Source organism: Pristiophorus japonicus, chromosome 10, assembly GCF_044704955.1.
Source record: "Pristiophorus japonicus isolate sPriJap1 chromosome 10, sPriJap1.hap1, whole genome shotgun sequence".
NCBI lineage: Eukaryota > Metazoa > Chordata > Chondrichthyes > Pristiophoridae > Pristiophorus > Pristiophorus japonicus.
Window position 1 is genome coordinate 220,559,209 of NC_091986.1, and position 57,390 is coordinate 220,616,598.

At 48.7% G+C, this 57,390-nt stretch overlaps 1 protein-coding gene across 1 annotated transcript; it reads right to left on the reverse strand.

Annotated features, from left to right (window-relative positions):
* Positions 1 to 9,789: 9,789 nt before the first annotated feature.
* On the reverse strand, positions 9,790 to 48,978 carry LOC139275312 (E3 ubiquitin ligase Rnf121). The gene is made up of 7 exons (XM_070892600.1): positions 48,841 to 48,978; positions 45,850 to 46,004; positions 41,577 to 41,684; positions 35,324 to 35,444; positions 26,889 to 27,022; positions 23,562 to 23,663; positions 9,790 to 12,102 (listed from the first exon to the last, which is right to left on the reverse strand). Exons 1-7 carry the CDS (start codon positions 48,964 to 48,966, stop codon positions 11,982 to 11,984), a joined length of 867 nt encoding a protein of 288 aa, XP_070748701.1. The 5' UTR covers positions 48,967 to 48,978; the 3' UTR covers positions 9,790 to 11,981.
* Between the last annotated feature and the right edge of the window lie 8,412 nt (positions 48,979 to 57,390).

Below are 57,390 nucleotides of genomic sequence, written 5' to 3' on the forward strand. Positions count from 1 at the left end.
CACAGATCCCTGAAGGTAGCAGGCCAGGTGGATAAGGTGGTTAAGAAGGCATACGGAATACTTGCCTTTATTCGTAGAGGAATAGAATACAAGAGCAGGGGGGTTATGCTTGAACTGTACAAAACACTGGTTAGGCCACAGCTGGAGTACTGCGTGCAGTTCTGGTCACCGCATTACAGGAAGGATGTGATTGCACCAGAGCGGGTACAGAGGAGATTTACGAGGATGTTGCCTGGACTGGAGAATTTTTGCTATGAGGAAAGATTGGATAAGCCGGGTTTGTTTTCTTTGGAACAGAGGAGGCTGAGGGGAGACCTGTTTGAGAGGTATAAAATTATGAGGGGCCCAGATAGAGTGGATAGGAAGGAACTGTTTCCTTTAGCAGAGGGTCAACAACCAGGGGGTGTAGATTTAATGTAATTGGTGGAAAGTTTAGAGGGGATTTGAGGGGAAATGTTTTCACCCAGAGGGTGGTGGGGGTCTGGAACTCACTGCCTGAAAGGGTGGTAGAGGCAGAAACCCTCACCACATTTAAAAAGTACTTGGATGTGCACCTGAAGTGCTGTAACCTACAGGGCTACGGACCGAGAGCTGGAAAATGGGATTTGGCTGGGTAGCTCTTTGTCGGCCGGCGCGGACACGATGGGCCGAATGGCCTCCTTCCGTGCTGTAAATATCTGTGATTCTATGAACCAAGTATAAATTGGGAAAACCAAAGTGGCTCAGGGTCAGTGTTGGGAAATATAAATCAGGACTGCTTCAGTGTGCCAAGCAAATCACCCAAAAGTTTCTATAGGTATGTAAAGAGAAAAAGGTTGGTGAAGACAAACGTAGGTCCCCTGCAGTCAGAATCAGGGGAAGTCATAACGGGGAGCAAAGAAATGGCGGATCAATTGAACAAGTACTTTGGTTCGGTATTCACTAAGGAGGATACAAACAACCTTCCGGATATAAAAGGGGTCAGAGGGTCTAGTAAGGAAGAGGAACTGAGGGAAATCTTTATTAGTCGGGAAATTGTGTTGGGGAAATTGATGGGATTGAAGGCCGATAAATCCCCAGGGCCTGATGGACTGCATCCTAGAGTACTTAAGGAGGTGGCCTTGGAAATAGCGGATGCATTGACAGTCATTTTCCAACATTCCATTGACTCTGGATCAGTTCCTATGGAGTGGAGGGTAGCCAATGTAACCCCACTTTTTAAAAAAGGAGGGAGAGAGAAAACAGGGAATTATAGACCGGTCAGCCTGACCTCAGTAGTGGGTAAAGTGATGGAATCAATTATTAAGGATGTCATAGCAGTGCATCTGGAAAATGGTGACATGATAGGTCCAAGTCAGCATGGATTTGTGAAAGGGAAATCATGCTTGACAAATCTTCTGGAATTTTTTGAGGATGTTTCCAGTAAAGTGGACAAGGGAGAACCAGTTGATGTGGTATATTTGGACTTTCAGAAGGCTTTCGACAAGGTCCCACACAAGAGATTAATGTGCAAAGTTAAAGCACATGGGATTGGGGGTAGTGTGCTGACGTGGATTGAGAACTGGTTGTCAGACAGGAAGCAAAGAGTAGGAGTAAACGGGTACTTTTCAGAATGGCAGGCAGTGACTAGTGGAGTGCCGCAAGGTTCTGTGCTGGGGCCCCAGCTGTTTACATTGTACATTAATGATTTAGACGAGGGGATTAAATGCAGTATCTCCAAATTTGCGGATGATACTAAGTTGGGTGGCAGTGTGAGCTGCGAGGAGGATGCTATTAGGCTGCAGAGTGACTTGGATAGGTTAGGTGAGTGGGCAAATGCATGGCATGTGGATAAATGTGAGGTTATCCACTTTGGTGGTAAAAACAGAGAGACAGACTATTATCTGAATGGTGACAGATTAGGAAAAGGGAAGGTGCAACGAGACCTGGGTGTCATGGTACATCAGTCATTGAAGGTTGGCATGCAGGTACAGCAGGCGGTTAAGAAAGCAAATGGCATGTTGGCCTTCATAGCGAGGGGATTTGAATACAGGGGCAGGGAGGTGTTGCTACAGTTGTACAGGGCCTTGGTGAGGCCACACCTGGAGTATTGTGTACAGTTTTGGTCTCCTAACTTGAGGAAGGACATTCTTGCTATTGAGGGAGTGCAGCGAAGGTTCACCAGACTGATTCCCGGGATGGCGGGACTGACCTATCAAGAAAGATTGGATCAATTGGGATTGTATTCACTGGAGTTCAGAAGAATGAGAGGGGACCTCATAGAAACGTTTAAAATTCTGACGGGTTTAGACAGGTTAGATGCAGAAAGAATGTTCCCAATGTTGGGGAAGTCCAGAACCAGGGGTCACAGTCTGAGGATAAGGGGTAAGCCATTTAGGACCGAGATGAGGAGAAACTTCTTCACCCAGAGAGTGGTGAACCTGTGGAATTCTCTACCACAGAAAGTAGTTGAGGCCAATTCACTAAATATATTCAAAAGGGAGTTAGATGAAGTCCTTACTACTCGGGGGATCAAGGGTTATGGCGAGAAAGCAGGAAGGGGGTACTGAAGTTTCATGTTCAGCCATGAACTCATTGAATGGCGGTGCAGGCTAGAAGGGCTGAATGGCCTGCTCCTGCACCTATTTTCTATGTTTCTATGTTTCTATGTTTCTATGTTTCTAAAAGAATGCAGATCTCGATCACAGATGGCCCAGAAACTGTACAGAAAATGGAAGTCACAGTATCCATGTGGAGCAAAGATCACAAAATAATAACGTTCAAAAATGATCGGAGGTTGGGAAATACCAAAGGGCACATAACTTTAAAAGGAATAATTTCACAAAGTGAGAGAACAATGGAAGCAAATTAATTGGGAGAGGTTGTTCAACAGCACATCCGCAGAGGATAAGTGGAAAACCTTTAAAGGTGTAATGCTGAGCATGCAAGGGTCACAGACCTGAAACGTTAACTCTGTTTCTCTCCACAGACGCTGCTTGATGCGCTGAGATTTCCAGCATTTTCTGTTTTTATTTCAGATTCCAGTATCCATCCGCAGTATTTTGCTTTTGTATTCATGAAATTTGAATCGTTGGATTGCTCCTTCAAAGAGGGGAACTTGGAGATAATTCCCACAGGCCTGTGGATGCTGAATCCTTGAGTATATTCAAGACTCAGATCGATAGATTTTTGAACAGTAAGGGAATCAAGGGATCGGGCGGGAAAGTGGAGTTGAGGTAGAAGATCAGCCATTATCTTATTGAATGGCGGAGCAGGCTCGAGGGGCCGAATGGCCTACTCCTGCTCCTGTTTTTTATGTTCTTATGTGATAGTGCTCGCAAAACAGTGCTGCTCTTGTCCTTCTCGGTTGCAGGAGCAGGAGGTGCTGTTGAAGTACTTCAATTGGAGGCAGTTCAGAGAAGGTTTACTCGGTTGATTCCAGAGATGAGGGAGTTACCATGAAGATAGGTTGAGTAGGTTGGGCCTATACTCACTGGAGTTCAGAACAATGAGAGGTGATCTTATTGAAACTTATAAGATTATGAGGGGGCTCAACAAGGTGGATGCAGAGAGGATGTTTCCACTCATAGGGGAATCTGAAACTAGGGGACATAGTCTTAGCATAAGGGGCCGCCCATTTAAAACAGAGATGAGGAGGAATTTCTTCTCTGAGGGTTGTAAATCTGTGGAATTCTCTGCGCCAGAAAGCTGTGGAGGCTGGGTTAATGAATATATTTAAAGCGGAGATAGATTTTTGAGCGATTAGGGAGTAAAGGGTTATGGGGAGCGGGCGGGGAAGTGGAGCTGAGTCCATGATCAGATCAGTCATGATCGTTTTAAATGTCGGAGCAGGCTCGAGGGGCCGTATGGCCTGCTCCTGCTCCTATTTCTTATGTTCTTATGAAGTATTCTTGGTGAATTGTAGGAGTGCCTCTGGTAGATAGTATGTGTAGCAGCCACAGTGATGAAGCGGATGGCTGTTGAATCTACTATCGGGGCAATCCAGGCCACTGGCAAGTTTCATCAAACATCTGACTGTAGATGGTTGTAGAATGACTTAGAGTCTTGGGTCTTAAGTCAGTAGGTTTTAAGTCTCTTTGGTGGAAGAGGCAGGTTTTAAAGAAGCATCTTAAAGGATGAGAGGTAGAGGTGCGGAGAGGTTTAGGGAGGGAATGCCAGAGCTTGGGGCCCAGGCAGCTGAAGGCATGGCCGCCAATTGCGGGGTGAAGGAAATCAGGGATGCTCAAGAGGCCAGAATTGGAGGAGCGCAGAGATCTGGGATGGTTGTAAGGTTGAAGGAGGTAACAGAGACAGGAAGGGGCGAGGGTGTAGAGGGAATTAACTTGCAGGCAGCCCTGTGCAGTAGCGTCACTAAGTTTGTATCTCATTCTAAGTTACATCTGGTGCTGCTCTCCGAGTCAGGGGTGGTCTCCTGGTTTCATGGTGTTTAAGCAGTGTAACGGTGCAACGAAGGTTCACTTTATTGATTCCTGGGATGAGAGGGCTGTCTTATGATGAGAGATTGAGTACAATGACCCTTTTCTCTCTGGCGTTTAGAAGACTGAGAGGTGATCTAATTGAAACATGAAAGATTCTGAGGGGAATTGACCGGGTAGATGCTGAGAGGATGTTTCCCCCTGGCTGAAGAGTCTAGAACTAGAGGGTATAGTCTCAGGATAAGGGGTCGGCCATTTAAACATAAGAAATAGGAGCAGGAGTAGGTCATGTGACCCCTCGAGCCTACTCCGCCATTCAATAAGATCATGGCTGAGGAGAAATTTCTTCACTCAGAGGGAGGTGAATCTTTGGAATTCTCTGCCGCAGAGGGCTGTGGAGGCTCAGTCGTTGAGTATATTGAGGGCTGAGAGCGATAGATTTTTGGACTCGAGGGGAATCGAGGGATATGGGGATCGGGGGAAAGTGGAGTTGAGGTCGAAGATCAGCCGACCATGATCTCATTGAATGTCGGAGCAGGCTCGAGGGCCTGAATGGCCGACTCTTGCTCCTAATTCTTATGTTCTTATGATGCTCTGGGCTATGAGGTTACAGATTATGTCGGAACACAATTCTGCTCAGTTTTGACATTGAATAGTATTATAAATTTTGCACTTTCATTTTTTTTCGCGTTTGCCATCTGTTTTTCCACTTTCTCCTTGTGGGGTCAAGCTTTCTCCATTAGGTCAAGCTCCTCGAATTGATCAGGATGGTGGGAATCCGCTCTGCAGAGTCTCTGTGAGAGCAGCCGACACCATCGACACTCCAATACCTCACGCAACTGACCCAATACTCCCAGTGTCAACCTGGCAGCCAATTTCGGCAGGCTATGGTACCATGGGAGGCATCGCAACTCTGTCGTCGCCCCCATGTTAATGACAGGAGTTGATAACCCTGGCACATTTCCTCCCTTCAGAATGTTAGCCCATCAGATTCCGACGGGAACTCCAGCATAATCCCACCTCCTGTCATTTCACAATTTCGAAACATTTTTACGCAGCAAGTTTTTGTGATCTGGGACGCGCTGCTTGAAAGGGCGGTGGAAACAGATTTAATAGTAACTCTCAAAAGGGAATTGGTTAACTACTTGAAAAGAAAAAAATTGCAGGGCAACGGGGAAAGAGGAGGGGAGTGGGACTGATTGGATAGGTCTTTCAAAGAGCGGCACAGGCTCGATGGGCTGAATGACCTCCTTCTGTGCTGTAAGATTCTATGATTTTGTGGCGTTCCTTTTCATCTTGATCCCGAAAGTATGTCAAGTTTTGCTTTCATTTATAAAATGGTGTTTAAAACCAGTTCTCCTAAAGGCCAGAAATCAAAACTGGAACCTTGATACAGTCACAGTAGTGCGACTGTTACCGGTCCTGGACTCTATCCAGAAGTTCACCAATGTCCGTGAGGGAAGAGAAACTGCCTCCTTTACCTGGATAGGCCTGTCTCACACTGATGTGGTTCACTCTCAGTTCCCTGTGGTGTCCTCACAAGCCACAAGCCACAGGGATGGACAATTAGCGGTTCATTTTCCAGCATCTCTCACGTCCTGCCCCCCTCCGCCAATGTTAAATGTTGTGACAGACTGGCTTTTTCAGTGCTGCCTTTAAATAGAGGACTCGGGGTGGGAGGCAAGTGTCTGTCTCACTGGGGAAACATTAGGAACAGGAGGAGGCCATTCAGTCCTTCAATTCTGTCCCGCCATTCAATTATATCACGGCTGACCTGCACCTCAACTGCATCTATCTGCCTTGGCTCCATGTCGCTCGATACCCCTTACCCAACAAAAATCGACTGATCTCAGTCTTGGAAATTTTAATTGACCCCCAGCATCCACAGCTTTTTTTGGGGTGGGGGGGTGGGGAGGGAAACATAAGAACATAAGAAATGGGAACAGGAGTAGGTCATACGGCCCCTCCAGCCTGCTCCGCCATTTAATAACATCATGGCTTATCTGATCATGGACTCAGCTCCACTTCCCTGCCCGCTCCCCATAACCCCTTATTCCCTTATCGGTTAAGAAACTGTCTATTTCTGTCTTAAATTTATTCAATGTCCCAACTTCCACAGCTCTCTGAGGCAGCAAATTCCACAGATTTACAACCATCTGAGAGAAGAAATTCCTCCTCATCTCAGTTTTAAATGGGCAGCCCCTTATTCTAGTTCTAGTCTCCCCCATCAGTGGAAACATCCTCTCTACATCCACCTTGTTAAGCCCCCTCATAACGTTTCGATAAGGTCACCTCTCATTCTTCTGAATTCCAATGAGTAGAGGCCCAACCTCCTCAACCTTTCCTCATAAGTCAACCCCCTCATCCCCGGAATCAACCGAGTGAACCTTCTCTGAACTGCCTTCAAAGCAAGTATCTCCTTTCGTAAATATGGAAATCAAAACTGCACGCAGTATTCCAGGTGTGGCCTCACCAATACCCTGTATAACTGTAGCAAGACTTCCCTACTTTTATACTCCATCTCCTTTGCAATAAAGGCCAAGATACCATTGGGCTTCCTGATCACTTGCTGTACCTGCATACTATCCTTTTGTGTTTCATGCACAAGTACCCCCAGGTCCCTCTGTACTGCAGCACTTTGCAATCTTTCTCCATTTAAATAATAACTTGCTCTTTGATTTTTTTTTCTGCCGAAGTGCATGACCTCATACTTTCCAACATTATACTTCATCTGCCAAATTTTTGCCCACTCACTTTGCCTGTCTATGTCCTTGTGCAGATTTTTTGTGTCCTCACACATTGCTTTTCCTCCTCACACATTGCTTTTCCTCCAATCTTTGTATCATCAGCAAACTTGGCTATGTTACACTCAGACCCTTCTTCCAAGTTGTTAATATAGATTGTAAATAGTTGGGGTCCCAGCACTGATCCCTGCGGCACCCCACTAGTTACTGGTTTCCAACCAGAGAATGAACCAGTTATCCCGACTCTGTTAGTTAGCCAATCCTCTATCCTTGCTAATATATTACCCCCAACCCCGTGAACTTTTATCTTGTGCGGTAACCTTTTATGTGGCACCTTGCCTTCTGGAAGTCCTAATACACCACATCCACTGGTTCCCCTTTATCCACTCTGTTCATAACATCCTCAAAGAAGTCCAGCAAATTTGTCAAATATGACTTCCCCTTCATAAATCCATGCTGACTCTGCCTGACCAAATTTTGTTTTTCCAAATGTCCTGCTACTGCTTCTTTAATAATGGACTCCAGCATTTTCCCAACCACAGATGTTAGGCTAACTGGTCTATAGTTTCCTGCTTTTTGTCTGCCTCCTTTTTTAAATAGGTGCGTTACATTTGCAGTTTTCTAATCCGCTGGGACCTCCCCAGAATCCAGGGAATTTTGGTAAATTACAACCAATGCATCCACTATCCCTGCTGCTACTTCTCTTAAGACCCTAGGATGCAAGCCATCAGGTCCAGGGGATTTATCTGCCTTTAGTCCCATTATCTTACTGAGTACCACCTCCTTAGTGATTGTGAGTTCCAGCCACGTGTTTAAAAAAAACGTTTCCTGACATCACCCCTGAATGGTCGGGCTCTAATTTTAAGTTCCTGCCCCTTGTTCTGGACTCCCCCCACCAGGGGGAACAGTTTCTCTCGATCCACCCGATCGAATCCTGTAATCATCATAAACCCCTTGATTAGATCGCCCCTCAATCTTCTACACTCGAGGGAACACAGGCCCAGTCTGTGCAGCCTGCCCTCTGGATTTAACCCTTTCAGTCCCGGTATCATTCTGGTGAACCTGCAATATATCCTCCCCAAGGGGCGGGGCCCGGGACTGGACCCAGTTACTGCAGACTGGGTCTGACCCGAGCTCTGTACAGCTGGAACATCACTTCCCCCCTGTTATATTTCAGCTCCCTGAGATAAAGGACAACGTCCCATTAGCCTATTTGATTATTTTTGTGCCTGTCCGCTAGCGTTTAGTGATTTGAGCACATAGACCCCATAATCTTCCTCCTCCTCCACAGCTCCTCGTCTCTCACCATGAAGGAAATACTCTGTGATCGATCTTTCTCGGATCCAAAGTAGATGACCTCCCTAATTCCCCACACTGAGCTCCATCGCTCACAGTTTGGCCCTCTCTCACGTAGCCTGTCGCTGTCCCTTTGTAACTTCCTGCTCCCTTTACCACTCACTGTGCCTAACTTTGTGCTATCTGCAAATTTGGATACCCAGCTCTCTGTTCCTTCATCCAAGTCATTGATAAATAGGGTGAAAGGCTGTGGCCCAAGAACAGATCCCTGAGGAACACCACTTGTCACAGCTCACCAATCGGAAAAGGAATCCTTTACTCTCAGACTCCTACCTCCCAACCAAGTGCCAACCCAGAGGGAGGGGATGATTGACTCTCAGTAACACATTGTCTGCCATGCCCTGAATATTAGATCGCCATTAACTTCCCACCTTATTTCACTCCCACTACCTTGTTGCTTCTTCCCACTTCCTCAAAAGCTTGACATTTCAGCAGTTACCGAAGGAAGGAAGTACTTGCCATAGAGGAAGTGCAACAAATGTTCACCAGACTGATTCCTGGGATGGGGAGAGTGTCCTATGAGGAGAGATTGAGTAGAGTAGCCCCTATATTCCCTAGGCTTTAGAAGAATGAGAGGGGATCTCATTGAAACGTGTAAAATTCTTACAGGGCTTGACAGGATGCTGGGGAGTGGGATTTTGTTTCCCCCGGGCTGGAGAGTCTAGAACCAGGGGTCACAGTCTCAGAATAAGGGGTCAGCCATTTGGGACTGAGATGAGGAGGAATTTCTTCACTCAGAGGGTGGTGAATCTTTGGAATTCTCTGCCCCAGAGGGCTGTGGAGGCTGAATCTTTGAGTATATTGACAACTCAGATCGATAGATTCCTGGATATTAAGGGAATCAAAGGGATTATGGGGAATTGGACGGGAAGGTGGAGTTGAGGTAGATCAGCCATGATCTTATTGAATGGCGGAGCAGGCTCGAGGGGCCGAATGGCCTACTCCTGCTCCCAATTCTTACATTCTTGTGTTCTCCCCATTTCTCCTGCTCAGTGTCCATTTCTCCTCCGGGTGAATCCCCTCGGAACATTTAATGCATTAACGGTGCGATTCAAGTGGAACTCCTCAGCACCACTGTCCGGTTGCCCCTGGTTGTTGCCTGCTGGGCTCGCCCTCTTCAGTTCCGGAAGGGGAGGGCTACGTGTCTGCCTGTTCTGACAAAGGGTGCCCACCTCAAACTCGTCTTCTCTCTTTTAAATGTTGATGTGCCCACTGTGCATTTCCCAACCGTTCTGCTTTCATTTCATGAGATTTTAGTGCCCCTTTATCTGGACACATCGACAAGACACCTCGGACACAATGCAACGTGGTCGCTGTTTATTGATATGAATCGCACCAGTTTCTTTTACAGGTCCAGAACACCAAAGAAATGGCATTTTTCAGCAGTGACAATACTGACCAAATCGTCTGTTGTATGGGGGAGGGGGAGGAAACGTTGCAGTCTATGTTGACTGAAATCTTGTTTTCTTTCCTCTCCAATCAATCCTTGTTGGGGTTGCCAATTGAAACACTGGCCAATAAACGAGGGGATCAAATACTAGACATAGTTTTAATCACCAAATGGACACGGTCCGACGGTGAGCTCAGTACCACAGCTGGCCTGTGGGTCAAGGCAAGAATTGGAGAACTGTTCACTAGCTATGACTTTTCTGTCTCTTTTCCTGCTGCAGTTGCTCCTGTCATGCCCCCCTCTCTGCCAGCTGTGTATTGTTCCTCATGTGACTGAGATCCAGCACACACTGCAGCCGAGGGAGGGTCACTGGACAGTGATCGGGAGCTGGCACCGTGCCTTATTTCTGCCCGAGAGCCTCGGGGACACAGAAACCAGTTGTGGCACCCCAATCTGCATTCCGGCCGAGCTCGCTTAGCTCACGGGAGACCTGCCCCTTCCTTTACCTGTGCAGACTGCAGTCCATCGAGAAATCCGCCTCGATTCCTCGCAAGGAGGCACAGACTGTATCATTTGCACGTCCGCAAAAACCTCGGGGGTGGTCACTCAACGACTTGGGAAAGGGTGGGAGGGCTGACATAAACTCATCTCCAATTTCACAGTCTTCACCCACCGGAAGACAAGATGTGCTCGAATACATTCACCGGCCATTCCCACCTTGATGCGCTGAGCCTGGGGGGGAGAGGAGGGGGTGAGCTTGCAATAATCCTGCTGCATCGCTGCTCAACCCCCATACAATCCAATATAAAAGATCAGAGTGTGTAAAAATAGGGCTTTTTTTTTTATACAGATATATATATAATATAAAAAGGATGGATTTCAACCTTTTTCATCCTCTTGGAATCTTTGACCCTGCTGATCCGCTCCACCCCCTTCAGTTTCTAGTTCCCGTTAAAGGATTCTCGCTCCCTCTCCATTTAAGGCAACATTTGAGCCCAACATAGACATCGCAACAACTCCATTGATGCTGCGCGCTCACTGGTGCATTTCCCAGCTCCAGGACTGATTCCATTTCTGTCCCCAGTGGATCTCGTCAGGGAAACTGGGAATTTTGTTCATCTGACTCCAGTGCAAACCTGAACCATATTACAGCCCCATTTCCTGTAATGGCTGCCCCGCCCATATTACAGCCCCAGTTCCTGTAATAGCTGCCCCTCCCCTATTACAGCCCCAGTTCCTGTAATGGCTGTCCCTCCCCTATTACAGCCCCAGTTCCTGTAATGGCTGCCCCTCCCATATTACAGCCCCAGTTCCTGTACTGGCTGACCCTCCCATATTACAGCCCTAGTTCCTGTACTGGCTGCCCCTCCCGTAATACAGCCCACGTAGCTGTAATGTTACACACTACCCTTCCCCTGGGGAAAATTTGACTATTTATTGTTCATTTTACCAATGTTAAGTTGCACACCAGGGGGAGGTGTCTCTAATCCACCCGTTCATAACCCTGGCCCTACACAGCGCGCAGCCGTGCCAAGCGACTGCAACCCATTCATATCCGAGGAATGCACAATTTCAGGAGCATAGCGAGGTTGGCTCTTCAGAAGGCAAGAAACAAAACACCTTTGTGGACTTGTGATTCAAGACTTTGAGTCAACTGCATGCATTGGAAAGGAGGCCATTTGACCCCTCGCGCCTGTTACATAGGAACAGGAGGAGGTCATTCAGCTCCTAGAGCCTGTTCTTTCAGAATAGGAGGCCATTCAGCTCCTCGAGCCCGTTCTTTCGGAATAGGAGGCCATTCAGCTCCTCGAGCCCGTTCTTTCGGAATAGGAGGAGGCTATTCAGCCCCTCGAGCCTATTCAGCTCAACAATGGGGAACAGCAAAGACAACTGGGCTAAATGGAACCTTCAGTCCCATTTGGAGGGAGATGGGGAAAATACACTCAGGAAACCTGCTAGTCCATTCAATGTCCAACTCTCCTCCTTCTTCGTTGTTAGGTCCGGCCATCCAACTGAGTTTTAACGACACGTCCTGATTGGTGCATTCCACGGAATGGGAGTTTGGGGCAGGGGAGGGGGGCAGGAAAAAGGGCGAGGTTATTCCAGTCCCAGACTGTAGTTGATGCCTTGAACCAGTCCGATGATCACAGGTTGCCAAGCAACTAAGTAACGCAGCCAGTCCAGGAGCTGGCCGTACATGACGTGAGGTCTCTCCCAGCTTGGAAAGGAACATGTTAAAGAAAGTGCGCACTTAAAACAGGCCAACCGAGAGAAAGGGGAACACACACATCACCAACTTCCTGAATCTGCAAAGGACACACGGTGACCTAGTTGCGGCACTGTGATCAGTGGGCCATGTAAGTCAATGCCTTGTGACATCAAGCCTTCTTGACATGTTCTGTATTTAGACATAGAAGCACACTCTCGTCATACGGGCCTGCTGAAGTAACACGCACGTGCTCACACTAAAGAAAGAATGTTAGAATTACTGAGTCACACAGGCCCCGAGCAGCTTTGGTGGTTATAATTGGAAATAAACACCGATGTCCCAGTCCCCCCACCCAAACAATTCCGCTCTCTGTTTGCCTGTGATAATAGCTTGGGCAGAACGGAGGGCCGCAGCAGAGTGGCACCTCGCATCTGCTCTGTGCTTTGCACAGAGTGTCTATTGACAGCACTGTGTCAGCCAATGAGTGAGGTCGAGGTAGGCCAGCCATAAAAACAAAGTTTGTTGACTCAGCAAACAGAGTCAATTTAAACAGTGTACTACAGCGGTCCGCAGAGTCTACTTAAAGAGTCTCGACGAGCTGCAGCAAACAGAACTCCTGACCGAAACTGCAGCAAAGTCTGCTGATAAAAGCAGGGTCATTTCTCCAGCACACCACAGCGAGTGGCAGATAGTTACAGAATGCAAACTCTGTGCGTAAAAACAACCGCAGTCACCGACAGCAGTGCTGTCTCCGGGCGTGACTGACAGGGGAATTATCCAATCATTTCCATTCTGCCCGGGAATAGTGCTGTCGATCGCTGCAGCTGCATTTGTCAAGTTCACGAGGGAGACAGACACCGAGCGGCCCCTGGTGGCACGACCCTGGGGCCTAACCATGTCTTATACACTATCCTTTCGGTCGATACATTTCCTATATGCACATATCTCCGATCCCATCGCCTCTCGTCACTTTTATGTCAACATTTAACATGGTGCAAACATTTCTGTAACCTGTATGTACAGACCCTGGGTTTTACTGATAGAAGACTCAGGCCAACATCCCCAGCATTGAAGCACTGACCACTTGATCAGCTCCGCTGGGCGGGCCGCATGCCAGACACGAGACTCCCAAAGCAAGCGCTCTACTCGGAACTCCTTCACGGCAAACAAGCCAAAGGTGGGCAGAGGAAACGTTACAGGGACACCCTCAAAGCCTCCCTGATAAAGTGCAACATCCCCACCGACACCTGGGAGTCCCTGGCCAAAGACCGCCCTAAGAGGAGGAAGTGCATCCGGGAGGGCGCTGAGCACCTCGAGTCTCATATCAGAGCATGCAGAAAGCAAGCGCAGGCAGCGGAAGGAGCGTGCGGCAAACCTGTCCCACCCACCCCTTCCCTCAACCACCGTCTGTCCCTCCTGTGACAGACTGTAATTCCTGTATTAGACTATTCAGCCACCCAAGGACTCATTTTAAGAGTGGAAGCAAGTCTTCCTCGATTTTGAGGGACTGCCGCTGATGATGAAGTATAAAAGCAAGTATAAGTCATGCTAAACCTTTTTAAAACACTGGTTAGGCCTCAAGCTGGAGTACTGTGTCCAATTCTGGGCACCACACTTTAGGAAGGATGTGAAGGCCTTGGCGGAGGGGACTGACCAGAACGGTTCCAAGGAGGAGGGACTTCAGTGATGTGGAGAGACTGGAGAAGCTGGGGTTGTTCTCCTTAGAGCAGAGAAGCTTAAGGGGAGATTCAATAGAGGTTGTTAAATTCTATGGGTTTTTGATAGAGTAAATAAGGAGAAATGTTTTCCATCAAAAGGAGGATCGGCAACCAGAGTTCACAGATTTAAAATAATTGGCAAAAGAAGATATTTACGCAGCGAGTTGTGATTGGGAACGCGCTGCCTGAAAGGGCGGTGGGAGCAGATTCAATAGAGAATTGGGTAAATACTTGTAAAGGAAAAAACTGCAGGGCTGTGGGGAAAGAGCGGGGGGAGTGGGACTGATTGGATCGCTCTCTGAGTCGGCACAGGCATGATGGGCCCAATGGTGTTCTGTACTGTACATAGAAACATAGAAAATAGGTGCAGGAGTAGGCCATTTGGCCCTTCGAGCCTGCACCACCATTCAACAAGATCATGGCTGATCACCCTCCCCAGACCCCCCCCAGCCGCAAGGACCACATCCAACTCCCTCCCGAACACATCCAATGAACTGGCATCAACAACTCTCCGCGGCAGGGAACCCCACAGGCCAACAACTCCCCGAGTGAAGTAGTCTCTCCCAATCCCAGCCCCAAACAGCCCACCCCCCATCCCAAGACCGTTCTCCCCCGCTCCGGACCCACCCAACACCGGGAACACTCCCCCGCACCCAACCAGTCCCGTCAGAATCCTTCCCAAATGCCGAACGCCCCCGGATGTCGAGCCCCCAGCCCCGGCCACCCCGGAGCCACGCCCCCGCGACGCCAACCACACCACATCCCGATTCTATGTAAACAGTGGCCCGTGACCATGAAGTTTGCAGGCTCTGGCTCTGGAACGTTTCTCTTCCAACACTGCTGCCATTTTACTTAAAAAATTCAAAACAACTTCCTGCACCGACTTTGCACAATTTACTCGTTAAAATAAACAATTTCAGCTTTCCTCGACATGAAACACCACCGCTCCGGCCAAAAATAGACAACGCCTTTGCTCAGGCCTTCTCCAATCGGGCTGCTGCAAGTGAGCGATTCGCTTCCTCCCCCAGGAAGCCCCGTTCCTCTGACTGAGGCTTTCACAATTAATCAGGAACCCTCCAGGAGCACACGTGTGGGCAATGGCCCCCTCTGAGCCCACATCCTAGCTTACCCAGGCCATGCTCGAACCCCAAAGGCCACACACACACACACAGGACTTTCAGGAACAGGACAGCGAAGGGGAATTTTCCAACTTAATATCTTGAGTGAAACTGCTTCGTGAAAATGATTCTCGAAGCTAATGTCTGAGGATTCTCGGTGTGACTGAATGGGGCCGAAATGGAATGGTTTACAAGAAGAGCTTTGCAGTAATCATATTCTGCCTGCTTCACAGCATCATCGATGGGGGGAATTTCAGTCTCCATTCCAGTACGCCACTCAGGACATCAGGACTATTCCATTTGGCCTCCAACAATCCCTGTAAAGGACAGGACTGGGGACTCCCTAACCTGTGAAATCCTGGTTTCTGGACCCATGTAGAACCTTGTCTGGCCAGCGAGGTGGCCTAGCCCGCCCCTCCCCCATTTGGGCCCAGTGCGGAAGCTCCCCGGGCAACAGCAAACGTCAATCGTTATATCTGTAACACAGGACACCTCAAGTCACTGGAGAAATATCACCAACGATGACTCCGCAATATCCTACAAATCCCCTGGGAGGACAGACGCACCATCATCAGCGTCCTCATTCAGGCCAACATCCCCAGCATCGAAGCACTGACCACACTCGATCAGCTCCGCTGGGCAGGCCACATTGTCCGCATGCCAGACACGAGACTCCCAAAGCAAGTGCTCGACTTGGAACTCCTTCACGGCAAACGAGCCAAAGGTGGGCAGAGGAAACGTTACAGGGACACCCTCAAAGCCTCCCTGATAAAGTGCGACATCCCTACCGACACCTGGGAGTCCCTGGCCAAAGATTACCCCAAGTGGAGGAAGTGCATCTGAGAGGGCGCTGAGCACCGAGCGCAGACAGCGGAAGGAGCGTGCGGCAAACCAGTCCCACCCACCCCTTCCCTCAACGACTATCTGTCCCACCTGTGACAGAGTCTGTGGCTCTCGTATTGTACTGTTCAGCCACTAAAGAACTCACTTCAGGAGTGGAAGCAAGTCCTATGATAATGAACACAGGAGGGAAGGGTCTATCCCCAACACAGAGGGCAGAGGAAGGGTCCATTCCCAACACAAGGGGGGGGCAGAGGAAGAGTCCATTCCCAACACGGGGTGGGGGAGGGCAGAGGAAGAGTCCAACCCCAACACGAGGGGGGGGTGGGGGGGGAAGAGGAAGAGTCCATCCCCAACACAGGGGGGGGCAGAGGAAGGATCCATATCCAACACAGAGGGCTAAGGTTTGGAATGCACTGCCCGATAGGGTGGTGAAAGCAGATTCCATAGCAGCTTCCAAAAGGGAATGGAATAACTATTTGAAGGAGAAAAAAATTGCCGGGATATGGGGAAAGAGCGGGGGAAGTAGGACTGACTGGATTGCTCTGCGAAAGAGCCAGTGCAACTCGATGGGCTGAATGGCTTCCTTCTGTGATTCTATGAACACAGGAAGAGTCCCATCTTCCAACACGGGAGAGGAAAAGTCAATTCTCATCTCTTCCAGCCTCCGCTGTATCCTGCAACAGGAGAGTCACCAGATGGCAAAGTACCTGCAGATAATCATTGCCTCGGGCTCTAACCCTCCTGGGGCTCTTCAAATTCACTGCGGGTGGGTGGGCAGAGAGAGGCCACCTTCCACACAAAGGGAGCAGGGGTAAACAAGCTACTGCAGAGAAGTGATGGTCAGCTGTGTTTTATACGATGGGTTTTGGACGCAGTGAATTTGAAGAGCCCCAGGAGGGTTAGAGCCCGAGGCAATGATTATCTGAGGGACTTTGCCATCCGGTGACTCTCCTGTTGCAGGATACAGTGGAGGCTGGAAGAGATGTGCCAGGAGAATGTGGTCAAGTATTTCTGATCAGTTGCTGTAAAACCTGAGCCGATCAGAAGCGACGAGTATTTTTGTGCTGGGCTGCACGATATGCATCTGATATTTAATACATTATGTTAGCTGATGCCTTAGTGGCATCGCTCACCGATAGTGGCCTGGAGCGCGGTGATGTTTAGCATGCAAAACTGGAGTTCGGTTTGGCCTGGGCTTGTCTCTTTAAGGCTACTGCTCCAGTACTGCCTGTGGGGCAACGCTCTCAATAAGCATTTCCTGACAGCAATTACTCAGGAGCCTTTCTGCAGACTGCTCCTGGTGGAGAACAGAAGTAGCAATTGCAGGAGTTGGCCATTCGGCCCCTCGAGCCGGCTCCGCCATTCAATAAGATCTTCGACCTAGATTCCAGCACATGAAGGTCAGAAAAATGAGCTGTCTATGCTTGGGAGACATTGAAAGGCCGATGGATCTGTGGGAACCAAACCTAGCTATATGCGAGCAGTCTCTGAGCAACATGTTCACGCAGTTGTTGTACGAAGAGTGATAGTTTCCTCACCAGCTCTAGGATAGATCCCTCCTCGCGTACCCCTCTCTCCTCCCCCCCCCCACCCCCCTTCTCCCCCCGTATTGATCAGGGAGGAAGGACATCCACAAGGCATTGTGCTGGCCAGTTTCGATATTCTAGCAAGCCAAGGTCAATGTGCTTCACATCGGGCCGACTGACTGCCAAATGCTTTGGTAGTGGCTCTGGCAAGCGAGTCCCAGGTGGGCAGAGGAAATGTTTCAAGGAACAGCCTCCCTGATAAAATGTAACATCCCCACCGACACCTGGGAGTCCCTGGCCAAAGACCAGTCCACCCTAAATGGAGGAAGTGCATCCGGGAGGGGGCTGAGCACCTCGAGTCTCATCGCCGAGAGCATGCAGAAAACAAGTGCAGGCAGCAGAAGGAGCGAGCGGCAAACCAGTCCCACCCTCCCTTTCCTTCAACCACTGTCTGTCCCACCTGTGACAGAGACTGTAATTCCCGTATTGGACTGTTCAGTCACCTGAGAACTCACTTTTAGATTGGAAGCAAGTCTTCCTCAATTTCGACGGATGATGATGGTCTAGGGTCCAGAATAGCGTCCTCTCTCCCCGCTATCACCAACCCCCTCTCCCATTCCCACTGATCCACCTGACAAGCTTGGCGCTCACCCAAAGGTCAGAGAAATAAAGCCTGAAACATAAGGTTAGGAGCTCTGAACCACAAAGGAGAAGCGTTTAATTACGTGGAACCACATTTGGAAAACTGCAAAACTGCAAAGGAAGATTTTGGGGTAATAACCAACAAGTTGGGGGGGGGGGGGCTTCCCTGATGGCGCTTTGAGGGGTTGGAGAGGAATTTTTGACAAAGTTTCCTGAATTGGTTACAGGTCTTTTTTTTGGCCTCATCCCGGAGGTGTGGCGGGAAGGGGCAGGGTTTGAGTCCAGTTAGATTTGGGTGAGTGTAAGGATATGATGGTCTTTTCTCACCCTGAGATAGACCTGTATCGGTACTTTTCTATCACACAGCACAGGAGGCCATTCGGCCCATCGAGCCTGTGTCGGCTCTGTGAGAGAGCGATCCAATCAGTCCCACTCCCCGCACATTTTTCCTTTTCAAGTATTTATCCAATTCCCCGTTTGAAAGTCACTACTGAATCTGCTCCCACCGCCCTTTCAGGCAGCGTGTTCCCGATCACAACAACTCGCTGCGTTTAAAAAAAATTTTTTCCTCATGTCGCTTCTTTTTGCCAATTCTCTTAAAACGGGGAATTACAGACCGGTTAGTCTGACACCAGTAGTGGGGGAAATGCTGGAATCAATTATTAAAGATGAAATAGCAGCGCATTTGGAAAGCAGTGACAGGATCGGTCCTACTCAGCATGGATTTATGAAAGGGGAATCATGCTCGAGAAATCTTCTAGAATTTTTTGAGGATGTAACTAGTAGAGTGGACAAGGGAGAACCAGTGGATGTGGTGTATTTGGACTTTCAAAAGGCTTTTGACAAGGTCCCACACATGAGATTGGTGTGCAAAATCAAAGCACATGGTATTGGGGGTAATGTACTGACGTGGATATAGAACTGGTTGGCAGACAGGAAGCAGAGAGTCGGGATAAATGAGTCCTTTTCAGAATGGCAGGCAGTGATGAGTGGAGTGCCGCAGGGTTCAGTGCTGGGACCCCAGCTATTTACAATATACATTAATGATTTAGATGAAGGAATTGAATGTAATATTTCCAAGTTTGCGGATGACACTAAACTGGGTGGCAGTGTGAGCTGTGAGGAGGATGCTAAGAGGCTGCAGGGTGACTTGGACAGGTTAGGTGAGTGGGCAAATGCATGTCAGATGCAGTATAATGTGGATAAATGTGAGGTTATTCACTTCGGTGGCAAAAACAGGAAGGCAGAATATTATCTGAATGGTGGCAGATTAGGAAAAGGGGAGGTGCAATGAGACCTGGGTGTCATGGTACATCAGTCATTGAAAGTTTGCATGAAGGTGCAGCAGGCGGTGAAGACAGCAAATGGCATGTTGGCCTTCATAGCGAGGGGATTTGAGTATAGGAGCAGGGAGGTCTTACTGCAGTTGTACAGGGCCTTGGTGAGGCCTCATCTGGAATATTGTGTTCAGTTTTGGTCTCCTAATCTGAGGAAGGACATTCTTGCTATTGAGGGAGTGCAGCGAAGGTTCACCAGACTGATTCCCGGGATGGCAGGACTGACATATGAAGAAAGGCTGGATCGACTAGACTTATATTCACTGGAATTTAGAAGAATGAGAGGGGATCCCACAGAAACATAAAATTCTGACGGGATTGGACAGGTTAGATGCAGGAAGAATGTTCCCGATGTTGGAGAAGTCCAGAACCAGGAGTCACAGTCTAAGGATAAGGGGTAAGCCATTTAGGACTGAGATGAGGAGAAACTTCTTCACCCAGAGAATTGTGAACCTGTGGAATTCCTTGCCGCAGAGAGTTGTTGAAGCCAATTCGTTAAGATATATTCAAAAGGGAGTTAGATGTGGCCCTTACGGCTAAAGGGATGAAGGGGTATGGAGAGAAAGCAGGAAAGGGGTACTGAGGTGAATGAGCAGCCATGATCATATTGAATGGTGGTGCAGGCTCGCAGGGCCGAATGGCCTACTCCTGCACCTATTTTCTATGTTTCTCTGGTTCTGAGTGGAAACAGCCAGTGGAAACAGTTTCACCTTATTTACTCGATCAAAACCGTTCCAAATGTTGAACGTCTCCATCAAATCTCACCTCATCACGCAGTCAAAACCACAAAGGTTATCTCATGCCACAATTGCTGCCCAGGGCGGGGTGGAGGCACTCTGCACCCCGTTTCCCATCAGATGCTATCGCAAGGCGAGTCCAACAGCAATCCAGTATCACGTGTGAAATGGAGCACTCTTAAAATAACTTGCATTGATATAGCGCCTTTGCACCACCTCAGGATGTCGCAAAACGCTTTATAGCCAATGAAGCTCTTTTGAAATGTGGTCCCTGTTGTAAAGTAGAAATGCGGCAGCCAATTTGCGCACAGCAAGCTTCCGCAAACAGCAACGTGATAATGACCGGATTGTCTATTGTTTAGTGAAGTTATGGGATAAATGTTGGCCACGACCCATCTCTTTATCGTCAAGCCAGAAGCTATGGGAGTAGATCGGCAGATCCTTGATTTTATCTGAGATGTGTCTTGAGGGGAAGGGTTGATGAGAGACTTGATGGGCCCATCTCTCCAAAGATGAGTGAGGCAGAATTGTCTATTGTCACTCACCCAACTGATGTGTTCGCCGTCGGAGCGGAGCGGGGAAATCAAGGAGGCCTGCAAGAGGCCCAATGTCGGGGAGCAGAGTTGGGAGTTCATCGAGGCCAGTTCGTTAGATATATTAAAAAGGGAGTTTGATATGGCCCTTACGGCTAAGGGGATCAAGGGGTATGGAGAGAAAGCAGGAAAGGGGTACTGAGGGAATGATCAGTCATGATCTTATTGAATGGTGGTGCAGGTTCAAAGGGCCGAATGGCCTACTCCTGCACCTATTTTCTATGTTTCTATGGATTCAAGTTCCACTCTAGAGACTTGAGCGTATAATCTAGGCCGATGCCTGCACTGAGGGGGCGTCGCACGGTCGGAGGGGCGGCCCTGAGGGAGCGCCGCACTGCCGGCCCTGAGGGAGCGCCGCACTGCCGGCCCTGAGGGAGCGCCGCACTGCCGGAGGGGCGGCCCTGAGGGAGCGCCGCACTGCCGGAGGGGCGGCCCTGAGGGAGCGCCGCACTGCCGGAGGGGCGGCCCTGAGGGAGCGCCGCACTGCCGGAGGGGCGGCCCTGAGGGAGCGCCGCACTGCCGGAGGGGCAGTGCTGAGGGAGCGCCGCACTGTCGGAGGGGCAGTACTGAGGGAGCGCCGCACTGTCGGAGGGGCAGTGCTGAGGGAGCGCCGCACTGTCGGAGGGGCAGTGCTGAGGGAGCGCCGCACTGTCTGAAGTACCCTCTTTCGGATGAGATGTTAAACCGAGGTTCTGTCTGCGCTCTCAGGTGTATGTAAAAGATTCCATGCCACTATTTCGAAGAGGAGCAGGGAAGTTCTGCCCAATGCCCTGGGACCAATATTTATCCCTGAATCAACATCACTCAAAATAGATTATCCGGTCATTATCACATTGCTGTTTGTGGGAGCTTGCTGTGCGCATATTGGCTGCCGCGTTTCCCACATTACAACAGTGACTACACTTCAAACAGTACTTAATTGGTTGTGAGGTGCTTTGGGACGTCCTGAGGTTGGGAAAGGCGATATAGAAATGCAAGTCTTTCTTTCCCACTGCACTGGGTGCAATGTACTACCAATGTACACCCTCGGCCCTGTGGTCGTGCAGCGAGACCACCTTTTACACTGAAGTTTCATCCTTCGAACCCGCACAGCCGTTAAAAGGGTCTGCGCACCCAAATTTAAAATTGGAGGGGGAAAACATTGTTTGCTACCAATGTTAGTTATTCTCCTTTCATTCCGAGGCTATTGGTTCCCCACATAAACAGTCTTCCTTTTGGTCAATATTACCCAGATTTGGCAAGGCGCCAGATACCACTGGTTTCCTGTCAAGTTTTCATGACACCAAAATAATCCCAACCTCGAGTACATCTGAATCACACGTCACACTTTTGTGATTCGTGTTCTTGGTAAACACTTGAGATTATTAATCAGCTGCCCTTCTGATACGATGTGGAGGAAGTGCATCCGGGAGGGCGCTGAGCACCTCGAGTCTCGTCGCCGAGAGCATGCAGAAATCAAGCGCAGGCAGCGGAAGGAGTGTGTAGCAAACCAGACTCCCCACCCTCCCTTTCCTTCAACCACTGTCTGTCCCACTTGTGACAGAGACTGTAATTCCCGTATCGGACTGTTCAGTCACCCGAGAACTCACTAAGTGGAAGCAAGTCTTCCTCGATTCCGAGGGACTGCCTGTGATGATGACAATGCCTTATTTAACGGATTATGTTGGGAAACTCTGACGACCTATTGCAAATAATGACAGGGACTGACCCATGCTGCTCCTGGCAAGCCCATTCCGTCCAACATGTCAGTGCACACATGTTTAATTATCATTGAAGAACCATAGTAATTTACAGCACAGAATGAGGGCATTTGGCCCATTGTGTCTGTGCCGGCCGACAAAGAGCTATCCATCCTAATCCCACTTTCCAGCTCTCGGTCCATAGCCCTGTAGGTTGCGGCACTTCAGGTGCACATCCAAGTACTTTTAAATGTGGTGAGGGTTTCAGGGAGTGTTTGATGGGACAGTGTAGAGGGAGCTTTACTCTGTATCTAACCCCCTGTACCTGCCCTGGGAGTGTTTGATGGGACAGTGTAGAGGGAGCTTTACTCTGTATCTAACCCGGTGCTGTACCTGCCCTGGGAGTGTTTGATGGGACAGTGTAGAGGGAGCTTTACTCTGTATCTAACCCCGTGCTGTACCTGCCCTGGGAGTGTTTGATGGGACAGTGTAGAGGGAGCTTTACTCTGTATCTAACCCCCTGTACCTGCCCTGGGAGTGTTTGATGGGACAGTGTAGAGGGAGCTTTACTCTGTATCTAACCCCCTGTACCTGCCCTGGGAGTGTTTGATGGGACAGTGTAGAGAGAGCTTTACTCTGTATCTAACCCCCTGTACCTGCCCTGGGAGTGTTTGATGGGACAGTGAAGAGGGAGCTTTACTCTGTATCTAACCCGTGCTATACCTGCCCTGGGAGCGTTTGATGGAACAGTGTAGAGGGAGCTTTACTCTGTATCTAACCCGTGCTATACCTGCCCTAGGAGTGTTTGATGGGACAGTGTAGAGGGAGCTTTACTCTGTATCTAACCCCGTGCTGTACCTGCCCTGGGAGTGTTTGATGGAACAGTGTAGAGGGAGCTTTACTCTGTATCTAACCCCCGTGCTGTACCTGCCCTGGGAGTGTTTGATGGGACAGTGTAGAGGGAGCTTTACTCTGTATCTAACCCCCGTGCTGTACCTGCCCTGGGAGTGTTTGATGGGAAAGTGTAGAGGGAGCTTTACTCTATCTAACCCGTGCTGTACCTGCCCTGGGAGTGTTTGATGGGACAGTGTAGAGGGAGCTTTACTCTGTATCCAAACCGAATACTTGGCATGAGGCTTTTTTGGAATGGGACGGACAGACGGGAGAACTGAAGGAAAACCAAAGAAGTAATCTGCCTTAGAAACAAGACCCCATTGATAAGATACAAAATGACAACGTTTTCACATTCCGCTCACACACCAAGTAGAAGGATACGGGTTGCTGAACATTCTCTTTAGATCCACCTTCTCTTTACAGTATGGGCAGGTCTGTTTCTTTCCCACGATGCACCACCCTCGGATACAGAATTCATGGAACCTGGAGAACAGCGATTAAGGAAAACACAGCACAGCCTCCTAGGATAGCCGACCTGGAACAGCGTAGAAGGTTTAACAGCAACTTTGAGCATTTCTGCTGAACAGAATGGGAGTGGGGTTCGAATTTAAAGTTCTCATCCTTGTTTTCAAATCTCTCCATGGCCCTCGCCCCTCCCTATCTCTAATCTCTTCCAGCCCCACAAACCCCCCAAGATCTCTGCGCTCCTCCAATTCTGGCCTCATGAACACAGCAGGTGTGCAAGGATAGGCTGAGAACGATAAGAGAAGAGTTTCTCAAGTGGACAGGGGGTAGAGAGGATAGGAAGCGTTTGGGGAAGGGTTCGAGATAAGACAATCCCCATGCTTGGTTTCAAACCCAGGTCCCAACCAAGAAAGGCACAAGAGTTTTCCCAGATTTTTCCCCCCAATTGGCCAGGGTTTTTAATCTGTTTGTTGCCTCTCCCAGGAGATCGCATGGCTCCGGGTGGGGTGGAATGTAAAGTGCTGCGTGAGGCGGACTGGTTGGGCCGGGTGCTCTTTGCCGTTCCGCCATTGTCCATAGGTTTATATGTAACCTTCAGGGCTGCTGACCGAGGGCCGTGCGGCTCTTTGTCGGCCGGCGCGGACACAATGGGCCGAAATGGCCTCTGTCTGCCCTGTAAATTTCTATGTTTCGCATGCCGTGTGGGCCAGAGGCACATCATTACCGGCAACGTGAACAAACAGTGAAGCTTTTCTGGTCAACAACTGCAGGGATTCTATAGGGGAAAGATCAACGGGGTTTTCTGCCAAGTCACAGTTAGATATTACTTCCCAAACACACTCACATTCAGAAAAACAAAGCAAATTGTGACATTATAAATTTAAAAAAAATCTTGTGACTAAAAGCAAAAGCACAGAGTGAAAGACTTTATGGCAGCCCACTGGTGAAATGGCCAAGTCCGTCCACACAAACTTCCCTTGCAATGAGAAAATTACATAAATCTTTAGCGTCGAAACAAAAATCAGCAAATGAACCGGACGCCACGGCACTGCGCAGAACGGGAAGGCGCTGGATTCAACGTCTGCGCAGGAATGTTCAGCCGCTCCCAGCCCAGGAAGCAGGTTGGGGAACTGCAATGTGTCTCAGTGCCCAGCCGGTGTGGTCGGGGGAGCAGGAGGGAGGGAAATCCGCCAGGGTTCCGATCACTGACAGCAATCCAGGGGACACCTGCTGGAAGGGGTGGGTGTGGTGGACACAGGAACAGGAGGTGGCCATTCGATCGGTTCCACCACTCAAGTAGATCTTGGCTGATCTGTATCTTCTCCACATCTACCCGCCTTGGTTCCATAACCCTTGCCTAATGAAAATACAGCGATCTCCGTCTTGAAAGCTCCAATTGACCGCCAGCCCCAGCAGCTTTTGTGTGAAGAAGTGCTTCCTCACATCACCCCTCAACGGCCTGGCTCTAAGTTTAAGATTACGCCCCCTTGTTCTGGACTTACCCCACCAGAGGGAATAGTTCCTCTCTACTCTAATCGAATCCTTTTCATCATTTTAAACAACTCAACCCAAGGAAATACAAGTTTATGTAACGGATAGGGAGGGTATGGAGGTGGGGGCGAGGGGAGGATAGGGGGTGGATCAGAGAGGAGGATAGGGAGGTGGGGCGGATGAGAAGAATTACTTTATCCTCTTCCCAGGAGGAGGTCTCGCCGCACGGGCAGTCGTTCTGGGATTATAGAAATTTACAGCAAGGAAGGAGGCCATTCGGCCCATCGTGTCCACGCCGGCCGACCAAGAGCTATCCAGCCTAATCCCACTTTCCAGCTCTCGGTCCGTAGCCCTGTAGGTTACGGCACTTCAAGTGCACATCCAAGTACTTTTTAAATGTGGTGAGGGTTTCTGCCTCTACCACCCTTTCAGGCCGTGAGTTCCAGACCCCCACCTCCCTTTGGGTGAAGACATTTTCCCCTCAAATCCCCTCTAAACCTCCTATCAATTACTTTAAATCTATGCCCCCTGGTTGTTGACCCCTCTGCTAAGGGAAATAGGTCCTTCCTATCCACTCTATCTAGGCCCCTCATAATTTTAAACACCTCAATTAAATCTCCCCTCAGCCTCCCCTCCTCTGTTGCAAAGAAAACAATCCCAGCGTATGCAATCTTTCCTCAAAGCTAAAATTCTACAGTCCAGGCAACATCCTCGTAAATCGCCTCTATACCCGTTCACATCTTTCCTGTAATATGGTAACCAGAACTGCACGCAGTACTCTAGCTGTGGCCTAACCAGTGTTTTATGTAGTTCAAGCATAACGTCCCTGCACTTGTACTCTATGCCTCGGCTAATAAAAGGAAAGTATCCCGTATGCCATCTTAACCACCTTATCCACCTGGCCTGCCACCTTCAGGGATCTGTGGACCTGCACTCCAAGATCTTTTTGTTCCTTCAAAGGGTCAGCTGCCCAGACGCAGCAGTCCAGGGGCCAAATGCAATGCCTCGTTCCTGCCTCTCTGCGGACTGACCTCAGCCCACGCAGCATCCCTACACCTTGCAGAGAGAGAGAAGTGTTCTCATAAGAACATAAGAAATAGGAGGAGTAGGCCATACGGCCCCTCGAGCCCGCTCCGCCATTCAAGAAGAACATGGCTGATCCGATCATGGACTCAGGTACACTTCCCTGCCCACTCTCCATAACCCGTTATTCTCTTATCGGTTAAGAAACTGTCGATCTCGGTCTTAAATTTATTCAATGTCCCGGTTTCCACAGCTCTCTGAGGCAGCGAATTCCACAGATTTACAACCCTCTGAGAAGAAATTCCTCCTCATCTCAGTTTTAAATGGGTGGCCCCTTATTCTAAGATTATGCCCTCTAGTTCTAGTCTCCCCCATCAGTGGAAACATCCTCTCTGCATCCACCTTGTCAAGCCCCCTCATAATCTTATACATTTCGATAAGATCACCTCTCATTCTTCTGAATTCCAATGAGTAGAGGCCCAACCTACTCAACCTTTCCTCATAAGTCAACCCCCTCATCCCCGGAATCAACCTAGTGAACCCTCTCTGAACTGCCTCCAAAGCAAGTATATCCTTTCGTAAATATGGAAACCAAAACTGCACGCAGTGTTCCAGGTGTGGCCTCACCAATACCCTGTATAACTGTGGCAAGACTTCCCTGCTTTTATATTCGTTTTGACAAGTATCAGGCTCGGCTCAATGCCGTATCTCCCGCCTTGCGAAGGATACACGTGGTTGCAGGAGAGCTTGTACGTATTTTCTATGATGCCTTCCTCGTTGACGTCCACAAAGATTTTCTGTCCACAGACCGCACAGATCTCATTGGAGAGGTGTTTGGTTGGCATCCCTGATGCACAGTAGTACTGCAACACACAACAGACACTTTAAAAGCCTCTAACAACAGGTAAATTGGCACAGTGCTCGGAGGAACCAGTTGTTACATTACAACAGCGACTGCACTTCAAAAGTATTTCTTTGGCTGTAAAGACCCTAGGTCGTGGGAGGCACTATAGAAAGGCAAGTATTTTTTTTTATGTTTATCGTATCTCAAACGCCCTAAAACACCGCGTACAGTGAATTATTTTGAAATGCAGCCATCTTGTGCAGGGGGAGAATCGTACAAACAGCAATGGGAGAAATGTCCAATGAACCTGTTTTTGGTGGTGTTGGTTGAACGTTGGCCCAGGACACTGGGAGAACTCCCCCAACTCTTCGCATAGGGCCATGGGATCTTTAATCTTCACCTGAAGCTTCGGTAGGGGAAGGGGAGAGCCTGGTGTAAGAACGAGCTATGTCTCTGCGGCCACCACGCACCCCCCCCCCCCCCCACCCCAGCACTGCGCTGGAGTGTCAACCAAACCCCGGAGACACGTGGAATACTGGGCATCTCTGGGGAGGGGAGAGGCGGGGATGAAGAGGGGGCACTTTCTGAGCAGTACACCACAATGACAATAGTCCATTCCATGGGTCCGTGCACACAATCCCAAGTGCCCCATTTCCAAACTCAACTCAGCCTTCAGATAAACTAACGCCTGATGGGACATAGTTTAGTCTTCAGAGATGTTGCCTATCAACATGCAACAGTGTTAATCCCTCATTGAGATGTGTGCATGTGGAGGAAAACAAATTCATCACAATCTACGTCAACTCGGGGATCAAAGTTAGGACGCTCCTAGTGACTCAATGTCGTCTTTTACCAGACAACGATAGAAAATAAGGGCCTTTGGGACAAGGTACAGGAAAAAGAAAAAAAAGACTTGGATTTTTACAGCGCCTACCTCGACCTCAGGACCCCAAGCGCTTTACAGCCAATTAATTACTTTTTGAAGTGTAGTCACTGTTATAATGCAGGAAAGGCGGCAGCCAATTTGCACACAGCAAGCTCCCACAAACAACAATGACCAGATAATCTGTTTTACTGATGTTGATTGAGGGATAAACATTGTCCCACGACACCAGGGAGAACTCCCCTGTTCTGTTTTGAAATAGTGTCATGGGATCTTTTATGTCCACCCGAGAGAGCAGACGGAGCCTTGGTTTAACGCCTCATCTGAAAGACTGCCACTCCGACAGCGCGGCGCTCCCTCAGGACTGCCCCTCCGACAGTGTGGCACTCCCTCAGCACTGCCCCTCCGACAGCGCGGCGCTCCCTCAGGACTGCCCCTCCGACAGCGCGGCGCTCCCTCAGGACTGCCCCTCCGACAGCGCGGCGCTCCCTCAGGACTGCCCCTCCGACAGTGCGGCGCTCCCTCAGGACTGCCCCTCCCACAGCGCGGCGCTCCCCCAGCACTGCACTGGGAGTGTCAACCTAGATTATGGGCTTAAGTCTCTGGAGTGGGCCTCGAGCCCACGATACTCAGACGAGTGTGCTACCCACTGAGCCACGGCGGACACTAGGAAAGTGCTCAGCTTCAATGGAACTGTAGCCCCAGTACAGGAGAGCAGTAAAAAGTCACAAGGATCATGGGCGAGAATTAGCTCAAATTCCCCTTTTTTCATTTCACAGATTGCTTAGACTCTTCTCCACTACCCAAGGAAGTGATTGAGGCAAAGTTTAGATGCTTTCAAAAAAGGAAACTAGACAAGAGAAAAGGGAATAGAAAGATATGCTGAAAGGCTGCGATGAGGTAGATGGAGTGGGAAGAGACTCGCATGGAGCTAACACCAGCACAGACTAGTTGGGCCGAACGACCTATTTCTGTGCTGTACATTCTATGTATGTAAAAAGAAAGTAATTGATCAGCGTTAAATTATGGTTTAGCCTAAGCCAGGGCACTGTTTGACTGAGGAGCTTGTTGGTTTTTTTTATATCACAACCTGCATACTTGAAAATATTTTATTACGTATTCCATACAACAACTTATATTATTAATGAACATCCCAAGACGCTTCACAGGAGTGTCATAAGACAGAAATTTGACACTGAGCCACATAAGGAGCTATTAGGACAGACGACCAAAAACTTAGTCAGAGGTAAGTTTTAAGGAGCGCCTTGTAGAGGTAGAGAGGTGGAGAGGTTTTAGGAATTTCCAGGGCTTGGGGCCCAGGCAGCTGAAGGCACGGCCGCCGATGGTGGAGCGATTATAATCAGGGATGCTTAAGAGACTGGAATTGGAGGAGTGCAGACATCTCGGGTGGGGGGGGGGGGGGCTGGAGGAGATTACAGAGATGGGGAGGGGCGAGGGCCATGGAGGGATTTGAAAATAAGGATGAGAATTTTAAAATCGAGGCGCTGCTTAACCGGAAGCCAATGTAGGTCAGCGAGCACAGGGGGTGATGAGTGAATAGGACTGCGTGAGTTAGGCCACGGGGCAGCCAAGTTTTGGATGACCTCAAGTTTACGTAGGGTAGACTGGGAGGCCAGCCAGGAGTGCGTTGGAGTAGTCAAGTCTCGAGGTAACAAAGGTGTGGATGAAGGTTTCAGCAGATGAGCTGAGGCAGGGGCGGAGATGGACAAGAATGCAGTGGCACTTGTGTGTCACCTTTCTCATCTTTAGGACTTCCCAAAGTGCTTCACAATCAATGAATTACTTTTGAAAGGTAGCTTACTGATATAGGCAAAGATAGCAGCCAATTTTCACACAGCAAGTCCAGTGACCAGTTTGTGTGTTTTTGGAGGTCTTGGTTGAGGGATAAAAGGTTGGAAAAAAAACATTGGTGCTACCCTCGGAATAATGCCGAGAGATCTTTGATGTTCAACGAGACCGATTTAATAGCTCATCCAAAGGATGGCCCCTCTGACAGTGCAGTGCTGCACTGCAGTAGCAGCTTAGATTACACGCTCCAGTCTCAGTCTTCTGGCTGAGCGGTGAGTGTGATACTATTAAGTCAAACTGTGTAGGGTCATAACAGAATAATTTAATTTCATTTTAATTTAATTTAATGTCCTGGTTATCTCTCGACTCGACTATTGCAACATTCTCCTGGCTGGCCTTCCACCTTCCGTAAAGTTCAGCTCATCCAAAACTTTGCTGTCCGTATTTTAACTTGCACCAAGTCCCATTCTCCCATCACCCCTGGGCTCGATGACCTACATTGGCACAATTTTAAAATTCTTCTCGTGTTCAAATTCCTCCATATTCTCTGTAGACTCCTCCAGCCCTGCAACCCTCCGAGATGGAGTCAGGCTCCCTCTAATGCCCTAACAATGTAACTTCACAATTGATCCACAAAGTATTTAATTCCTTAACACCGATATTTACCGTTGAACATATGAAAGAGACAGGCAGGGAAAGCCCAGCTGGTCCATCAAGCCCGTGCTATTCAGTCACCAAGAATCACGGCCCTCAATGGCCCGCACCCATCAGCAGCCGTGTAATCTCATTTTAAAAATTCTCATCCTTATTTTTCAATCGCTCCATAGCCTCGCCCCTCCCTATCTCTGTAACCTCCTCCAGCCCCTACACCCCTTCCTATCTCTGTAACCTCCTCCAGTCCCTACACCCCTCCCTATCTCTGTAACCCCCTCCAGCCCCTACACCCCTCCCCATCTCTGTAACCCCCTCCTATCTCTGTAACCTCCTCCAGTCCCTAACCCCTCCCTATCTCTGTAACCTCCTCCAGCCCCTAACCCCTCCCTATCTCTGTAACCTCCTCCAGTCCCTAACCCCTCCCTATCTCTGTAACCTCCTCCAGCCCTGCAACCCTCTGATCTTATCACTCTAATTGTGGCCTCTTGAGCATCCCTGATTTTAATCGCTCCACCATTGGCGGCCGTGCCTTCAGCTCCTAAGCTCTGGAATTCCCTCCCTAAACCTCTCCGCCTCTCTCCCCTTTAAGGTGCTCCTTAAAACGTATCTCCTTGACCAATCTTTTGGTCACCTGCCCCAATATCTCTTTATGTGGCTCGGTGTAATATCTCCAAGTTTGCAGATGACACTAAGCTGGGTGGCGGTGTGAGCTGTGAGGAGGATGCCAAGAGGCTGCTGGATGACTTGGACAGGTTAGGTGAGTGGGCAAATACATGGCAGATGCAGTATAATGTGGATAAATGTGAGGTTATCCACTTTGGTGGCAAAAACATGAAGGCAGAATATTATCTGAATGGCGGCAGATTAGGAAAAGGGGAGGTGCAACAAGACCTGGGTGTCATGGTTCATCAGCCATTGAAAGTTGGCATACAGGTACAGCAGGTGGTGAAGGCGGCAAATGGTATATTGGCCTTCATAGCTAGGGGATTTGAGTATAGGAGCAGGGAGGTCTTACTGCAGTTGTACAGGGCCTTGGTGAGGCCTCACCTGGAATATTGTGTTCAGTTTTGGTCTCCTAATCTGAGGAAGGATGTTCTTGCTATTGAGGGAGTGCAGCAAAGGTTCACCAGACTGATTCCTGGGATGGCAGGACTGACATACGAGGAGAGACTGGATCAACTGGGCCTGTATTCACTGGAGTTTAGAAGAATGAGAGGGGATCTCAGAAACATAAAATTCTGATGGGACTGGACAGGTTAGATGCAGGAAGAATGTTCCCGATGTTGTGGGGAAGTCCAGAACCAGGGGTCACAGTCTAAGGATAAGGGGTAAGCCATTTAGGACCGAGATGAGGAGAAACTTCTTCACTCAGAGAGTTGTTAACCTGTGGAATTCCCTGCCGCAGAGAGTTGTTGATGCCAGTTCATTGGATATATTCAAGAGGGAGTTGGATGTGGCCCTTATGGCTAAAGGCATCAAGGGGTATGGAGAGAAAGCAGGAATGGGGTACTGAAGTTGCATGTTCAGCCATGAAATTCTTGAATGGTGGTGCAGGCTCGAAGGGCCGAATGGCCTACTCCTGCACCTATTTTCTATGTTTCTATGTTAATTCCCTCCCTAAACCCCTCCGCCTCTCTCCCTTTTAAGATGCTCCTTAAAACCTACCTCTCTGACCAATCTTTTGGTCACCTGCACTAATATCTCCTTATGTGGCTCGCTGTCACAGTTTGTTTGATAATCGCTCCTGTGGAGCGCTGTGGGACGTTTCACTGTTAAAGGTATTGTATTGTTGTGGTTTTCTTTGCTCCATTAAGTTTGTGCTTTTATTGTGTTTTATGCGTCTTTTTATAATTTCTGAAAATCCGAAAACAAATGTAGGGGAGCTTCGATCTGGGATGTGCCAAATTTGTTTTCCTGACGCGCTGCTCAATGAGAAGCATGCGACACGTCTCAAATACAGTGTGTGCCCCGTCAACATGCAGTAAAACAGTCTGTTGGAGCAGTGTGGGAGAGAGGAGGAACACACATTAACAGATTCTAGATGTAACGTGTCCTGCGACTTTTGTATCTACAGTCAACGGCGCAAGAACGGTTTTAAGCTTGGGATTGCTACTCAGTTGGGCCAGCACAGCAGGATTGCAATACCTGCCCAAAATCAGGGAGCTCTGGCTAAACAGGACGGTTGAGTATATTCAAGACAGTGATCGATAGATTTTTGAATATTATGGGGAACATGGGATATGGGGATCGGGCAGGAAAGTGGAGTTGAGGTAGAAGATCAGCCATGATCTTATTGAATGGCGGAGCAGGCTCGAGGGGCCGGAATAGAAACATAGAAAATAGGTGCAGAAGCAGGAATGCTCTCTAGTTGGTTCCTCGACATATTGGTCTCGAAAACCATCCCTTATACACTCCAAGAAATCCTCCTCCATAGCATTGCTACCAGTTTGGTTAGCCCAATCTATATATTAAAGTCACCCATGATAACTGCTGTACTTTTATTGCACGCATCCCTAATTTCCTGTTTGATGCCATCCCCAACCTCACTACTACTGTTTGGTGGTGTACACAACTCCCACTAGCGTTTTCTGTCCTTTGGTGTTCCGCAGCTCCACCCATACCGATTCCACATCATCCAGGCTAATGTCCTTCCTTACTATTGCGTTAATCTCCTCTTTAACCAGTAATGCTACCCCACCTCCTTTTCCTTTCTGTCTATCCTTCCTGAATGTTGAATACCCCTGGACGTTGAGCTTCCAGCCTTGGTTACCTTGGAGCCATGTCTCCGTAATCCCAATTGCATCGTATCCGATAATAGCTACCTGCGCAGTATTACAAATCCATCTTATTACGAAAGCTCCTCGCATTGACACTCAGCCTTTGGGCTTGTTTTTTTAAACACTCTATCCTTTTAGAATTATGTTGTAATGTGACCGTTTGATTTTTTTCCCTTGATTTCTCTGCCCTCCACTCTTACTTTTCTCCTTCCTATCTTTTTGCTTCTGCCCCCTTTTAACTTCCTTCTGCCTCCCTGCATAGATTCCCATCCCCCTGCCATATTAGTTTAACCCCTCCCCAACAGCACTAGCAAACATTCCACCTAGGACATCGGTTCCGGTCCTGCCCAGGTGCAGACCGTCCGGTTTGTACTGGTCCCACCTCCCCCAGAACCTGTTCCAATGTCCCAGGAATTTGAATCCCTCCCCCTTGCACCATTCCTCAAGCCACGTATTCATTTGAACTATCCTGCTATCCTGAGATTACTACCTTTGAGGTCCTACTTTTTAAATTTAACTCCTAGCTCCCTAAATTCAGCTTGTAGGACCTCATCCCGTTTTTTTACCTATATCATTGGTACCTATATGCAAGACAGCTGGCTGTTCACCCACCCTCTCCAGAATGCCCTGCAGCCACTCCAAGACATCCTTGACCCTTGCACCAGGGAGGCAACATACGTTCCTGGAGTCTCCATTGCGGCCGCAGAAACGCCCATCTATTCCCCTTACAATAGGATCCCCTATCACTATAGCCCACCCACTCTTTTTCCTGTCCTCCTGTGCAGCAGAGTCACCCATGGTGCCATGAACTTGCCTGCTGCTGCCTTCCCCCAACAGTATCCAAAGTGATATATCTGTTTTGGAGGGAGGTAACCGCAGGGGACCCCTGCACTAGCTACCTTCCCCTGCTCTTCCTGATGGTCACCCATTCCCTATCTGCCTGTGTAACCTTTACCTGCAGTGTGACCAGCTCACTAAACGTGCTATCCACGAGGTCCTCAGCATCGCGGATGCTCCAGAGTGAATCCATGCGCAGCTCCAGTGCCGCAATGCGGTCTGACAGGAGCTGCAGCTGGACACACTTCCCGCATACATAGTAGCCAGGGACGACTTCCCACATGGCACAGGAGTAGCATGACACGGCTCTGGGCTCTCCTGCCATGACTTGGCCCTTAAGATTAACTTAATCTGGCAACAATGCCAAAAGGTTTCCTACTGATAAGAAAAGAAAAATAAATGGCCTACTACTGCTCCTAATTCTTATGTTATGTTGAGAGGTGTGTGGAGGACTATTCCGAAAAGGAAGCGGAGAATACAGTTTAGATGTATTGGCCCTGGAGCAGGTGCAGCACAGATTCACCAGAATGGAACCAGGGTTAAATGTCAAGGGAAGGTTGTGTTCCCTGGAGTTTAGGTGGTGGAGGGGGTGATCTAATTGAGGTGTTTATGATTAAGGGATCCGACAGGGTAGATCAAGAGGAACTATTTCCTCTGGTGGTGGTTGGGTGGGGTGGGGGCACAATTCTAAAATTAGCGCCAGGCCTGCACAGGGGTGATGTCAGGAAGCACCTCTTCACACAAAGGGTGCAAGAAATCTGGAACTCTCTCCCAAAAGGCTGTGGATGCTAGGGGTCAATTGGAGCTTTCGAGACTGGGATCGATAGATTTTTGTGGGCAAGAGGTGTTGAGGGATATGGAGTAAAGGCAGGAAAATGGTGCCGAGCTACAGAGCAGCCAAAGCTCTGACTGAATGGCGGAACACACTCGAGGGGCTGAATGGCCTCCTCCTCCTGTCCCTATGAGGCGGCAAAACCTTTCACATCCACCGACACCTGGGAGTCCCTGGCCAAAGACCGCCCTAAGTGGAGGAAGAGCATCTGGGAGGGCGCTGAGCACCTCGCGTCTCGTCGCCGAGAGCATGCAGAAACCAAGCGCAGGCAGCGGAAGGAGCGTGCGGCAAACCAGTCCCACCCTCCCTTTCCCTCACTGTCTATCCCGCCAGTGACAGAGACTGTAATTCCCGTATTGGAATGTACAGTCACCTGAGAAAACTCACTTTTAGAGTGGAAGCAAGTCTTCCTCGATTTCGAGGGACTGCCTATGATGATGTACAGTGGGAGAGCATGTCAAGGTAATTTATACAGTTATACAGGCGGGCTACAGCTGATGACAGCGGCTGCCTCTGGGCTCACTTTACCCCTATTGTAGATGCCATGTAGTCCGCGCACATCTCTGCAAAGTCACGGCTTAGCACTCCGTAATACAATCCATAAAACAGAAGCGACACTCCAAAGTCCATTCCATCTTCTGGCTTTATTCTGCGAGGAAAAAGACAAACAGAAATCCTGTCAAACGCCATTCCTGGACACCCCTGAGTAAAGTTCAAGATAGAAATAACACTCATTTATACAGCGTTTTTCAGGATGTCCCAAAGCGCTTCACATTTAATGATTTACGTTTGACGTGTAGTCACTCTTGTAATGTACAGAGCGTCTGTAATTGTAAGTTAGCAGTTGTCTGATAAGAATATAAGCATTAGGAGAAGGAGTCGGCCATTCAGCCCCTCCTGCTCCTCTGCCATTCAATAAGATCACGGCTGATCTTCGACCTCAACTCCACTTTCCCGCCCGATCCCCATATCTCTTGTTTCGCCGAGAGTCCAAAAATCTATCGATCTCAGCCTTGAATATACTCAACGACTGAGCATCCACAGCCCTCTGGGGCAGAGAATTCCAAAGATTCACCACCCTCTGAGTGAAGTAATTTCTCCTCCTCAGTCTTAAATGGCCGACCCCTTATCCGGAGACTGTGACCCCCTGGTTCTAGACTCTCCAGCCCGGGGGGGAAAACATCCTCTCAGCATCTACCCTGTCAATCCCCTTCAGAATCGTGTGTGTTTCAACCCTCCTGTGAAGAGCTGTGGGAGTTTTTGAACTTTGGCTGTGCATGCCTTGTCAAATAGAAACTCTACCAGTGTATCTATTGAAGTTTCATTTAAATGAATCAACATTAACTGCTTCCCCCATCTCCCTAGGGAGCCTGTTCCATTGACTGACCACTTGCTCACTGAAATATCGTTTCCGCAGATTAGTTTTGAAATTACAACCCCCCTCCCCCCCCCCACGAGCCCCAACCCTTTCTGTGTGTCTTGGCCTGGGTGTGGATGGAGAGTTGTTGTCTGTGGAAAGAAAGACTTGCATTTATATAGCACCTTTCACGACCTTGCCACATCCCAAAGCATCTTACAGCCAATGAAATAATTTTTGAAGTGACTCACTGTTGTAATGTGGGAAACGCGGCAGCCAAACTGCGCACAGCAAGCTCCCACAAACAGTAATGTGACAATGACCCAGATAATCTTTTAGTTGTGTTGGTTGAGGGATAAATATTGGCCAAGACAACGGGGATAACTCCCCTGCTCTTTTTCGAAATAGTGCCGTGGGATCTTTTACATCCACCCGAGATCATATTGAATGGAGGTGCAGGCTCGAAGGGCCAAATGACCGACTCCGGCACCTATTTTCTATGTTTCTGTGAGAGGGCAGACGGGGCCTCGGTTTAACGTCTCATCCGAAAGTCGGCACCTCCGACAGTGCAGCGCTCCCTCAGTGATGCACTGGGAGTGTCAGCCTGGATTATGTGCTCAAGTCTCTGAAGTGGGACTTGAACCCACGACCTTCTGACTCGGGAGGCGAGAGTGCTGCCCACTGAGCCACGGCTGACACAGCAAGATGTGGCTGGTGCGAGGATGGAAGTATATTCTGAGTTTTGATTACCCTTTGGGAAACGGGGCTTATTTCTGCATTACTTTCCCTCCAGGTATTAAGTGGCCTCCTGTACCTAACCCCACTCATTCCACTGCACTTTTGGTGGCCTGCCCTGCAGACAAGATGAGGTAGGAGGAATAGAAAAACAGAACATTTTTTATGGGGAGAAACTATTTAAAGTTCGTGTTGAGAGAGATTTAGGTGTCCTAGTACAAGAAACAGTGTTAGCATGCAGGTACAGCAAGCAATTTGGAAAACAAGTGGCATTTTGGCCTTTAATGTTAAGGAGGTTGTAGTACAAGAGTAAGGAAGTCTTGCTACAATTGTACAGGGCTCTTGTGAGACTACGGCTGGGGTACTTATTTAAGGAAGTATATTACTTGCCTTCGAGGTTCACATGAGAGGGTTGTCCTATGATGAGACTGAGTAGATTGGGCCGATACTCTCTGGAGTTTAGAAGAATGAGAGGTGATCTCATTGAAACATACAAGATTCTGAGGGGGATTGACAGGGTAGATGCTAAGAGGTTGTTTTCCCCGGGATGGAGAGTCTAGAACCAGGGGTCACACAGTCTCAGGATAAGGGGTCGGCCATTTAGGACTGAGATGAGGAAGAATTTCTTCACTCAGAGGGTGGTGAATCTTTGGAATTCTCTGCCCCCAGAGGGCCGTGGAGGCTCAGTCGCTGAGTATATTCAAGGCTGAGAGCAATAGATTTCTGGACTCTTGGGGAAATCGAGGGATATGGGGACAGAGCGGGACAGTGGAGTTGAGATCGAAGATCAGTCGTGATCATATTGAATGGCAGAGCAGGTTCAAGGGTCGTGTGTGGCCTACTTCTGCTCCTATTTCTTATGTTTTTATGAACTCCAACAGCTCTGCATTGCGGCTTTGCCCGCACTGTTCAAGTCCTCTCGCCTTAACGATTCTTCATCTCTGATGCTTTCAGAGCTTTAAACAGTTCCAGTGGAACCAATTAAACGAGGGGTGGGGGCCGGGGGGGGGGGGGGGGGGGGGGGGGGGAGTCGTTTGGAACCGGAAGCACAGAGTTTTTTTTTGCAGGTTCTCTTCAACCCTCCCAGCCAGCAGCAGGATCCGAGACGCCTCTCCCCTGTGGCCACTTGTGTTCAGCTCCTGCAGCTGTGCCACGTATCAACATTGGCTCACACCAAGCGTCAGGCGCAGACAGCTCCATCTGCAGGCTGGGCGGCTTCATTACAGCTCCAGTGGAACGATGGAAAAGTACCCACAGCAAATGACAGGCAGAAACAAATCATTCAACCGCAACCGGTCTGTGCCGGTATTTATGCTCCACACCAGCCTCATCCCACACCTTACTTCATCTCACCCCATCAGCACGTCCTTCTGGATGCTAAGAGGCTGCAGGGGGACTTGGACAGGTTAGGTGAGTGGGCAAATGCATGGCAGATGCAGTATAATGTGGATAGGTGTGAGGTTATCCACTTTGGTGGCAAAAACAGGACGGCAGATTATCTAAATGGTGACAGATTAGGAAAAGGGGAGGTGCAACGAAACCTGGGTGTCATGGTACATCAGTCATTGAAAGTTGGCATGCAGGTACAGCAGGAAGTGAAGAAGGCAAATGGCATGTTGGCCTTCATAGCGAGGGGATTTGAGTATAGGAGCAGGAAGGACTGACTGCAGTTGTACAGGGCCTTGGTGAGGCCACACCTGGAATATTGTGTTCAGTTTTGGTCTCCTCACCTGAGGATGGTCGTTCTTGCTATTGAGGGAGTGCAGCGAAGGTTCACCAGACTGATTCCCAGGAATACTGGACTGACATGAAAAAAGACTGGATCAGCTAGGCTTATACTCACTGGAGTTTAGAAGGATGAGAGGGGATCTCATAGAAATATAAAATTCTGACGGAACTGGACAGGTTTGATGCAGGAAGAATGTTCCCGATGTTGGGGAAGTCCAGAACCAGGGGGTCACAGTCTAAGGATAAGGGGTAAGCCATTTAGAACTGAGATGAGGAGAAACTTCTTCACTCAGAGTTGTGAACCTGTGGAATTCTCTACCACAGAAAGTGTTGTCAGTTCATTGGACATATTCAAAAGGGAGTTAGATGTTAGGCTAAAGGGATCAAGGGGTAATGGACAGAAAGCAGGGGTGGGGTACTGAAGTTGCATGATTAGCCATGATCATATTGAATGGTGGTGCAGGCTCGAAGGGCCGAATGGCCAACTCCTGCACCTATTTTCTATTCGCTTCTCCCTCATGTGTTTATCCAGCTTCCCCTTAAATGCATCGATACTATTCACCTCAACCCCTCCCCGTGGTAGTGAGTTCCACATTTTCACCCCTCTCTACCCTTAGAGTAAAGAAGTTTCTGTTGAATTCTCTATTGGACTTACTAGTGACTATCTTATATCTCCAATGTGAGGCGTCGAAAAGCATGACGGGTTTTGATGGAGGGAATAAGGAGAATAAGGAGAATAAGGAGAATAAGGAGAATAAGGAGAATAAGGAGAATAAGGAGAATAAGGAGAATAAGGAGAATAAGGAGAATAAGGAGAATAAGGAGAATAAGGAGAATAAGGAGAATAAGAATAAGGAGAAACTGCTACCAGCAGCAGATGCGTCAGTAACCAGATGGACACAGATTTAATGTGATTGGCAAAAGAACCAGAGGCAACATGCGGAAACATTATTATTTTTTTTAATGCTGCGAATTGGGATCTGGAACGCGCTGCCTGAAAGGGTGGTGAAAGTTGATTCAATAGTGACTTTCAAACGGGAATTGGTTAAAGGCTAGAAAGGAAAACAATTTCAGGGCTGTGGGGAAAGAGCAGGGGGGAGTGGGACTCTCCACAAATGGAAACATTTTCTCTACATCAACCCAGTCAAACCCTTTCATATTTTTAAAGATCTCTTTTCTAGAGAAAAGGGCCCCAAGCCTGTTCAGCCTTTCTCGACAGTTGTAACCGCTCAGTTCTGGTTATCATCCTTGTAAAACGTTTTTGTGCCTCCTCCAGATTGTTAATGCTGGAAATCTGAAATAATTGCAGATCCATTAGTGGGTGTGAAAGGCAAAGTTAGGGCGTAGACATTTCGTCAGAACCGCTCCCAATCTTTTCACTTTCCAAATGCCACAGAGTCTACAGCACAGAAACAGAAGCCTCCTCCCACCCCACTTTATCTGACCCCATCAACATATACTTCTAAAATGCTTTGCAGACCTGCTGTCTTATTTCATAAGAATTAGGAGCAGGAGTCGGCCATCAAGCCCCTCGAGCCTGCTCCGCCATTCAGTAACGTCATGGCTGATCTTCGACCTCAACACCACCTTCCCACCCCATCCCCATATCCCTCGATTCCCCTAGAGCACCACCACCTCCACGTTCCCCTCCCAGTCACACACCATCCTGACTGGGAAATATATCGGCCGTTCCTTCATCGTCGCTGGGTCACAATCCTGGAACTCCCTCCCTAACAGCACTGTGGGAGCACCTTCACCACACGGACTGCAGCGGTTCAAGGCGGCGTCTCACCGCCATCTTCTCAAGGGGCAAATTAGGGATGGGCAATAAATGCCGGCCTTGCCAACGATGCCCACATCCTGTGAATAAATTTTAAAAATATCTTTTCACCTCTGGGCCACTCTCTCTGAAAGGGCCGTATGGGTAAAGGAACGCAGTTCCGACTGCTCACAGCACAACCTTTCACTTAATTTAGCAACGCTTGGTCTGGTGACAGCTGATTTTTTTTTGTTTGTTAAGTCTTTGTACTCCGGATATGGGCATCGCTGGCAAGGCCAGCATTTATAGCCCGTCACCTAGTATTCCTGTGAAGCTGGAGTGGGCCCTCTCCTCGAACCACTGCAGTCCGTGAGGCGACAGTGCTCCCACAGAAGATCCTGCAAATCCCCTGGGAGGACAGATGCACCAATGTCAGCGTCCTCGATCAGGCCAACATCCCCAGCATCAAAGCACTGACCACACTTGATCAGCTCAGTTGGGCGGGCCACAATGTCCACATGCCCACATGCCCGACACAAGACTCCCAAAGCAAGTGCTCTACTCGGAACTCCTACACGGCAAGCGAGCCCCAGGTGGGCAGAGGAAACGTTTCAAGGACACCCTCAAAGCCTCCCTGATAAAGTGCAACATCCCCACCGACATCTGGGAGTCCCTGGCCAAAGAACGCCCTAAGTGAAGGAAGTGCATCCGGGAGGGCGCTGAGCACCTCGAGTCTCGTCGCCGAGAGCATGAAGAAACCAAGCGCAGGCAGCGGAAGGAGCGTGTGGCAAACCAGTCCCACCCTCCCTTTCCTTCAACCACTCTCTGTCCCACCTGTGACAGAGACTGTAATTCCCATATTGGACTGTTCAGTCACCTGAGAACTCACTTTTAGAGTGGAAGCAAGTCTTCCTCGATTTCGAGGGACTGCTCATGATTGATGGGGTAATGAAGATTTTTGACCCAGCGACATTGCTGTGCAGCATTGCAGCAACTTTGCTTTGCAGCACACCTCAAGATCACCAGCAGTGCTCAATCCAGACGGCGGCTCTCCAGGATAGAAACGTGTCCGTTCCTACGCAACAAACATTCCTGCTTTTGACAAGAGCAAAATTCTCACCCACCCATTTATTGTTCAAGTGCTTGTTCCATCAACCTGATTTTAAAATGTAAAAAAAAACATTATATGTGAATGCTCTTACCTAAATAATAAGTTTATACCAAAGAGGGTGAACATTACTCCAGCATAGCCCACGATCCCAGTCGCGTAGCTCAGTTTATAAAGTAGAAGAAACCATTTATAAACCAGCCTGCAATGAGAGAATTAAACAGAGACAATGTGTAAACAGATATGTCCAAGACAAATCAAACATGGAAAACTGTATCCCTAACCCTAACCCACACAAAGGTGAGATAGCCGATACAAGCTTCGGAAAGTTGCAGAGGAGGGGGCCACTAGACTTATTCTCAGTTTAAAGCATCTTAGTTATCAAGATAGGCTAAAAGAGTCAGGACTCTACACTTTAGAGAAGCGTAGGCTGTGGGGCCGATCTGATTGAGAGTCATAAGTTGACAGTTTGTTCTGATTAATAGGTTAGGGAGGACCAGGGAGGTCACAAATTTAAGTTGTATCAGGCCAGATCTAGGTGAGATGTCAGGAGATGGTTCTTGTCCCAGAGAATAGAGGATCTCTGGAACAGGCTGCGGTGGACGCTGATTCATAGAAACATAGAAAATAGGTGCAGGAGTAGGCCATTTGGCCCTTCGGGCCTGCACCACCATTCAATAAGATCATGGCTGATTATTCACCTGAGTACCCCTTTCCTGCTTTCTCTCCATACCCCTTGATCCCTTTAGCCGTAAGGGCCATATCTAACTCTCTCCTGAATATATCCATTGAACTGGCCTCAACAACTCTCTGCGGCAGGGAATTCCACAGGTTAACAACTCTCTGAGTCAAGAAGTTTCTCCTCATCTCAGTCCTAAATGGCTTACCCCTTATCCTTAGACTGTGACCCCTGGTTCTGGACTTCTCCAACATTGGGAACATTCTTCCTGCATCTAACCTGTCCAGTCCCGTCAGAATTTTATATGTTTCTATGAGATCCCCTCTCATCCTTCTAAACTTCAGTGAATAAAGGCCCAGTCGATCCAGTCTCTCCTCATATGTCAGTCCCGGGAATCAGTCTGGTGAACCTTCGCTGCACTCCCTCAATAGCAAGAATGTCCTTCCTCAGATTTGGAGACCAAAACTGAACACAATATTCCAGGCAAGGCCTCACCAAGGCCCTATAGAACGGCCGTAAGACCTCCCTGCTCCTACACTCAAAACCCCTAGCTATGAAGGCCAACATACCATTTGCCTTCTTCACCGCCTGCTGTACCTGCATGCCAACTTTCAATGACTGATGTACCAAGACACCCGGGTCTCATTGCACATCCCCTTTTCCTAATCTGCCGCCATTCAGATAATATTCTGCCTTCGTGTTTTTGCCACCAAAGTGGATAACCTCACATTTATCCACATTATACTGCAACTGCCATGCATTTGCCCACTCACTTAACCTGTCCAAGTCACCCTGCAGCCTCTTAGCGTCCTCCTCACAGCTCACACCGCCACCCAGTTTAGTGTCATCTGCAAACTTGGAGATAATACACTCAATTCCTTCATCCAAATCATTAATGTATATTGTAAAGAGCAGGGGTCCCAGCACTGAGCCCTGCGGCACTCCACTAGTCACTGCCTGCCATTCTGAAAAGGAACCGTTTATCCCGACTCTCTGCTTCCTGTCTGCCAACCAGTTCTCTATCCACGTCAGTACATTACCCCCAATACCATGTGCTTTAATTTTGCACACCAATCTCTTGTGTAGACCTTGTCAAAAGCCTTTTGAAAGTCCAAATACACCACATCCACTGGTTCTCCCTTGTCCACTCTGCTAGTTACATCCTCAAAACATTCCAGAAGATTTGTCAAGCATGATTTCCCTTTCATAAATCCATGTTGACTTGGACCGATCCTGTCACTGCTTTCCAAATGTGCTGTTATTTCATCTTTAATAACTGATTCCAACATTTTATCCCACTACTGATGTAAGGCTAACTGATCTATAATTACCCATTTTCACTCTCCCTCCTTTTTTTAAAAAGTGGTGTTACATTAGCTACCCTCCAGTCCATAGGAACTGATCCAGAGTCGATAGACTGTTGGAAAATGATCACCAATGCATCCAATATTTCTAGGGCCACTTCCTTAAATACTCTGGGATGCAGACTATCAGGCCCCGGGGATTTATCGGCCTTCAATCCCATCAATTTCCCTAACACAATTTCCCATCCAATAAGGATATCCTTCAGTTCCTCTTTCTCAATAGACCCTCGATCCCCTAGTATTTCCGGAAGGTTATTTGTGTCTTCCTTCGTGAAGACAGAACCAAAGTATTTGCTCAACTGGTCTGCCATTTCTTTGTTCCCCATTATAAATTCACCTGATTCTGACTGCAAGGGACCTAAGTTTGTCTTCACTAATCTATAGAAGCTTTTGCAGTTAGTTTTTATATTCCCAGCAAGCTTCCTCTCATACTCTATTTTCCCCCTCCTAATTAAACCCTTTTCCCCCCCCCCCCCCCCACCCTCTGCTGAATTCTAAATTTCTCCCAGTCCTCAGGTTTGCTGCTTTTTCTGGTCAATTTATATGCCTCTTCCTTGGATTTAACACTATCCTTAGTTGAGCCACCTTCCCCGTTTTATTTTTACTCCAGACAGGGATGTACATTGTTGAAGTTCATCCATGTGATCTTTAAATGTTTGCCATTGCCTATCTACTTTCAACATTTTAAGTATCACTCGCTAGTCTATTCTAGCCCATTCACGTCTCATACCATCGAAATTACCTTTCCTTAAGTTCAGGACCCTAGTCTGAGTTAACTGTGTCACTCTCCATCTTAATAAAGAATTCTACCATATTGTACAGGGCCTTGGTGAGGCCTCACCTGGAATATTCTGTTCAGTTTTGGTCTCCTAATCTGAGGAAGGACGTTCTTGCTATTGAGGGAGTGCAGCAAAGGTTCACCAGACTGATTCCAGGGATGGCTGGACTGACATATGAGGAGAGACTGGATCAACTGGGCCTTTATACACTGGAGTTTAGAAGGATGAGAGGAGATCTCATAGAAACGTATAAGATTCTGACGGGACGGGACAGGTTAGATGCGGGAAGAATGTTCGATGTTGGGGAAGTCCAGAACCAGGAGACACAATCTTAGGATAAGGGGTAGGCCATTTTGGACTGAGATGAGGAGAAACTTCTTCACTCAGAGAGTTGTTAACCTGTGGAATTCCCTGCCGCAGAGAGTCGTTGATGCCAGTTCATTGGATATATTCAAGAGGGAGTTAGATGTGGCCCTTATGGCTAAAGGGATCAAGGGGTATGGAGAGAAAGCAGGAAAGGGGTACTGAGGTGAATGATCAGCCATGATCATATTGAATGGTGGTGCAGGCTCGAAGGGCCAAATGGCCTACTCCTGCACCTATTTTCTATGTTTCTATGTTTCTATTATGGTCACTCTTCCCCAAGGGACCCCACACAAGATTGCTAATTAGTCCTTTCTCATTACACATCACCCAGTCTAGGATGGCCAGCCCTCTAGTTGGTTCCTCGATATATTGGTCCAGAAAACCATGCCTAATACACTCCAGGAAATCCTCCTCCACCGTATTCACTGAATTCCTTCAAGCAAGAGCGGGGCCCATTTCTGGCTGGGGCAGAGATCACCTCTTACAGAAGGGTAGGCACTGCAGGGAATTCAGGGCCAAAGTTTCCATCGCCTAGATTGATCGGAAAAGAATTTCCCCAGATTTTTCCCCCAAATCAGCCTGTTTTTTTTTTTTTGCTTGTCCCAGGGGATCACATGGTTTCTGGGTGGGGTGGGGTGGTTCTGTATTGTGATGCACAAGTTTATCGCAATTGTGTGGGACAGGCTGGATGGACCAGAGGGTCTTTGCCTGTCCGTCACTGTTCGCATGTACAATGAGTGTGGGCAAAGTGGAGCAGTGGCTGGTGTGGGCAGGTATACACCTGTGGGTGGGGGAAACCGAGCGCTGGCAGATTGGTGTCAGGGTTGTGAAGGGCAAGTTTAGGACAGACGTTGGGAAATAGTCCCTCGGTACTGCCTAGATTGCACGCTCAAAACGAAAAAAACTGGCATTTATATAGTGCCTTGCATGATTTCAGGATGCCAAAATAGTGGCCGTGGACTCTGTTTACATCTACTTGAGGGGGCACTCGGAGCTTCGGTTTAACGTCTCAGCCGAAAGACGGCACCTCCAACAGTGCGGGGGATAAGGCACTGGGACTGTCAGCCTGGATTGTGTGCCTGCGTGGAAGTCAGTTGAATGTCCAAAGCTGACAGAAAGATGTTTCAAAGGGTGGGATTCCCTGCCGCGGGCTTTTGCCTCGCACTCCGAGCACTGTACCTTGGCGTTGTTCTCTCCAGTGGCTTCCGCGTTGCCCGGAAAGTAATAAAGGCCGTGATCACGGAGAACAGCACCCAGATCACCAGGAACCTCCACCAGTGCAGCTTAGCTGTGAAATAGAGGGGTACAACCCACATCTGGAACAGTGTCACCAACTGCAGGAGATCAAAGACACAGGTTTAATGCTCACACACAATTGCACACCTGTAAGCAGGAGCCGGAGGAGAAAGATTACTTTTAAACAAACAATGAAGAAAGAGCAAATAGGATTCATACGGGGTGATTACAAGATCAGAAATAGGAGCAGGAGTCGGCCATTTGGCCCCTCGAGCCTGCTCCGCCATTCAATAAGATCATGGCTGATCCGATCATGGACTCAGCTCCACTTCCCCGCCCGTTCCCCATAACCCTTTATTCCCTTATCGCTCAAAAATTTGTCTCTCTGTCTTAAATATATTCAATGACCCAGCCTCCACAGCTCTCTGGAGCAGAGAATTCCACAGATTTACAACCCTCAGAAGAAATTCCTCCTCATCTCAATTTTAAATGGGCGGCCCCTTATTCTGAGACTATGTCCCCTAGTTTTAGTTTCCCCTATGAGTGAATATATCCTCTCTACATCCACCTCGTCGAGCCCCCTCATTATCTTATATATGTTTCGATAAGATCACCTCTTATTCTTCTGAATTCCAATGTGTATAAGCCCAACCTACCCTCATAAGTCAACCCCCTCATCTCTGGAATCAACCTAGTGAACCTTCTCTGAACTGCCTCCAATGCAAGTATATCCTTCAGATTGAGGAGTCTCTGATAAATCTACAGAGCAGCTGCACAGGACTGGAGGGAAACTGTTCCACCACCACCCTGAGGCTGTGGAGCGAACAGCTGAGTCCCTCCTTCTACCTGGGCCTTGCTTGCTCATTGTGTGCCCTGATGGAATTAACCCTCTTGAGATCTCCTATCACTGCGGTGTATTTGTTTGCTCTCACTACTCGAGACAAGCAACTCCTCAGCAGCACGGAACATATTTATATCGGCCCTGGAATGATTCTACATTTGTTATGGAAACCTTTCCAGTCACATCGTAGCATCCAAACAACCCGTACTCTCCTGCACACTGTTTGAGGTTTTTTTGGGATTCATTCTTGGGATGCGAGTGTCGCTGGCAAGGCTGGCATTTATTGCCCGTCCCTTAATTGCCCCTTAACTAAGAGGCTCGCTGGGCCACTTCAGAGGACAGTCAAGAGTCAACCACATTGTTGTGGGACTGGAGTCACATATAAGCCCTTTAAGGTAAGGGATCCTTAAAGGGACATTAATCTCAATCCAACAGCTTTATGCTCACTTTTACTGACAGGGATAGGAACAGGAGGAAGCCTTTCAGTCCCTCGAGGCTGTTACACAGGAACAGGAAGAAGCCCATTCAGCCCCTCAAGCCTGTTACACAGGAACAGGAGTCCCTCCAGCCTGTAACCGCCATTCAATTAGATCATGGCTGATCTGTATCTTAACTCCATCTACCTGCCTTGGTTCCATAAAGCTTAATAATACCCTTACCCAACAAAAATCTATCAATCTCTATCAATTGACCCTCAGCCTCTGGGGAGAGAGTTCCAGATTCCCAGCACCCTTTGTGTGAAGAAGTGCTTCCTGACATCACCCCTGAACGGCCGGGCTCTAATTTTAAGGTGACGCCCTCCTGTTCTGGACTCCCCCCACCAGAGGGAACAGTTTCTCTCGATCCACCCGATCGAATCCTTTAAACATCTCAATTAGATTACCCCTTGATCTTCTACACTCGCGGGAATACAAGCCCAGTCTGTCCTCGTGATTTAACCCTTTTAGCCCCGGTATCATCAGCAATATCAGCTCGAAAATCAGCACATTCAGTATCAGCTCCATCTGCGAGAGGACACCACTGCAGGTTGGGAGTATAAAGAGCTGGAGCAAGCCACTACAGCTTCCAGCACGAGGCGGTCCAAGTGTGCGACGACTTTGAGGTGGGCAACTGAGTGCCGTCAGCAAGGCCCAGGTCGCCGGTTAGAGCATGGGCTGGAACATTGGCGGGGCCCAGGCACAGTGGAGGAGCGGAAAGGTCGTAGCGGAGGTGCAGCGTATGGGGGCCCAGGAGAGGCGAGGGCCCGGGGGCAGCATGGGCCAGCCCACACTGCGATATGTGTGCGTACTAGGTCCGTGCAGCAGAGCAGGTCTCCAGTCATCCTGGCTAACCCTCGCCACTGGACCAAGACCTAGCTCTGTCAAGCCCGTGTGGTGGCTGGTGTGCAACGGCCATCACACGTTAAAAAAATCCACGCACAGGCATCTTCCACCCCTGGAGTTCAGGACCGGAACATCGGGTCCTTCACTGAAACATCTATGAACTCATCCTTTTTGGTGTGGAAGCAAGTCATCCTCGTTCGAGGGACCGCCTATGATAATCAGCAGAGTCAGTAATATCAGCTCTATAATCAGTACAGATACTGTCAGTAATATCAGCTCTATAATCAGTACCGATACAGTCAGTAATATCAGCTCTATAATCAGTACAGATACTGTCAGTAATATCAGCTCTATAATCAGTACAGATACTGTCAGTAATATCAGTTCTATAATCAGTACAGATACTGTCAGTAATATCAGCTCTATAATCAGTACAGATACTGTCAGTAATATCAGCTCTATAATCAGTACCGATACTGTCCAATATCTGCGATGCTCCCCGTCCGGGGCCAATATATCCTTCCTAAGGGGCGGGGCCCAGTGACCCCCCCAGATGGGTTCTGACCAGAGCTTTATTACAACTGAAGCATCACTTCCTCCTCTTTGTATTCCAGCTCACTTGAGACAAAAGCCAGCTTTTAATTTCCAGATTTAAAAAAAAAATTCTGCATTCAAATTCTCAAACTGCCCATGGTGGAATCTGAACTCTTGTTCTCTGGATTAGCCCAGTAATTTAACCTCTTACGCCGCACGACAGAAATACACCCTTACGTTGTAGGACCTGGCATGTCTCTGCTTCCACTGGACCAGAAGGATCTGTGCCATCACCAAGGTAACGATGAGAATGAGCACCATCTCTGCGTGCATCGCCTCGTGCCCGCGGTGTTTGGCGTGCATCCGCGCGTGTTCCACCCTGGAATAAAGCACAGTGCGGTCAATAGGAGGCCATTCAGCCCCTCGATCCAGCTCTGCCATTCAATTAGATCGTGGCTGATCTGTATCTTAACTCCACATACCCGCCTTGGCTCCGTAACCCTCAATACCCTTACCCGACAAGAAACTACTAATCTCAGTTTTGAAATTTTCTATTAACCCCCAGCCTCAACAGCTTTTTGGAGGGGTGTGTTCCAGATTTCCACTGCCCTTTGTGTGAAGCAAGTTAGCATGCAGGTACAGCAGGTGGTAAAGAAGGCAAATGGCATGTTGGCCTTCATAGTGAGAGGATCTGAGTATAAGAGCAGGGAGGTCTTACTGCAGTTATACAGGGCCTTGGTATATTGTGGAATATTACTGGAATATTGTGTTCAGTTTTGGTCTCCTAATCTGAGGAAGGACATTCTTGCTATTGAGGGAGTGCAGCAAAGGTTCACCAGACTGATTCCCGGGATGGCAGGACTGATATATGAAGAAAAACTGGATCGACTAGGCTTGTATTCACTGGAATTTAGATGAATGAGAGGGGATCTCATAGAAACATATAAAATTCTGACAGGATTGGACAGGTTAGATACAGGAAGAATGTTCCCGATGTTGGTGAAGTCCAGAACCAGGGGTCACAGTCTAAGGATAAGGGGTAAGCCATTTAGGACCGAGATGAGGAGAAACTTCTTCACTCAGAGAATTGTGAACCTGTGGAATTCTCTACCACAGAAAGTTGTTGAGGCCAGTTCGTTAAATATATTCAAAAGGGAGTTAGATGTGGCCCTTACAGCTAAAGGGATCAAGGAGTATGGAGAGAAAGCAGGAATGGGGTACTGAGGTGAATGATCAGCCATGATCATATTGAATGGTGGTGCAGGCTCGAAGGGGCTACTCCTGCACCTATTTTCTATGTTTCTATGTTTTCTACTCCATCAACTCCTGTAATCATCTTAAACACCTCAATTAGATCACCCCTTAATCTTCTACACTCGAGGCTATGCAACCTGCCCTCACAATAAATAACCAAGGAACTCTGAGGCTCCAATGGGTTACATAGCCCAATGGGCAGCATTTCGAAGAGGAGTTCTCACCGGTGTCTTGGCCAATATGTATACCTCAACCAACAGATTATCTGGTCATTATTGTTGGACATCCTGGAGATGCATGTTGGACACCTTGGGGAGTTAGGGGGTTACAGTCAAACTTCTTTCTCTTAAAGCCACAGGCTTTCCAATATAAAACGGGATGACTTTGAAGTGACATAAAAGGAATGCATCATTTGTTTTCCGAGATGTAAGGTGCTTGTGTAAGGGAGTAAGTTTTGACAATGAGATCACCCATATGGTTAACATTAAGTTTGAGGGTAATAAACATGGGAAGGTAGGTGTCCATTAGATACAAACAGCAATTGGTCAAAGATGCTAGAAAATGTTACGTCAGGAAGTCACGTATAGAGGAAGTGGCTCGGAGGTAAACAATTATAAACCATTCACATAATCTGTTTTCAAAAGATTTGGGAAATAGATACATCATTTACTTTTTCCCTTGATGTAGTCAAAATATGGTGTATAAAGGATCATGGTTTTTCAACAGCTTGTCAGAGCGTACGCGAAAGATACAGAAACCAGGAAAACCCACTCTCTGCATCCAGTTAAGACTGATCACCTTTACTGTCTTATCAATAGTCTGTTCCGCATACTCCACTACGCAGTCTCGTGCTTACTCAAAATGTGTTAGTGAACCAGAGAAAAAGGAGGTTGACTGCTTAACCATTATCACATTGCTGTTTTTGGGAGCTTGCTGTGCGAAAATTGTCTGCCATGTTTCCTACATCACAACATTTCTTCTTGGGCAGTCCCCTGGAGTGCTAAGCTGACTGATGAGTCCAATGCGGGCCCTACAGTCTCTCTCACAGGTGGGGCACATGGTGGTTGGAGGGATGGGTAGGTGGGGTGCTTGATTTGTCATACACTCCTTCCATGTTTGTGCTTGGCTTCCGCGTGCTCCCGACGAAGAGACTCGAGGTGTTCGGCGCCTTCCCAGATACTCCTCCTCCACTTTGAGCGGTCTTGGGCCAGGGATTCTCAAAAGTCGGTGGGGCTGCTGCATTTTTTTCAAGGAGGCTTTGAGGGTGTCCTTGAAGCGTTTTATCTGCCCTCCTGGAGTTCGCCTGCCGTGACTTAGCTCGGAGTAGAGTGCTCATTTCGAGAGTCTAGTGTCGGGCATGCCCGCCGTGGCCTGCCCACCAGAGCTGGTCGAGCGGGGTCAGTGCCTCGATGCTGGGGATGTTGGCCTGAGAGAAAACACTTGACATTGGTATGCATATCCTGCAAATGAATTTGCAAGGTTGGTGGAGGCAGGGTTGGTGGTACTTCTCCAATGCTTTGAGGTGCCTGCCGTACATAGTCCTTGTCTTGGAGCCATATAGGAGGGCAGGTATCACGACTGCTCTGTAGACCATGAGCTCTGTAGACAACAGTGACCAGACTTTAAAAGGCACGGCATTGGCTGTAAAGCACTTTGGGATGCCCTGCGATCGAGAGAGGCGCTGTATAAAGTCTGTTCTTATATCCAGGAGGCTGGAATCTGGTGCAGACTGTGCTACACAAAGCTCACTTCAATTCTTGCAGGAACACCCAGTCATGAGAAAAGAAAAGAGAAGCCAAAATGATGCAATGTTAATGTGTAAAATGTGCTGTACATTCATAAACACAAAATAGAAAAGGATATACTTGGATTTATGTAATGCTCAGGTCGTCCTAAAGCATGCCACAGCCAATGAAGTACTTTTTGAAATATAGTCACTGCTGTAATGTGGGAAATGCGGCAGCCAATTTGCGCACAGCAAGCTCCCACAAACAGCAATGAAAGAAATGGTTAGATAATCTGATTTGGTGAAGTTGGTTTAGGGTTAAGTTTTGGGATAAACATATTAAAACCACAGACAAGGGGAGGGACTACCAACCCCTCATCACATGGCCCTCAAGACCACCATGTCCTGAAAACTTATTTGAATAATTACACTTAAAATTTTTTTTTAAAGTTGCATCAAAAAGAGCTTTAAACTTAAATCAGGCAAATCCCCTGGGAGGACAGACGCACCAACGTTAGTGTCCCCAGCATTGAAGCACTGACCACACTTGATCAGCTCCGCTGGGCAGGCCACATTGTTCGCATGCCCGACACGAGACTCCCAAAGCAATCGCTCTACTCGGAACTCCTACACGGCAAGCGAGCCCAGGTGGGCAGAGGAAACGTTACAAGGACACCCTCAAAGCCTCCCTGATAAAGTGCAACATCCCCACCGACACCTGGGAGTCCCTGGCCAAAGAACGCCCTAAGTGGAGGAAGAGCATCCGGGAGGGCGCTGAGCAGCTCGAGTCTCGTCGCCGAGAGCATGCAGAAAGCAAGCGCAGGCAGCGGAAGGAGCGTGCGGCAAACCAGACTCCCCACCCACCCTTTCCTTCAACCACTGTCTGTCCCACCTGTGACAGAGACTGTAATTCCCGTATTGGACTGTTCAGTCACCTGAGAACTCATTTTTAGAGTGGAAGCAAGTCTTCCTCGATTTCGAGGGACTGCCTATGATGAACTTAAATCAGCTCAAGAAAGGTCGAGTCTTCCTTTAGTCCGAGTCTTAGTACAAATTCTAAATCCTGTGTACGGTCGCCATGCAACTCTCCCACTTCCTATAGCAACTCTTATATTTACCATGGTAACAGAATGTTTCAGTGGCAAGTAACAGTCACAACATTTTATTTCAGACGCATCTGCAGCCAACGAAATCGGAAGTAGCTACACGCACGCAGTTCCAGTGTTAGTTAGTTTGTTGTTGCTGGACTTCCCCAAATGAGGAATAAAAAAGCAGATTTAGAGAAATGTCTGGCTTCGAGAGAAATGAGTGAGGGATATTTCTCCAATCGGTTTTTATAAATTGCCTGATTGCCATTATGTGCGTTCCCGGTTGCTAGGAGCAGTCATGCAGCATTAAAATCATTTTCAAGAAGAAATAAAAACGCTAGAGTTATCTTTTACACTCTGTTGTGAACGTTATTTTTTAAATTTGTGATTTCACAGTTATGCGCAGAATGCTTCTTGGCAGGAGTCACTGCGTATATTTATACCAGGATAAAGGGGAAATGATCGGTTACCGTTGGACAGCAAGGTAGACCCCGCCCCAATAACATAGAAACATAGAAAATAGGTGCAGGAGCAGGCCATTCGGCCTTTCGAGCCTGCACCGCCATTCAATAAGATCATGGCTGATCATTCCCTCAGTACCCCTTTCCTGCTTTTTCTCCATACCCCTTGATCCCTTTAGCCGTAAGGGCCACATCTAACTCCCTCTTGAATATATCCAATGAACTGGCATCAACAACTCTCTGAGGCAGGGAATTCCACAGGTTAACAATTCTCTGAGTGAAGAAGTTTCTCCTCATCTCGGTCCTAAATGGCTTACCCGTTATCCTTAGACTGTGTCCCCTGGTTCTGGACTTCCCCAACATCGGGAACATTTTTCCTGCATCTAACCTGTCCAGTTCTGTCAGAATTTTATATGTCTATGAGATCCCCTCTTATTCTTCTAAACTCCAGTGAATACAGGCCCAGTCGATCCAGTCTCTCCTCATATGTCAGTCCAACCATCCCTGGAATCAGTCTGGTGAACATTCGCTGCACTCCCTCAAAAGCAAGACTGTCCTTCCTCAGATTAGGAGACCAAAACTGAACACAATATTCCAGGTGAGGCCTCACTAAGACCCTGTACAACTGCAGTAAGACCTCGCTGCTCCTATACTCAAATCCCCTAGCTATGAAGGCCAACATACCATTGCCTTCTTCACCGCCTGCTGTACCTACATGCCAACCTTCAATGACTGATGTACCAGGTTTCATTGCACCTCCCGTTTTCCTAATCTGCTGCCATTCAGATAATATTCTGCCTTTGTGTTTTTGCCACCAAAGTGGATAACCTCACATTTATCAACATTATACTGCATCTACCATGCATTTGCCCACTCACCTAACCTGTCCAAGTCACCCTGCAGCCTCTTAGCGTCCTCCTCACGGCTCATACCGTCACCCAGCTTAATGTCATCTGCAAACTTTTAGATATAACTATCAATTCCTTCATCTAAATCATTAATGTATATTGTAAATAGCTGGGGTCCCAGCACTGAGCCCTGCGGCACCCTACTAGTCACTGCCTGCCATTCTGAAAAGGACCCGTTTATCCCGACTCTCTGCTTCTTGTCTGCCAACCAGTTCTCTATCCACGTCAGTACATTACCCCCAATACCATGTGCTTTAATTTTGCACACCAGTCTCTTTGTGGGACCTGGTCAAAAGCCTTTTGAAAGTCCAAATACACCACATCCATTGGTTCTCCCTTGTCCACTCTACTAGTTACATCCTCAAAAAATTCTAGAAGATTTGTCAAGCATGATTTCCTTTCATAAATCCATGCTGACTGGGACCGATCCTGTCACTGCTTTCCAAATGTGCTGCTATTTCATCTTTAATAATTGATTCCAACATTTTCCCCACTATTGATGTCAGACTAACCGGTCTATAATTCCGTGTTTTCTCTCTCCTTCCTTTTTAAAAAGTGGTGTAACATTAGCTACCCTCCAGTCCATAGGAACTGATCCAGTTGGAAAATGATCACCAATGCATCCACTATTTCATGGGCCACTTCCTTAAGTACTCTGGGATGCAGACCATCAGGCCCTGGGGATTTATCAGCCTTCAATCCCATCAATTTCCCCAACACAATTTCCTGACTAATAAGAATTTCCTTCAGTTCCTCCTTCTCGCTAGACCCTCGGTCCCCTAGTATTTCCGGAACATTATTTGTGTCTTCCTTCGTGAAGACAGAACCAAAGGATTTGTTCAATTGGTCTGCCATTTCTTTGTTCCCCATTATAAATTCACCTGATTCTGACTGCAAGGGACCTACATTTGTCTTCACTAATCTTTTTCTCTTCACATATCTATAGAAGCTTTGCAGACGCATAACGTGTGATGACCGTTGCACACCAGCCACCACATGGGCTTGACAGAGCTAGGCCTTTATCCAGTGACAAGGATCAACTAGGACAACTGGAGACCTGATCAGCTGCACGGATCTAGTGCGCACACATATCTCAATGTGGGCTGGCCCGTGATGCCCCTGGACCCTCGGCCCTTCTGGGTCCCGTACCCTCATCTGTCGCACCTCCGCCAGGATCTCTCACCGCTCCTCCGCCATAAACATTCCGACAGTGCAGCACTCCCTCAGTACTGTCCCCCCGACAGTGCAGCGCTCTCTCAGCACTACACTGAAGTGTCAGCCTATTTTTTTTTTTGGTGCTCAAGTTCCTGGAGTGGGACTTGAACCCAGCTTTCTGACTTAGAGGCTCTACCTACTGCCAAAGCTGACACTCAAGGTCATCATCACATCACTGTTTGTGGGAGCTTGCTGTGCGCAAATTGGCTGCTGCATTTCCTTCATTACAACAGTGACTACAATAATTGGCAGTGAAACACTTTGGGATGCCGAGGATGTAATAGGCACTATAGAAATGCAACTTTTTTTTCCTCTCCGCACAGCGCTGAAGGTCCCGCGGCTTCATCGCTGGTCCACAAGATCCGCAAATCCCCTGGGAGGACAAACGCACCGTCAGTGTCTTCGATCAGGTCAACATCCCCAGCATCAAAGCACTGACCACACTCTACCAGTTCCGCTGGGCGGGCCACATTGTTCGCATGCCTGACACAAGGCTCCAAAAGCAAATGCTCTACTCGGAACTCCTACACGGCAAACGAGTCCCAGGTGGGCAGAGGAAACGTTACAAGGACACCCTCAAAGCCTCCCTGATAAAATGCAACATCCCCACCGACTCCTGGGAGTCCCTGGCCCAAGACCACCCTAAGTGGAGGAAGAGCATCCGGGAGGGCGCTGAGCACCTCGAGTCTCGTCGCCGAGAGCATGCAGAAATCAAGCGCAGGCAGCGGAAGGAGCGTGCGGCAAACCAGTCCCACCCTCCCTTTCCTTCAACCACCTGTGACAGGGACTGTGGTTCTCATATTGGAGTGTACAGTCACCCAAGAACTCACTTTTGGAGTGGAAGCCAGTCTTGCTCGATTTCAAGGGACTGCCTATGATGCACTGAGTTAGCAGATCTCAGCAGTTGGGCTCAGGACCCCAGGACTCGGGTGGGGTCCAGCTGCTGGTGCAGTGTTCCCCACCGGGCACTGGGAAGGGCCACAATACCACCTGTCCCCCACCACCCACTCTCTTTCCCCTCCCCCCACCCACTTTCTCTCCTCTCCTCTCCCCTCCCCTCCCCTCCTCTCCCCTCCCCTCCCCTCCCCTCCCCTCCCCTCCTCTCCTCTCCCCTCCCCTCCTCTCCCCTCCCCTCCTCTCCCCTCCCCTCCTCTCCCCTCCCCTCCTCTCCCCTCCCCTCCTCTCCTCTCCCCTCCTCTCCTCTCCCCTCCCCTCCTCTCCCCTCCCCTCCTCTCCTCTCCCCTCCTCTCCCCTCCCCTCCCCTCCTCTCCCCTCCCCTCCCCTCCTTCCCTGGGTTATGGCTGAAAGAGTCACGCCTTCAGCTGGAAATAATATTTTTATTTTACAAGCTTCTCTCTGAAACGTATCGCTTGCAGATTTTCTGCAAATTTATTCCCAGCCAAGAAGTCTAGCTACACTTCAGGTTCCCTGACAAAGGGTGACCTTTTGGCCAAGTGGCTGCAGAGTGACCCTGGCATCTGTGAAACTGCATCCTGGCCTTTAGATGGGGACCTTTTTGGATTTGGATTAGTGACCACCTTATAGTAATGGCCACCTAGTTTTGGACTCCAAAAGAAGTGGAAACATCTCGACCTCTACCTTACCGAACCCCTTCATAATCTTAAAGGCTTCGATTAGGACACCACAGCCTGTGTCAGCTGGGTTCAAGTCCCACTCCAGAAACATGAGCACATAAATTGAGGCCGACACTCAAGAGTGCCGCGCCGTCTGGGGGGGAGGGGGGCAGTGCTGATGGAGCGCCGCACTGTCGGAGGGGCGGTACGGAGGGAGCGCCGCACTGTCGGAGGGGCGGTACGGAGGGAGCGCCGCACTGTCGGAGGGGCGGTACGGAGGGAGCGCCGCACTGTCGGAGGGGCGGTACGGAGGGAGCGCCGCACTGTCGGAGGGGCGGTACGGAGGGAGCGCCGCACTGTCGGAGGGGCGGTACGGAGGGAGCGCCGCACTGTCGGAGGGGCGGTACGGAGGGAGCGCCGCACTGTCGGAGGGGCGGTACGGAGGGAGCGCCGCACTGTCGGAGGGGCGGTACGGAGGGAGCGCCGCACTGTCGGAGGGGCGGTACGGAGGGAGCGCCGCACTGTCGGAGGGGCGGTACGGAGGGAGCGCCGCACTGTCGG

Coding starts and splice junctions, on each gene's coding strand:
- LOC139275312 (XM_070892600.1), bottom strand. CDS start 48,966: ATGCACGCCAAACACCGCGGGCACGAGGCGATGCACGCAGAGATGGTG. Junction 27,023..35,323: donor ACATGGCATCTACAATAGGG/GTAAAGTGAGCC, acceptor TGTGTGTTGCAG/TACTACTGTGCATCAGGGAT. Junction 12,103..23,561: donor AAGAGAATGTTCAGCAACCC/GTATCCTTCTAC, acceptor TTCCTTTCCAAG/CTGGGAGAGACCTCACGTCA.